The sequence below is a fragment of the Quercus lobata genome, chromosome 11 (assembly GCF_001633185.2).
Source record: "Quercus lobata isolate SW786 chromosome 11, ValleyOak3.0 Primary Assembly, whole genome shotgun sequence".
NCBI classification, from domain to species: Eukaryota; Viridiplantae; Streptophyta; class Magnoliopsida; order Fagales; family Fagaceae; genus Quercus; species Quercus lobata.
This window is the reverse complement of record NC_044914.1, coordinates 35,307,727-35,379,815: the sequence shown is the minus strand read 5'-3', so window position 1 is coordinate 35,379,815 and position 72,089 is coordinate 35,307,727. Positions and strand designations below refer to the sequence as shown.

Below are 72,089 nucleotides of genomic sequence, written 5' to 3'. Positions count from 1 at the left end.
TACTAGATGCCATTCTGATCACTGCCCTATTCTTTTGGAGATGCAACTAATAACTAATATAGGGAGAAAGAGGCCTTTTAGATTCCAGACCTGCTGGCTATCTGAACCTTCTTTTCCTCCTATTATGTCAAGAGCGTGGAGTGATTCACCCGCTTTAGGAGAGGTAGTTAACATATTTACCCAGGCATCAATTAGATGGAATGCTTCTCATTTTGGCAATATCTTTTCTAAAAAGAAGAACATTATGGCTAGGATCAATGGGATCCAACGGGCTCTAGTTGTGAGACCTTCTGCTTTCCTTGTAAATTTAGAGAATGAGCTGCTTATAGAGCTAGATAGAGTGTTGAGCCAAGAAGAGGAGCTTTGGGCTTTAACGTCCCGTGTTAATTGGATGATCCAAGGTGACCGTAACACTACCTTTTACCATGTCTCCACCCTTGTTCGAAGGAAAAGAAACCAGATCTTAGCTATCAAGGATTATGTAGGGCAGTGGGTACATGAGGAGAGCATTATTAAGGAGGCCTTTAGAAGCAGTTTCAATGGGATTTATACCTCTTCCTTTGTTTCGGGCTCTCAAGGTGCTCCCGGTATATCCCAATGGCAGGCTAGCTTAACGAATGAGGAGAGAGAGAGTATTGGTAAGGTTGCATCGGAGGAAGAGATAAAAGTTGTCCTATGGTCTCTTAAAGCTTTCAAAGCCCTGGGATCGGATGGGCTGCATGCTGGTTTTTTTCATAGATTTTGGTTGATTATGGGTAATTCAGTGGTTGATGTGGTAAAGAAGGTGTTTGCGGAAAAGTTTGTGCCGGAATACTTGAATAGAACTCTTATTGCTTTAATTCCTAAGATTCAAAGCCCTGAGACGTTGAATAATTATAGACCTATTAGCTTGTGCAACACCATGCATAAGATTATCACAAAGATTATTGTTTCTAGGCTTAGACCTTTCTTAGATAAGCTCATTTCCCCCCTCCAAACAGCTTTTGTCCCGGGAAGGAAAGGTATTGATGATGTGATTATAGTGCAGGAAATCATTCACACTCTCAGTAAGAAGAGAGGAAAGGTGGGGTATATGGCCATTAAGATTGATCTTGAAAAGGCATATGATAAACTTGAGTGGAGTTTCATAAGAGATATGCTCATTAGGGCTAATTTGCCGGCTGATTTGATTGATGTTATTATTAGTTGCATATCCACGGTTTCGACCTCTATTTTATTTAATGGAGAAGCTCTTGACCCGATCTATCCTTCGAGAGGCATAAGGCAGGGAGACCCGCTATCTCCATATTTGTTCATCCTATGCATGGAATTTCTAGGTCAACTCATTGAAGAGAAATGTAATGCTAATCTTTGGCAACTTGTTAAGGCTTCGTGTGGCGGGCCAGCTTTTTCTCATTTATTTTTTGCAGATGATTTGGTCTTATTCGCCAAAGCTGACCACATCAATTGCTCGGCTGTAAGGGATGTGATTGATGCTTTCTGCAATGCCTTGGGTCAATCAGTGAGTGCCTCTAAGTCTAGAGTTTATTTCTCACCAAATGTGGATAGGGACTCGAGGGAGTCGTTCTGTGATATCCTTAGATCTGCCTCAACGCTGTCGCTTGGCAAGTACCTTGGAATTCCTATTAAGCACCCTAGTTATTCTTCTCAAGATTTTAACTACATTCTTGATAGGGTGAAGAATAAGTTAGTAGGTTGGAAAGCTAACTTGCTCTCCTTGGCTGGTCGGGCAGTCCTTATTCAAGCATCTTCAACGGCTATTCCTGCATATGTCATGCAATGCACCTACATTCCAAATAAAATCCTAGAGGGAGTTGATTAGGTGAATAGAAATTTTATTTGGGGGTCGACGGAGTCGTCCAAGAAAATTCACTGGGTTGGGTGGCAAAAGGTAACAAAACTGAAGGAGGTAGGCGGCCTTGGTTTGCAAAATGCTAAGGGCAGAAACACCGCCTTACTAGCCAAGCTTAATTGGAGGTTGAAGGTTGAAAAAGAAGCTTTATGGGCCCGGGTTTTAAGGCATAAGTATTGCAACCAGAGGAGAATCAGTTCAGCCAATGCAGACAAGTTGCCATGTTCACAGATTTGGAAAGCAGTTAAGAAAGGGAAGGGTACTTTCAATTAGGGCAGCATGTGGGCGATTGGAAGGGATAGTAATCTCCGGTTTTGGTGGGATAATTGGACGGGCAAAGGGCCTCTTCGCTGTATGATACAAGGTCCTTTAACCCGAGGAGCCGACCAATGGAAGGTTTATGAGATTCTTTCAGATTTTAGTTGGGATTGGGGGTGGATTCCTTTCGATCTCCCTTTCAAGGTCAAATCCTTAATCCAAGCCATCCCCATTTCTTGTAGGAGTAGAGGGCAGGATAAACTAGCATGGTCGGGCAATCCGAGGGGTACCTTTGACCTCAAGAGTGCCTATTCTATTGCCACAACTAAGGAAGCTATTCATCCCTTTGATTTTGGGTGGATTTGGAAGCTTGAAACACTGCCTAAAATCAAAACTTTCCAATGGAGATGTCAGCATAACAGCATAGGTGTAATGAGTTGCCTTGTTAGAAGAGGGGTGGAAGTTGATGAGGTATGCCTAATCTGCCATAAAGAACTTGAAACAATCATCCATGCCATTAGAGATTGTGATTGGGTTAAGGGAGTTTGGATGCAGCTAGGTGTGAGTATATCTAATCAGGAATTTTGGATGAGTAATCTCCAAGATTGGATCAACCTCAATGGGAAAGTCAAGTGTAGCCGTGCCCAAGAAAAACCTCCCTGGAAAATTACCTTCTCTTTTGCTATGTAGTGTATATGGTTAAACTGGAATATGGATGTTTTTAAGGGGAAGAGGGTGAATCACAATTTGTCTAAGAATATTTTGAACCAAGTCTTGGAATTTATATACTGTGTGCACTCTCCAAGGAGCCTGAACCGGAAAATTAATAGGAGTATTCGATGGGAAAGGCCGCCGTTGGGTTGGAAGAAACTTAATACTGATGGTTCATGGTTGAGGGCGGATAGAGCTGGTTGTGGTGGCTCAGTAAGGGATGATCAAGGGGAGTGGATTGCGGGTTTTACTAGATATATTGGTTCAACAAACAGCTTCACAGTAGAGTTATGGGGGTTGCGAGAGGGCCTTATTCTTTGCTGCAATTTAAATATTGAAGCCCTTGTTGTTCAATTGGATGCTCAAGCCGTGGTGGAAGTCTTGAAGAACAATGATTATGCAAATAACACTGTCTCTCCCTTACTAGATGATTGCAGACACTTGGCAGCACGCTTCCAACAAATCCAGTTTAAACATTGCTATCGTCAAGCCAACCGGTGTGCAGATTTGCTTGCTAGAATGGGTGTTGTTCAGGGAAGTGATTTTATTTCTTTTATTAGTCCACCTGTGGACATTTGCAATGTGTTTGAGGATGACTTGAATGGTGTATATTTTGATAGGATGTGCACCGAACCTTTTGTATCTGTTTAGTTGTTTAATGAAATCGTCTATTTACCAAAAAAAAAAAGATAAGTAACCTTATTCTCAATTTATTTTGAAGAAGTTGATTCCTGGACTCGAACTTGCAAATTGTCATAATATAAAACTTTTATCAAGTAAATGGTTGGATCGTGAATGAACGTTAGTCTAGGGGTGGCTTAAGGCCTAGAAACCCCCCCCCCCCCAAAAAAAAAAAAAAACCCCATAATTTTATTTGTAGATTTATTTTAATTTTGAATATCTACCAACAAATATTAATTTGGGTACTAAAAATAAAAAAAAAAAAAAAATATATATATATATATATATAGAAATTGATTAAGCCTCAAATATCTTGATATATTTGCTATTTAGTAATATAAAAATTCTAAAAAGAGTTGTAAACAATAGGGAATTAACAATAAATAATGTATTCAAATACTGTATAAAATTGTTTTCTTTTTCTTTTCTTGTTTTTGTAAAAGAAAACTATGTTTTGATAAACGATTTTACATTTTTATGTGGTTTATTATTATTATTTACTATTCTAATTCAAAATAATAAATGTTTGACGTACTTTTTGTTAGGATCTATGATGGAAAAAATAGAGGAGATTTAAAAGGAAAAAATTATTAAAAGGTCTAAACAATTTTATTTAATTTAATAATTATAACCATTATTATTAGTATCTCGACTTGGATATTGTGATCTTAAAATACTAAGATCCTACTTCTCTAAAACATCCTGGATCTCATTAGGAATTTGGGTAATTTTACGGTACCCCCTAAAAAAACGGGGTATGGTACCCACTAGTAGATAACCTGCTATACCAAGTTATTTTTTTCTCACATTTGATGATTCCATCCTCACATTGTGTAGTTTCAACATTACATGTAACAGTTCTTTTCTCACATTTGATGGTTCCCTTACTTTTTTCTCACATTTGATGGTTCCATTCTCATATTGTGCAGTTCCAACATCACATATGACAGTTCTTTTCTCACATTTGGTGGTTCTCTTACTTTTTTTTCTCACATTTGACGATTCTATTCTCACATTGTGTAATTCCAACATCACATGTGACAGTTCTTTTATCACATTTAATGGTTCCCATACTTTTTCTTACATTTGACGGTTTTATCCTCACATCATTCAGTTCCAACATCACATGTGACAGTTCTTTTGTCACATTAGGTGGTTCCCTTACTTTTTTCTCACATTTGACGGTTCCATTCTCACATTGTGCAATTCCAACATCACATGTGACAATTCTTTTCTCACATTTGGTGGTTCCCTTACTTTTTTCTCACATTTAACGGTTCCATTCTCACATTGTGCAGTTCCAACATCACATTTGACATTTCTTTTCTCACATTTGGTGATTTTTTTTTTCTCATATTTGACAGTTCCATTATCACATTGTGCAATTCCAACATCACATGTGACAATTTTTTCCTCACATTTGGTGGTTGCCTTACTTTTTTCTCACGTTTGACGGTTCCATCCTCATATTGTGCAATTCCAACATCACATATGATAGCTCTTTTCTTACATTTGGTGGTTCTCTTACTTTTTTTTTTTTTCCACATTTGACGATTTCATCCTCACATTGTGCAGTTTCAACATCACATTTGACAGTTCTTTTGTCACATTCGATGGTTCACTATTTTTTTCTCACATTTGACTGTTCCATTATCACATTGTGCAGTTCCAATATTACATTTGCTAGTTCTTTTGTCACATATAGTGGTTCCTTTATTTTTTTTTTCTCATATTAGATGGTTTCATTGTCATATTAAGGAGTACCAACATCACATCTGCTCTATTTTTGTCACATGTGATAGTTCTTTTGTCACATTGGGTGGTTCTTTTACTTTTTTTTCCTCACATTTGATGGTTCTATCCTTACATTGTGCAATTCCAACATCACATGTGACAGTTCTTTTCTTACATTTGGTGGTTCCCTTACTTTTTTCTTACATTTGACGATTTCATCTTTATATTGTGCAGTTCCAACATCATATGTGACAGTTCTTTTCTTACATTTGGTGGTTCCCTTACTTTTTTCTCACATTTGACAGTTCCATTATCACATTATGTAGTTTCAACATCACATTTGATAGTCATTTTGTCACATTCGGTGGTTCCCTTATTAATTTCTTATATTTGACGGTTACATTCTCATATTGTGCAGTTCTAACATCACATTTAGCAGTTATTTTGTTACATTTAGTGGTTCCTTTATTTGTTTTTCAAATTTGATGGTTCCATTATCACATTGTACAATTCTAATATCAGATTTGACAATTCTTCTGTCACATACAGTGGGTCTTTTATTTTTTTTCTCAAATTTGATAGTTCCATTGTTACATTAAGCAGTACCAATATCACATCTGACTCTATTTTTATCACATTCAGTGGTTCCTTATTTTTTATTCTCAAATTTGACAGTTCCATTATTACATTGGGTAGTACCAACATTACTTCTAACCGTATTTTTGTCATATTCAATAATACTCTTTTTTTTTTTCCTTACAATTGATAGTTCAATCGTCACAGTAGGTAGTACCAATATCACATCTAACCATAATTTTACATTTGGGCCCATCACTGAAGTTACTTTTTTACTTACTAATAACTACTAATCAAAATAGTAATTTTTTAAAAGTTATTAAAAAATTTAGATCTAAAATATAAAACCAAGAAAAAAAAATCCTAAGAAATTAGCCCAACCACAATAATTACTTTTGTTTACCAAAAAAAATCAACTGGAATTATCTTGGTTTCTTCCATAAATATTTGAATATACCAATTAAATTCCTACTTATCTCCCTTGGTAGCTTCCATCACATTCAGGGGCATACCTCCCTATAAAATAACATAACTGAGGTCACTTTCTTGATGTTTATATTTTTATTATTTTTATATACTATAAAACTGAAGATGTATAACCTTATATGCTCTCTAATTGTTCTTATGCAACATTTGCAACTTAATCACAGTTGTGTGTTTATTGTGGTGTCTAAGATTGGAAATAGGGTGACTATACAATTAGCAAGTTATGCAAAAAATCCAATCCAAAGATTGTTGACAATTTTAAAATTTTCTAACAGTTGAATTGAAACTACAGATCCAGTATGAAACAATCATCAATCATGGCCACTACACCAAATTATATATTTTTTAAGCATTTTCATTAGATCCACGTGTGCGAAAGTGTCAAATGACTGTGTTCGACACAGGTATAACCACCCCAACTAAAGTGTCTATGCAATTTTGTTTCATAAAATTATTATTACATTTAAACCCATCTAAAACAAAATAAACATCCCAAAAAATTTCCACAATAACAAAAATTACCAATAGAAAAGCTAAAAACAATGAAGCACAATTGACCAATTTTACCAAAAATGAACAACCCAGTCCTTTTTAAAAAAATTATCAAAATAATTTTGTCATTGAGAGTTTAGCATTTCGATGATAAGTGTGGGCCTCATTTGAGTTAGTAGTGTTGGAAAAATACATGTTAGTATCGCATACAAAACATACGTAACGGAAAATTAACGGATCTACTTCATTCGCAATTGATAACATGTACTATGTAAGTTTTAGAATTTAAGAACAAGAAAGCATACCTTGGTGTGGTGAAAAAAGATTAGAAGTACTTGGGAACACTTTTAATTTTCACTCCAATTCCACTTTATGCCCAAGTGATCTCTCAATCAGTTTCCAAGGGAGAATAATAGAGTGGCTTACACTCACATACACATCATTTCATTCCTTATGAATACTCTTCTTAATAAAATTTTGTATGTTTCTCTCCTTATATTTAACTGACTATCTAATTGGACTAGCATTTTGGGTCATTCCAATTGGGTTTTAGTATATGACTTGGAGTGAGACCAAAAGGGAACAAATAAGACTCTAGCTCCAATGGGCCTTGGGCTTTTCTATCGACTCTTGACAAGTCCAAAGTTACCATTAATTATATTTAATACCACTATATAAATATAATTGCACTCTAGGTCTTATTAATAAATTATATCTCAAGACTTTATTATACATGCAATCCCTTCATTAAAATATTCGTAATAATACAAAGGCATGAATGTTGACTGCCACTTTGAAGATTATTACATCTTAATCCTTGAGTACCTGGTTTAATCCTTTAAATTATTCATCATATATTTATGAAACTCAATTTCATAAATATATACTTTAGTAACTCCTCATTAAAGTGGTTGGGCCCAACACTCTGAATAACCAAACTCATTAAACTTATCTCAAGGGAATATTTTATATCTTCGTTAAAATATTATGAATTCTATCTTGAGAATATATGTTTCATTAACATTAAATGCGGCTGCCCAACATACTGAGGTTTTGATCGTGACTTTAGATCTCACTCTTGATATATCAAAACAACCTACACCTCATGATCGGGTTCATTATTCTCTTAGGATTTAGAGTTGATGTAAATAGAAGTTGTGAAATTTATTATTCATTTGACAATCGTTAAGAGAATAATAAATCTCATAATGGTCTAGTTCAATATGTCTTAACTCTTAAAACATATAAACTAGAAGTCTCCACTTCCATGATCAAGACAAATCATCTTAGTTGATATGTTATAATCTTTACAGATGAAATGCTCAATTTCATCACCGACTACGAAGTAAAATTCTGAATTTACAAAAAACTTGTGATCTATATTTTTTGTGACTAAATCACATACTATGCATCTCATGGACTAAGATAATGTCTCATTAGTTCATTTATAAATAGTCTCATTTAATTAAACAATTTAATTATTTATAACATGCCAATAAATTGGTTTTTAGGGCATAAACTTCAATAAGTAGAGCCTCCACTAGCTAAGTCTGAGAGAGCCCTAATAGTAATGAAATGTTTTTGTTGTTGAAGACTTATCAATGCCACAAAACACTTATCTCTCTCTCTCTCTCTCTCTCTCTCTCTCTCTCTCTCTCTCTCTCTCTCAAAATTTATACAAACTCTTCATTCTAAAGCTATTTGACATTCGTTTCTGTAAAATATTAGAATGTGTAATTTGAACATAATTGGTTGTTAAAATGTCAATTTTCATCTCTATACTTTGTTCATTCATATGGATGGTTGATAGTAGCGCTTAGCCGCTTACTAACTCCTTAGTGTAAGTAAGACCTATTTACTAGGATTTGAGACTAAGCCATATAATTTATAGACTCAAAATGGTTGGCTTGGCAATGCTTAGATTCTTGTAATGGTCAATGCATACCTCCTTCTAAAATGACATAGTTGAGGTCATTTTCTTAATGTTTATCATTTTCTAATTAACATTAATGTGTGAGATTAATATTGATATATTAATTAGTTAATTAGTTATTTAGTTAGTTAGTTATACATATTTATATATTTTATAAGTTAAGCTTTGTAACAACTTAGTGCATCAGCATGGTGGTAATTCGGTTATGTTTTTGATGAGCACTCTGGTTTGAATCCTAGCACTTCACGCCTCCAATTTTAATTTTTTGAATTTTGAATTTTAATGTGACTGTATTTGTCACATTTGGTGGTTTCCTTATTTTTTTTTTTCACATTTGATGGTACCATCCTCACATTGTGCAGTACCAACATCACATGTGACTGTACTTGTCACATTCGGTGGTTCCCTTATTTTTTTTCTTCACATTTGATGGTACCATCCTCACATTGTACAGTATCAATATCATATGTGACTGTACTTTTGTCACATTTAGTAGTTCTTTTATTTTTTTCTCACATTTGATAGTACCATCATCACATTGTGTAGTACCAACATTATATGTGACAGTACTTTTGTCACATTTGGTGGTTCATTTATTTTTTTCTCACATTTGATGGTACCATCCTCACATTGTGCAGTATAACATTACATGGGACTGTACTTTTGTCACATTCGAATGTTCCTTTTTTTTTTCTCATATTTGATGGTTCCATTGTCACATTGGGCAGTTCAACGTCTTATTGGGCAGTTCAACATCACATTTTAACATACATTTCTCACATTCGATGGTACTTTAATTTTTCCCTTACATTTGATAGTTCCATTATCACATTAGGTATACCAACATCACATGTGACTATATTTTTGTCACATTCGATGATTCCCTTTTTTTTTTTCCCTCACATTTTATAGTTCCATTGTCATATTGGGTAGTACTAACATCTCATTTGACCATACTTTTGCCACATTCGGTTGTACTTGTATTTTTTTCTTACATTTGATTGTACCATCCTTAAATTATGTAGTATCAACATCATATGTGATTGTACATTTGTCACATTCAGTAGTTCCTTTTTTTTTTTTCTCACAATTGATGATTCCATTGTCACATTGAGCGGTACTAACATCTTATTTGACCGTACTTTTCTCACATTCGATGGTACTTTGATTTTTACTCACATTTAATAGTTCCATCGTCACATTGGACAGTACCAACATTACATGTGACTGAAATGACTCCAAAATTTTTTGAGAGGATTGAAATACCCTTGAAACCTAAGAAATGACCAAAATACCCCTAATTCCTTCTAAAATTACCGAAATATCCTTAAAACCTAAAAAATGACCTTGAAACTTAAAAAATTACTAAAATACCCTTTGAACAATAAATTGACCGTATTGCCCCCATTACCTAGAGAATGTTTGAAATACCTTTAGAAACTTAAAAAATGACCGAAATGCAACTAAAAAAATTACTGAAATGATCCTAAAACTGAGAAAAGTACTAAAATACCCTTGAAACATAAAAATGACCAAAATAGCCCCAATTAATTAAAATTATGTCCCAATTAACACTGTTAATATTTTTTTTTAAATCTAAAAAAAGTTTGATTATTTACTTCTACTAATTTTTGTTTTTATTTTTTCACACTTTTTGCCAAGCATCTGGTATGAGTCACATGACCTGTTATCATCAATAACACGATTACATTATGCTTCCAAAATAAAATGCCATACTTGAGATGTCATCCTGGTTGCATATGAAACTCACCACAACAATTTGAGATGTCATTCCTTTTTGCCCTCTTTGCATTTGAGATATTTTGAAATTTGAAATTTGTATTTTGATAAAAAAAAAAAAAGAAAAAAGAAAAGAAAAAGATTGTATAAAGAGTCTTAATGTGTCTTTTAGTCTCTCACTTTCTCTACCTTTCCAAGAGACTCTTTGGCATGGATGGCTCAAATTGTCATTGTTTATCAATTTTAATAAAACCAATGACTGTGATTTTGTATAAGTTCCAAAATATCATCATTGTCGTCTTAGAGTTAGAGAAATGCTTTAATTTTTTTTTAAAATTTTATATATAATAAAATTAAAGGGCAAATGGGTCAAAATATGTTTCATTATTCTATGCCGAAAATTAACCTTAAGAAAACATAATAAATTAAATCAAAGGGTTATAAAAGATGATTCATGACCTCACACAACTTTTGAGCACAATGGGCTTTGATGAAACCACTCATAAACCTTTAATATATGCTAAAATGTTAACCAAAAATGCTATAGATTTACACGATTCTTTGGGAACTAATATAAAGAAACCATTACAATAATCTAATGATAACTCTTGCATCATAACTTGGTGTTGAGATAGACCATAACATTTAATCTAAAGCTCCCTTGAGTGCATGAAAGCATATCACTTTTAGGGATGCCAAATATAACATCATCGCCTATAAAAGCTATTACAAAACGCTTACAAAAAACAACAATGAACTATATCACTTGGAGGTGAAGCTTCAATGTCATCCTTTGCAGCTCAAGGGTGCATAAAGTTTAAGAGAACTTTCTAAGGGATAAACACATTGGAAGCTTATTTGCTCTAGTACAATTACAACATTACTCTATGCAGAGACCCCAAACATTTATATTAGCTCGGGACAAACAATCAACTCTCACTTAGCAATGGTGATTCAATGTCATCCTCCGAAACTTGTTAGCAATACATATGAATTGATTCTAACACTTACTAAACAAAAGATGAGTTAGTCCACTCAGAAGTCAATGGACTCATTACAAGCGGTGATGACAAACTTGATAATGATTCCACACTAGCCTCAAATCCTTGTGCTTTTCCCTGCACAAACAATTGAGCATGCATGTCAATGGAGTGACCACAGTTTAAGTGCTTTGTAATTTATTTATCTCAAGAAGTAACTCAACACAGAACAAGTTATTTTGATACAGGAGAATCCCATTTCTATTTTTATTCACTACAACAAAATGTATTTTTAGCGACAAAAATTAGTGAGAAAATATTTTTTGTCGCTAAAAATACAGCTTTAGCAACGAAATATGAATTTCATCACTAATAATGAAAAAAAAATTATAACATTTAGCGACGAAAATTATTTTTCATCGCTGTTGTGATTTGAAAAATGGGCGCCAACGGAGGGAAACTTTGGCACGAGCTTAATTAATCTATAGCGACAAAATATTTTGTCGCTAAATGTTGAATTTTTTAGTGAAGAAATATTTCGTCACTATAGGTATTGCTGTGAATAGTTTTAGTGACGAAAATCCTTTCATCGCTATAAGGAAGAATTAGCAATGGAAAATAGTCGTCACTAAAAATGATAATAGTTTTGCATATCATTGTTTTAGCGATGAAATCACAATTCATCATTAAAAGTATGCTATAGCAATGAAATATGAATTTCATCTCTAAAAATATTTACAAAATTTGGGTTCTTTAGTGATGAAATTGACCTTCGTCGCTAAAAAGTTAAAAACCTAATACCTTTTGCGACAAAAAGGAAGCAATAGCAACAAAACAATTCGTCGCTAAAGACTTCACTATAAATACTCCCAAATGTTTTAGTACATCAAACTAGCCCCATTTCAATACCCAGTGAACTCTATCATTTCGGTCCAAAAAAAAAAAAAAAATACCAAGCTCGACTCTTCTAGAGTTTTCCCAAACCAAAAAACGTGCCATCGATTAAACTTCGTTAAGAGCCAACCGTCGCTGATTAAGCTCCATTAAGAGCCAACCAACGCCGATTTGAAGGAAGCCAACCGTCGCCAATAAGGAGATCTCAAACCGTTGCTGATAAGGAGATCTCAAACCGTCGCCGATAACCACATACCCAACTGTCGTCGATAACCACAACCCCAACCTTTACGAACCAATTCGCAGCGGTTCCGGCAACCAACGCTGATACAAACCCATTCGCGACAGTTTCGAAGTCATCACCACTGATAACCACAAACCTAACCCATTCGCAACGGTTTCGGTAACCAACGCCGATACGAACCCATTCGCGACGATTTCGAAGTCGTCACCACTGATAACCACAAACCTAACTCATTTGCGACGGTTGCAGCTACCAATTAATGCAATCTTACATTAATTAGTATAATCATGAAAAATCTCGTGTATTGAACGAGAACATTCATGATAATGAAATGTCGGATGGTGATCATATGGATGGTGTCAATGCCTTAGTAGATGACCGAATTAGAGGGGAATCAAGAAATGCAACCGAAGATGAGGAAGTGCGTAACTTTGACAAACTTGAGGAAGATGCAAAGCGTGAGTTGTATCCGGGTTACAATGATTATAGTATCTTGAAGTTTGTTATTAAGATGTTGAATGTAAAGGTAATGACTAACTTGAGTAATAAGGGACTTGATATAATGCTAAAATTGCTGACAAAGGTTTTACCAAAAGGTAACTTGGTTCCAAGGTCAACTTATGAAGAAAAGATGATATTACGTGACTTAGGTATGTCATACGAGCATATAGATGTATGCAAAAATGATTGTGCACTATTTTGGAAGCAAAATGAAAACCTTGATAAATGTCCGATGTGTGAGGCGCCTAGATACAAGGATACACGTTGGAACCAATATACGAGGTATTGCGTTACTTCCCGTTGACATCAAGACTGAGGAGATTGTACATGTCAGGCTAAAGAGATAAGGATATGAGATGGTATATAGACAAACATGTGGACGATGGGATAATAAGGCATTCGACTGATAGTGAGGAGTGAAAGGAGTTTAATTTGCAACATCTTAATTTTGCCCTCGAACCTTGCAATGTAAGGCTGGAGTTGGCTACAAATGGATTTAACCCTTTTAAGAATATGAACAACAACTATAGTATGTGACTTGTCATACTTATCCTCTATAACCTACTGCCTTGGTTGGTTATGAAGGAGCCATATTTTATGTTGTCCTTACTTATTCCTGGTCCCCATCAACCAAGAAATGAGATTGATATTTACTTGAAATCATTGATTGATGAGTTGAAGGAGTTATGGGAAGAAGGTGTAGAAACTTATGATGCTTATAATAAAGAGCATTTTCTGATGCGTGCAATTTTGTTGTGGACAATACATGACTATTCTGGATTTCGCAACATGTCTGGGTGGAGGATAAAGGGTTATCGTTCTTGTTACATTTGCAACAATAAACCATATTCAGAAGCTCTGGAAAGTAAAATTGGATTCATTAACCATCAAGCTATTTGCATATGAAACATCGTTGGAGACATAGTCGGTTGCATAATGGTTTATCGAAGAAACGAAAGAGATCTTTAGAGTTACAAGTGGGAAATATACAAGAGCAGCTAGATAGAACGCCAAATATAATTTTAGGAAAACATCTAAGTAACAAAAAGAGACAACTCATTGGGAAGCCAAATTGGTCAAAGGTAAATATTTTGTACAAGCTTCTATACTGGAAAAATAAGAAGTTTAAGCACAACATTGATATCATGCAGGTGGAAAAGAACATTAATGAGAGTACTTACAGTACTTTGTTGGGCATTGAGGGGAGACACAAGGATACTAACAAGGCACGGATAGACTTGCGAAATATGAACTTTAGGCACACGTTACATTTGAAACAACGTCCTAATGGATCATATGACAAGCATCGGGCTTTCTTTTCATTAAGTCCAAATGAAAGAGATGGTTTCTATGACTTTTTGAAATCAGTCAAGTATCTGGATAGCTATGCAGCCAAGATATCAAGGTTAATGAATGCAAAAAATGGTAAATTATCTGGTTTGAAAAGCCACGACTGTCCTGTGCTACTACAATAAATTTTTTCAATTGAGTTGCAAGGGTTTGCACATAAAGACATTAGTATTGTATTGTTTAAGTTGGGTAACTTCTTCTAAGACTTATGCTCAAGTACCTTAAAGCGAAATGAATTGGAGAAACTAGAAGAACGTATAGTTCTTATACTATGTAAGTTTGAGAGATTCTTTCCTCCAGCATTCTTTGATGTTATGGTCCACTTTGTTGTTCACTTGCCTCGAGAAGCAATTCTAGGAGGCCTGATACAATATCAGTGGATGTACCCAATTGAAAGGTAATTAGATCCTTTGATGCATCCATCAATTGTATCTTTCCCATGTGGTATAAAATCATATAATGTGCTTATTTTTTCCTTATAGGTACCTTGGAAAATTGAAAAGATATGTTTCCAACCGAGCTCGACTAGAAGGTTCGATTGCAGAGGCTTACATTCTCAAAGAATGTATTAACAATTGGTCTTTGTATATTGATGGGATCGAAACTGTGCATAATCGAAGAGAAAAAAATGAAGATTTTGATAAATCTAACGAAAAATTAATAGTTTTTTCATAGACTGCCCAACCTACAGGTGGTAAGCGGAATGATGGCAACTTGTCTTGTGTATTGCTTGATACTGCTCATTGGTACTTGTTGTACAATAGTCCTGAGTTAGAGCCTTATTTAAAGTATGTGATTTCATATGCATGTATTTGTTTGATCAAGTTTTGAATATTATCTGCAATGCTTAGCTGAAAATAAATCATCTTATTTTTTATAGTGAACACAAAAACACATTGCATAATCCTACTAGAGAAGCCAACTCAAATCTAACGACAAGAGTTTCCCAAGTGGTTCAGAGAATATGTAAGACATTTGAAATTTAATCACTCACTAATAAAAATTAAACATTTAAATAGTTTCGTCATTGCTTATTACTAATTAATATCACTTGTTGTATGTCATTATAGATGAATAGATTGAAAGTTAACGAGTCACCAAAAGCTACTAAACAGTTATGGTCATTATCAAATGGTCCTAAGCCACATGTGAAGGAGTACACAATTTGCATGGTCAATGGTGTATAGTTTCATACAAGGGACCTAGATAATCGTCGTGTAACCCAAAACAGTGGTGTATGTACCGAAGGGGACCATGAGGGAGAAATGTACAACTTCTATGGTCATGTGTGCAAAATTTGGGATTTGGAGTACGTGTTTCGCCAAAAAGTTGTTTTGTTCCAGTGTGAATGATACAATACTGGTACCAATGGTTGAAGGAGAACGATAAGAACCGATACACTGCACTAGTATTAATGTTACAAGTCGGTGGTATGAAAATGACCCTTTTATACTTCCTAGTCAAACGAGATAAGTTTTTTAACTTCAAGATACCAAATTGGGTAAACCTTGGAAAATTGTGCAATCCATCCAACATAGGGGAGTGTTTGATGTCTTGGAAGTCGGGGGTGGAAAATCCAATGATAATATAGAAGATAGTGACGCATTCCAACAATAAGCGATTGTTGATGCTATCTCTATCAATATTGAGGACAATATTATTTACTATTGTATGGGTGATGTTGAAACTAATGTTATTCTTGAAGGTGGAACTTCAAGAAATACTAATCAAAATGAAGAACATGACATACTTGATATTGATCTTGATATGGATTATGATATGTAGATTTCATAATAATTGTCTTAAATGTTGTGTACTTGTCTTAAAGTTTTATACTTGTCTAAGTAGCAATTTTTTATATTTATTTTGAACTTGATATAGATATTGATGTGATCATTTGTTGTGTTAAGCTGTAGTAATTGTGTTCAAATTTAACACTTGTGAATTACTTGATATGGATAATGGTGTAAATTATGATATGTAAAGTTAGTAGTAATTGTTATTGAGATGTTTTGTACTTATTTTAAACTTGATATGAATATTGAAATGGTCATTTGTTGTGTTGAATTAGTAGCAATTGTGTTCAAATTTTGCACTTGTGAATTGCTTGATATGAATAATGGTGTAGACTATGATGTTAAGTTAGTAGTAATTGTTATTGAGATGTTTTGTACTTATCTTGAACTTGATATGGATATTGATGTGGTTATTTGTTGTGATGAGTTAGTAGCAATTATGTTCAAATTTTGCACTTGTGAATTGCTTGATATGGATAATGGTGTGGACTATGATGTTAAATTAGTAGCAATTGTACTTATCTTTCATGTCAATACATAGTTTCAAAAAATGCCCAAAAAGACCAAATACACTCATAATATACCGAGGTATGAGATGACAAGATTTGATAGAATGAGGCAAAACCAAGAGAGAATTAATACTTTGGGATTGAAGCACATCTCAACTTCTCTAAAGGATTCTGCTCAGTCTAATTGTGTAAAAGGGAAAAGAAGTAGAGTTAGTGTTGTGGTAGATGATGATTATGTACCACCTATTGGTGACGATGACAATGATGATGAGTCATCTAATTCTGTAATCCATAAGGTACAATAGATGTTCCATAGGGTACAATAGATGATAATAACTTTATTGTTCCATTACTTATAATCACTTTGTTATTCCATTACTTATAATCACTTTGTTATTCCATTATATGTATGTTTGTTAGTTACAGATGACAGTAGGATGACTTACACGCTTGTAAGGTGGGGCATCTATCCCAGTGGTCCAATCTACAGAAACACCTCCCGAAACAAATCCTCCTACCCAAAGTTCTTCTAGTGCGAAAGCGCAGACTACCGGCGCATTAACTAGCACGACTAGAAATTATATAGAACATACTTAATTACAACTACACCTTGTTTTTACTATTGAGATTGTGCTTCACTTAATTTAGCTATAATGTACATGGAATGTATAATTTTTTAACATTAATAATGTTTAAATAGGATCTACTAGCAGAAATATTCGTGGAACAACACGTGGTATAGCAGTACAGGCACTTGTTGAAAAAAGTGGTAAGCTGCCAATAAGTATAGCTGCAGAGTATGATACTTCTGTTGGGAAGAATGCGTGCAAGCTTATCAATCAAATTGGCGTACAAGTGCAAAGTAATTTGTCTAGTTACAACGTGAAAAATTGGAAAAATGTTGATACTGCTATCAGAGATGTGGTGCTTCAAAATATCGTGGTAAATTTACATTGATAACGTCTAACTCGTCTTTGTTGTTACTAAGCATATTAAATTCCTATAATAATATTTTTATAATACATATACACTTCATTTTACAGGATCAGTTTGAGTTATAAGGAGATTCCAACTTGGTAACGAAAACATTAAATACAAAATGTGGAAGATCATTGAGTTCTAGCCCCAACAAGTTGCATTAGGCTTATAAAAAGCTCGTACAATCTCATCGTGCTGACTATGTAAAAAGCCACCCGCAAAAGAATACCATACTTGAGCAATGGACTGAACTCATTGATGGGAGATGCACCAATGAGAATTGGTTGGTAAATTATTTATGCGTACATTATTATTATCCAATGTTTACTATATTATGTTGTCAACTGATTAGATTAATACTTAGATGAAGTAAATGTATACTGTTTTATTCATGATCTAATAAATATCTTGAATGTTGTTTATTATAAAAAATCAAGAAAGAACTCTGAAAATATGAAGAAAACTTCAGGCAAACATAGATGTGGGACAAAGGCACTTGCTGTTAGGATTGATGAGGAGGTGCATGTTTTTTCATTTTCTTAAACCTTAGTATATTACATGTTGTGATTAATTAAGTATATTTATCTAACACTTAAATGTTAATTAATCAGACAAATAACAATGATGGTCAAGTTCCTGAATTGACAAAAATCTTCAAAGATGTTCATTTCAATCCAAATACAAATATGTGGATACACCATGAGGATGAAGCGATATATGTATGTGTATCATTCCGTCCCTATCATGTTTGTAAAGTTATAACATATGTAGTATTAATGTTTTGATTGTTTGTTTGTTTGTTTGTTTCAAATGATAGGAAAATATTCTCAAAGTGCAAGAGGATCATTGTTAAGATCCTAATGCAATTCCCCTTACACAAGAGGAGATCTCAAACTTGGTTTTTAAGAAGTCCGATATTGTAAAAGGACTTGGCATGAGACCTTTCTCTTTTTTAGTAACCACCGTCTCATCTAATTCCTCGATGGAGTATATCCAATGGCTAGAAAATGAGATAATTGAGCTCAAAAAGGCAAGAGCTAGGGACCAAGAGGCATGAGCTAAGTAGAAAGAGGTCCAAAATAATATTCTTAACTTTTTGAGGAATAAGGGCTATGATTACGCTCTTATCTATGGGGGTGGTTCAACTTTAAGTTAAAACACTTTTTGGTTTATACTTTATCTTAGCAATTGACCCACACTACATGGTGTGACTACCTTTTTTGATGCATTATTTGAAACTAATTGTATTATATTACACTTGAAAATCTATATTTGCTTTCTACAACTTATACATTAGGAGTTGTGATTTTAATTTATTGGTGTGGCTACTCTTAATGCATTGTTAGAAATATTTCTTATAACATAGTTACTATTTTTACTTTACGATTTTAATGTAGTTGTTTTTATATTTGTGCAGATTTCTTATTAGTGGCTTTTAGGGGATTTACTTTTGACATTACTTGAAGACATATGAGGACATCTTCCGTTAGTTCTAATTATATTATGTTACACTTTTTGTATTGTTATAAAACATCTTGAGTTATAGTATGTGTTGCAAATTTTTTACTTGTGGAATGTATGAATTTTTTAATTTATTTATTATAAATGTGTTGTTGAAATAAATGTGTTATTCAAATATGAGGTTTTAATAATGTAATGACAGGTTATAGGTTAATATCAAAGCCATGAAAAAAATAAAAACAGAAAAAAAGTTTTAGAGATGAATTTTTCGTCACAAATATAGCAACAAAAAATTGTTTTAGTGACGAAATATTTCGTCGCTAAATGTAGCAAAATTTTGTAAGAAATGGTTTTAGAGACAAAAAATTTCATCGCTATATGTGTCTGGATTTTCTTAAAAATAATTTTAGTGACAAACTTTTTCGTCACTATATGTACCCGAACGTAGTTTTAGTGACGAAATATTTTCGTCATTGAATAGCGTTTTTAGCGATGAAACGTTTTCGTTGCTAAAGTTTTTTTTTTAAACAAATTGGATTTTTAGTGACAAAATTTTTCGTCACCAAGACTTTTAGCGACGGGGTTTCAGTGACGAAATGAGTTTTGTTGCTAATTAGTAGATTTCGTCGCTAAAGGTTCTTAGCGATGAAAAACTGGACTTTTAGTGACGAATTTTTTTGTAACTAAAAATACATTTTGTTGTAGTGATTTCTTTTTGGTTTGGCGTACGCCTAAAATTCTCTATCAGTCAAGTGAATTTCATTCGATAACCATAGATAAAAAATCGAAAGAGAAAAATAATTGGACCAATTTGCCAAGAAAGCCGCCACTTTAAACTCAAAACTCACTACTATGTCATGCTGACCTGATTCGTATTAAGCACATGTTGATGAATCTACCTGATTTTTCCCAACTAAGTTCAAAGTTCAATCTAATGAAGTAGAAAACATCCAGGTCTAGATGACTGAGATGATAGCATTAGCTTTCCTCAAACAACGTTATCTAATTAAGCAACCTCACTCTACGTATGACAATATCGAGAATACAGAAACTAGGTCTTTCTTTATATTGGCAAATAAGAGTAGAAGTTTTTTTTTTTTTTTTTTTTTTTTGGTGGAAATCATAATTTTCCAGAAAGAATATCAAGAACTATGGAATGCAGAACTGTAAGTAATGGGATCATAGGTATTTTCCAAACTTGATCGTTTGAGCTTGATGCTCTTGAAATAATGGCATAAGTCTACATGTAATTTGACAGGAAAAATTGAAAGACCATTACAATTAAAAGGTGAATTGAATAACCACATTGAATATTATTTTATGAAAGAATTGAGTATTAAGCTATTAGGATTATAAGCTGAATTTTATCTTATCTTCAAAGACTTTGAAAGGATTATAAGCTATTAGGAATCGAGTATTAAGAGGCATAATACACGCAATTTTAGAAATCATAAAATAAACTTCTTAATTAAAAATTTTCAAATATGAAATATATTGTACTCATTAAGAGGGAAAACAATAAAATAGAATACAACCCTAAAAATTGTTTCATTTTTATAACCATGATGCCTTAGCATTGTTTTCTATGCAGAAGACAAATTAACAACCATTACAACACAAACCGAAGGAATTCTTATTTTGATAACTTCAAAGCAACCAAGCAGAGGATTTAGAGAAAAACTATGACATATGCCAACCAAGTAGATAACAAAATAACATAATAGCAGATATTGATATGCCTAACCTATTGATATGCTACCTTGACTGATGGCTAAAGAATAATTCACATCTTTAGTATAAGGGTATATCAATCTATTAAGTAAATAAAAAAGGGAACTTTTGCTCTATAATACACTTCACCTATGAATTAATTGAACCAAATCCCACAAGCATTAGAATTTCTGAGAACTCATTTTTGTCAAAACCAAAAGCTACCTTCAGATAGTACTGCATAGGTAGTAGCAAAACCATCAAGTCATTGAATCAAAAAGAAAACATTGTTTCACGAACTATCTTTACTCAACTTCATGGATTGGTTAAATTGCAACTATTTTATGAGCAGATAAATCTAGCACTATCTTATCCTAAACTATTGATTAATAAGAAAGCCATCAAATCAATAATGAAAAACCCTTTCAATTATTTGGATTTAAAACCAATAACTCAAATAGCTAAATGTAAAACAATTAACCCAAAATAACAAAAATCCTAAATAATATTTAACACATTTTTTGTTGTTTAAAAATACCTATACTGGTAGCGATTCTTGTAGTTTTCTCTCTATGGCCATTGGTGGTGGTAGCCAAGCATTGCAGAGATGCATATTTTAGTGTTTTGAAGTAAAAGAAGAAGAAGAACACCCAACTAGGTTTTCAATTTGAGAGATAAGAATGCGAGAAAGAAAAAAATCAAAAGATTGTCGTTTGTTTGTCTATGTGTTTCTTGCTTTTATACATTACCTGCCTAACCGGTTACTGGTTTTCCATTAAAAATAAATGAACAGTCAAGATTAAAATGTGTAAATTCTATGGTCTAGATCTAAGTGGGTACCATACCCCCCAAAAAAAAGAGGGGGTACAGTAGAATGATCCTAAGATTTTTATTGAAATGGGATATGTGTGGAATCTCAATCTGAATCTTAGGATCTTATAGGATCCCAATCTCATAGTGATACTAAAGACCCTATACTATGAAAGAAAATTCAAAATTTGTTTGGTACCTTATTTTGGGCCTCCAAATGGAGCCCAAAGGCCTCAAATTGATAATTAAAAAAAAAGTAATAAACAAATTAGCCTAGCGACCCGGCCCATATTGATTAAAAAAAACAAAAAAAAGAAGCCAAAAAAAGCACCATAAGTCTCACATCACCTTAATGACTTAACCTAATTAGCAAAATCACATAATACAAAATATAGTAGAAAGTAGAAAGCAAGAGCGAGAAGTTGAGAAATTCAGCTTGGCGCCATTGTGTGATAGACCATCGACGCTAACGAGGATTTATTTTATTTTAAATTTTTGTAATTCCAATACTAATTAGTTACTTAGTTCCTTGATATGGACACACACTCATTATAATTCCTTAACGTTAGAAAGATTATTTTGTGAATCATAGTAATTGATTAATGGAATTATGGTTGTCCGTTGCTTACTCACGGGAAGATTGGCTAAATAAGATTAGTATAGTTTAATTAAGAATAAAATAAATAAATAAATAAAGGGTTAGTGATTTGATTTGATAAATAGAAGTGTAGAGCCGTAGAAAACTAGAAATAATGAAGTAGTGAATTTTTTTAAAAAAAATTTAAAAAAAATGAAAAAGAAAGAAAAGCAAATAACGTTGGGGCTATTGTGGGCTGGGCTTTTAGACCCAAACTCATTCAGACCAAGCCCAATTATGTTCTCCAAATTTCACTGATCTCTCCCCTCTCTCTCGCCAGAACTCGCCGGCGATAAGTCTGAGTTTATTTCTATTGCAGTTTGGTAACTAGGGACACACACAAGAAACAGTGTGTAGCAGCGGCACAAGAATCGGTGACGAAAATCACTTGGGGTTTGCTGATACAGGTCGGCCGTTGAGGGTGGTTGATGGTTCACCGGTGACTTTTTCTTTTCTTGGTTTTCTGTGTTTTATAGATGGTGGTTTCAAAAAATTGGATCAGATTTGATATGGGTTTCTGGCGTGGTGAGTGAGAGAGTGCCGAAGTTGGAGAAAGAAAGACCGTATTGAGAGACGTACGTGGGACTTTTTTTTGGCCTTTGGATTGGTTTTTTTGGCCACGTGTCACTCATCTATATTAAAAGAGGGTTTTAAACTTGGACGAACTCAAAAACCCTACTCGCATAAACCCTTCTCAGCCAAAAGCATTTCTCAGTGGCAGTTGATTTAGAGCTACATGTATGTTCAGGTACGGTTACTTTTGCCCCACACTCTGTAGCATTGTACAGTTGAAAGTGTTCTGTCCTTAATGTTTGAGTTGAGTTTTAGATTCTTAATGTTGTTCCATCTAATTCCTTAAATATTTATTTCAGTGTATGGCTTTGTTTTTGTTCTCTAATATGTTTGATAGGCTTGCTAGTTGTTCTTTGAGTGCTTAATGTTGATGTACCTTCCAAGTAATTATTAGATGGTAATTCCTCCCCACTATGAATGCAAATTTTTAATGAATATTTACTATAAAAAAAAAAAAAAAATCTTCAAATCTTGAAAATTTTATTGTTTGGGGCCCAAGATATTAAAAAGAAAAAAAGAATAGAAGCTTTGATCAACTGAGCCTCATCTAGTGAATTAGCTTTGTTCTTAATGTAATTTTCCCTCAAGACCAGTTAATTTTTAAATTTTTGTATTTTTTTTTCTTTTATTTTCCCAAACTAAATTAGTGTTTTTGTTTTTGTTTATAAATTATTTGGTTTTGTGGTTTATTTTCCAATTGAAATCTGGGTAGAGTTTTGGCTACTTGAAACTAAGATGTGCCTCTTTGAAGCATTGAGATAAGAAATATGTCTCTTGAAAAATTGTTTTAGACTCATGAAATATATATGTCATTGAATATCTGTTGTTGAATGCGAAGGTTTCCTTCTGTTACGTATACAGTGATGCTAATTGGTGATTAGATTCCACTTGCATGTGTTAAGTGTGTTGCCAACATTCATCCTGAGTGAGGAACTGAGGATTGAAATCTCCATGATATTTATAGTTGCATTACTTATAGCTTCCTTGTAGTTCCAGGTAGCCAAACAACTGTCAATCACTTGCCTAGCAAATTTACTTTGCAAAAAAAGGAAGTGAAGAAAAATTCATTTGGGGTAATCTCCCAATTCCAATAAAATGCAACTACATGTAGCGTGTTTTTGGCAGTCAGATTGTTTACTAAATTAGGAAAAAAATTTCCTTGCAATCAGTATTTTCTTGATGAGAATTTGGTAACCTTATAGAGTCTATCTGATTTGTGCTAACACCCTATGATTCTGTTGTCAGATTGCTGCCGACCTGCATAGGTAGGCATATTTCCAAATCTTTGCCATCACTTCAAGCCCATTGCTCATTGTTTTCAGCTGCTATCTCTTCTCGGCAATTCACTTCAGATGGCTTCGACAATGGGAACAAAGACATTGATTTTAATATTTTATTCTCATCTTGCACAAAGGTGCACCTTGCCAAGTGCCTTCATGCCTTTCTTTTGGTCTCAGGGAAAGGTCAAAACATCTTTCTTTCAGCCAGGCTTGTCAATCTTTATGCCTATCTCAGTGATGTCTCATTTGCACAACGCACATTTGATCAGATTCCGAAAAAGGATGTTTATACCTGGAATTCAATGGTATCAGCTTATGTTCGCAGTGGCCGTTTCCGTGATGCTATAAATTGTTTCTATCTGTTCTTGTTGACCTCTGGCATTAGACCTGATTCATACTCTTTTCCGTCTGTGTTAAAAGCCTGTGGAAATCTAGTTGATGGGAAGAAGATGCATTGCTGGGTTCTAAAGCTGGGTTTTGAGTGGGATGTCTTCGTGGCTGCTTCTTTGGTCCATATGTATTCCCGGTTTGGCTTCTTAAGTGCTGCGCGTAAATTGTTCAATAATATGCCAGTTCGAGATATGGGTTCTTGGAATGCAATGATTTCTGGGTATTGTCAGAATGGAAATGCTGCGGAGGCATTGGAGGTCTTAGATGAGATGAGACTGGAGGGGGTAAAAATGGATCCTGTAACTGTCTCAAGTCTACTTGCTGTTTGCTCACAATCAGATGATAGCTTAAGTGGGATGCTCATTCATTTGTATGTCATAAAGCATGGACTGGAATGTGATTTGTTTGTGTCCAATGCCTTGATTAACATGTACGCCAAATTTGGTAGTTTGGGGCATGCACAAAGAGTTTTTGATCAGATGGAAGTAAGAGATGTGGTTTCATGGAATTCAATAATTGCCGCATATGAGCAGAATGATAATCCAATTACTGCCCTTGGGCTCTTTAACAAGATGCAACTAATAGGAATTCAGCCGGATTTGTTGACAGCGGTGAGTTTGGCTTCAATTGTTGCTCAATTAAGTGATCGTCAAAGTAGTAGGTCTGTTCATGGATTCATTTTGAGGAGAGGTTGGCTTATGGAAGATGTTGTCATTGGAAATGCAATTGTGGACATGTATGCAAAATTGGGTGCAATAGATTCTGCACGTACGGTTTTTGAAGGACTTCCTGTCAAAGATGCGATTTCGTGGAATTCTTTAATCACAGGTTATGCTCAAAATGGTCTTGCAAGTGAGGCGATTGAAGTGTACCGTATGATGGAAGAGCACAAAGAGATAATTCCTAACCAAGGGACATGGGTAAGCATTCTACCAGCATATTCCCATGTAGGAGCCTTGCAACAAGGGATGAGAATCCATGGACGGGTAATTAAGAACTGTCTCTACTTGGATGTTTTTGTAGGTACCTGCCTTGTTGACATGTATGGAAAATGTGGCAGATTAGATGATGTCTTGTCCTTATTCTACCACATTCCAAGGATGAGTTCAGTTCCTTGGAATGCTGTAATTTCTTGTCTTGGTATTCATGGGCATGGTGAAAAAGCTTTGAAGCTTTTTAATGAAATGCTGGTGGAGGGGGTGAAGCCAGATCATGTAACCTTTGTATCTTTATTGTCAGCTTGTAGCCATTCAGGTTTGGTTGATGAGGGTCAATGGTGCTTTCGAATGATGCAAGAAGAATATGGGATCAAGCCTAGTTTGAAGCACTATGGGTGCATGGTAGATTTGCTTGGTCGAGCTGGACGTTTAGAAATGGCATATAATGTCATAAAAAATATGCCTATACAGCCCGATGCTTCTGTCTGGGGTGCTCTTCTTGGTGCTTGTAGAATTCATGGAAATTATGAGTTGAGTACATTTGCTTCAGATCGCTTGTTTGAGGTTGAACCAGAGAATGTTGGCTACTATGTCTTGTTGTCAAATATTTATGCCAATGTTGGTAAATGGGAGGATTTGGATAAAGTGAGATCATTGGCGAGAAATAGGGGACTGAGGAAAACCCCTGGCTGGAGCTCAATTGAAGTGAACAATAAGGTTGATGTCTTTTATACTGGAAACCAAACCCATCCAAAATGTGAGGAAATATACAATGAATTGAAGGTTCTGACCACAAAAATGAAGAGCCTCGGTTACATTCCAGACTTTAGCTTTGTGTTGCAGGATGTTGAAGATGATGAAAAGGAGCATATACTGACAAGTCATAGTGAGAGATTGGCAATTGCTTTCGGGATAATTAGCACCCCTCCTAAAAGCACCATTCGGATTTTCAAGAACTTGCGGGTTTGTGGTGATTGCCACAATGCCACTAAATTCATATCTAGGATAACTGAGAGGGAGATTGTTGTGAGGGATTCGAACCGTTTCCATCATTTTAAGGATGGAATTTGCTCTTGCGGTGATTATTGGTGACATGAACTGCATAATTGATAGTTAGGATTAAACTTGCCAGGCTTAAAGAGCTTTCGAGTTCAGAATTGATGATACAGTTGGAGGGTGTTGTACCAAAGGGAAGTCTGTAAGTGTTTATGAATTTTTTTGTGAATTGAACTGGTAATACAGTTGTCACTTTTTCCTAGACTCTAGAACCCATCAATTTTGTGGTTATTTTATTTTATTTTTTAAAATTTATAAATACCATAGGCTGTGAACCTACAGCGTCCTCTGAGGATTGATCTGTACTAGCAATTTCATGAAATTCTTATCATCACATTTTTTTTCTTCATCAACTAATAAATCACCTTCTGTCAAAACTCACTATCAAATATATATATATATATATATATATATGTATATTAAAAATCATATCAGGAAACACCCTCCTCTTTCAACAATTCCTTAACATTCTTGTACCACGGACCCTCAACCCCTTACTCGTCACAGACAACATCATCCACCTCTTTCATGACAACCATATCTTGCCTTGCTCATGCTTCTCCACTTCATCATATTTTAACTTGGGCAGTGGACTTGGCAACTTCCGATCCATGACCCAAGTCATAGCTGCCAATCCAGGTATGACATTTTGGCAATGATTCGGTTCAGGCCATTGAGGTACGGCCCAGCATGTCATTTGCTTATAAGATACCAACTAAACCATAAACCCAAAATTTCAAAAAATAAAATAAAAATCAAATACCAAATGCATAAGCCATACTTGGAATAATTATATCTGTTCCTTTCATGGGCAATGAGTATAATTTTTATTTTTTTATTTTTCGTGAAAAAAGGGCAGATCTAGCAAGAGGGTTTCTGAGTTATTTTTATTTTTATTTATTTATTTCATTTTTTTTTTGGGGGTTTTTAATGATTTTTGAGTTTTGAATGTGGCAAATTAACCTTGGTCCCATGAAAATCCCACGAGTCTTTATTAACAAGTTGGCATGCTAATTTGGAATTTGACATTTCAACTTGGCATTGAGTTGTTAGATCTTATTCACATGTAAATTTCATGAAACAATATCATTCTTTTGGTAGTGGTACTGAGTTCATAATAGTGAAGTCTTACTATTTTCATATTAAGTAACCGTAATGGACATTTAATAAATTTTTTTGACTAATATTTGTTACTCAGAATCTATACATGAAAATTAGAAAGTTTGGTATCATAATTTTGCCAAGATTGAATTCAAACTAAAATTATTCACAACTGTCTGCTTTTCTATACAATAACTGATTTAAGATTTTATTCAGCCTTTCTTTTGGATGTAAATTAATGAATTTGCTAAACATTGTTTCTTTTCACTTGTCTGTTAAGAAGGAAAGTCCAAAGAAAAAAAAACCCTTTGTTGGTTGATTAATCTTCTCAGTAATGGAACAAGGCAAGAATGACCTTGACTCTCTTCTTTTGTTATTTATCTCCTCAATTTCCTTCCACACTATCTACTGCCATGTGAGATGGACCTTCACTGTTTTAAAATAGCTTCATGATAGCTAATCGTACGTAATATGACCCAGAAAATTAATTAATTCTTGGTGGCCTTATACTGGCCTCATAGCTAGTAGTAGCATGAAATGTCAAACACAACTACTTTGGATTTTCTCCCATGTGCAAAATATTTTGTTGTAATAACAACACCAACAGCAACAACCAAAGCCTTAGACCCAAAATTTTGTGGTCAGCTTTGGATTCTTAAATTAATTAGGGTCAGCCATGCTTATTCTTTTCTAGTCATTTAATTCTATCTGAATTCATGTCCTCCTTAATTGCCATGTCCTTGATTACATAAAATCTCTTTGGTGTTAAAACTCCTGTTTGACATTAGCTATATGCTCCTACTAGCTATATTCTGTTATTTAACAAATGTTGATACTTACATTGAGATTTGATATTTATGATTTGAGAAAGCAGAATATGAACAGTATGTAAAAGGTACTGGGTTGACAGCTGCTTCTGCATTGCCTACAAAGGAAGGAGAAGGTCATTTTCTTAGGAATGGAAAACGGTTTTTTTTTTTTTTTGGGGGGGGGGGGTGGGGGAGGGAGGGATAAAAGAATGATTTAGAATTAAAATGGATAGATTTAAAGATGGGTTTTGAAGATTCACAGTTAATGAAACCAGGAGCATTTCATGCATGTAATTCTAAAAAACAGATATTTTTTGTGGAAGTAGGAAAATCCAAACAAACAATTTTGTTGAATAGTTTGTTTAGTAACCTGTGGCAAGAAAATGTCATGGAAACAAACCAATTCAGATTTACATGATCTATTCTACCTTAGGTCCCTAAACTTGTTGTGATATTAAGCACAGTGAAAGAGAGTTTGGTATTGTTGGGAAGTAATTGGAAATGAACTTTCATGTTTCTGGGCAATCAAAGCAGACACATACACACACACAACTATATATATGTATATATAGTTTTATTAAAAAATAGATGTGCTGGTATTTTACTTGATGAAAAATTACACAGCTTGAATAAGTTGTGGAAAGGGAAGTGCTATTTTAGGTATTGACGAAAGAAGTAATTTAAGTTTTGATGACATGATTAATTTGTTGTTGATTTTGTTGCTGAGTTTTAATAATCACTGATTTTTTCTTTGATAAATGGTATTTTGGGTGTTGTATATCTAGGAAGCACCGACGCGGCTGGGAGGGTGCCACACTGGAGTCCGATGTGGCCCGACACGGGATGCGTCCACCGACACCGCTGCCCCCCGCGTCGGTGCTGCATTTTTTTTTTTTTTGGGATTCGCGCCGACTTGGCTTCGATTCGGGCCAATTCATGCCGAACCGGGCCGATTCGGACAAAATCGGGTCGTATCAACCGAATCGGATTGTATCGGCTGACGGCTGAAACTAACCGAAACGGTCGAAATTAGCCTTGAATCATACCGGAACAGCTGAAATTGGCTTTGAATGAGGTCCAAACATCCTAAATCTGTCATTCCTCAATTTTATTCTGAATATTTGTTGCTTCTTTTGTGTTTTCTTTTTTGTTTTCTATTTCTTGCCTTCTTCTTTCTTTGTTTTGTAAACCAAGGCCATGGTAATGTGTTTTTTAAGAATATTTTAATAGTAGAAATATATAGAAAATATAAATAAAACTATTTTTAATAATTTTTTAATCGCCGCTCCCCGCTGCACCCGCATCCTATTTTTTCAAAAATTGCCGAGTCCCGCACCCGAATCCGGAAACACACCCGTGCTTCATAGCTGTATATCACTATCCCGAATAGGGACCTCCTTGTATTTTTGGAAATTTCCCTTTTCTTTCTCATGCATTTGTTTAATTATTTTCTAAGATTCTCATTTTACTAGAATTGTGCGGTCCTATGCTAAATGCATAAGAATGCCTCTACCTCTCTCTTTGATTCTTTCATCAAACTCTAGTCCAAGTATGAGGAACCTCATTTATTTATGTACATTTTCATTTCCTTTTTCTTTCCCATCCATTCATTCTTTTGTTTGGATTTATTTTGCATTAGAATGTACATTGTGTTTATTTATCGCCCTTTTGAACTTCATTTATGTGTGTAGGTCCCTTTGTCTCAAATTATTTATTTATTTATTTTTGACATATTTGGAGAGCTTTTCACTGTTTCATAGGGTGCCAATCTTACAATTTGTAGCCAACCCGATTATAACCTCCAAAATTAGGGGTTTTAGCTTTGTTTGTGGATCACTCCATGTGCATTCTTGGATTGAATTTTGGTTTTGTTTTGTCACATTATATTGTGCTTTATTTAAGTTCGTGTCCATGTTAGTTGATTCTGGCATTATGTGCGCTGTTGCATTTAAGATTGTAGTTTCTCATAGCGTTCGCTTGCTAATTATACTCTGATGGTAATTATTCTCTCTTATAAAACTCGACTGTTTTAGTCGTTCAAATTGGCTTTACAGCTGTGGGGATGGTACTTTTGGGATTCCTAGCTAATGATGTGATAATTATGAAAATATGATGCTTCTTCTCTAACTACAACTATCAGTCCAATTACTTCCCAGCAATCAGAATTTGACTGTTTTAGTCATTAATTGCATTTTATTCTTATTTTGATAATTTCTTTGTTTTCTAATATATTTGCTGCAGGTGATTATGCTTCGCTTTTCTTGTAAGAATTTGTCGGGGGAAATATCAAAGTGGGGCGAAGTATATATTTTGTTTCCAAATAAGCATCTTCTGAGTAGCAATCAATCCATATTATTTTATGGGTATCAATCAGTCTATCTTATCTAATGAGTACCAGTGAGTCCAACTTTTCTTACTAAGTAGATCTCCTTGAAGGAGGAATGCAAGTTTCCATTAGAATCATTGAGGGGCATGTTGAAGTGTAAACAAGAAAGCTAAATTTTTTGCTTTCATTTGTAACCCTGATGTCATTATGCTATGTTCTTGTTTTGTTTATGATATAGGAGATTGTCAATTGCTTAAGTCTATGGCATTGCTTTAGGGGTAAAAAAGGTAGGTGAGGTTTACAAGGTTGGCATTTGGTATTTTTTGCTAAAATTGAAATGACCTTGCTCCAATATGTTTTTTCCTTACTTGTTTAATTTATTACATGTTAATTGATTACTTAATGAAGGCAACAATGCAAGATATAAAAGTTGTTTGAAACTCAAGGTTCTATAAATGTGTGGTTAGAAAAACCAGATTAATTAGTCTTTGTCATGCTTGTAGAATTGAATTTGATTTGTTGTGTCATTATGGTCTGAGATTTTTAAACAATCAATCTCCTTTCCTTTCATGGCCAATGGGCTACAGCTCAATTGGGTTCAAGACCCACTGAGTGCCTGTGTAGCTTACCAATTAAAAGAAAATCTTCATTTCTATCATGATATCATATTCTTATAACTGCATTTTAACAGTTTGAGAACAAATTACGACTAGTGAATTGGGAATTTAGTGCCTTTGTTAACTTGTATTCCAAACAATCAGCAGAAATGGTTAAAGGTCTCAAAACTCTATTGGGTTTATATGCTGACTATAGGATGCCTCTGTTCTGATTATTAGCTGTTTTTGTTTTCTTTATAGTTTATACTTTTATTTTCCTTTTAGCATCCTAAGGTTCTTTCAAGTAATAGTCACCCAAATTTCTTGGTGTGGTGTTTAAGTTTAACAGCATATTTGTCTATTAAGCTTGCTTAAGGGCTTGGAGGAAAAGTAGAGTAACTGGCTGGAAATTAGCCCAGCTGATATTATTTAGGCTTTGTTTGCCCTTTTGCAATATGAGTCTTTTAGGTTTTATATGTTGTTTTGTATTTTCTTCAATTTCTCTATGATATGGGCCCATTTTTTTTCATGCTGTAATAAATTCAATAACGAGCAAGTCTTTTTATTATATGTCCTTTTTTCTAAAATGTTTTTCTGTGAGGAATGCTTATTATTATTATTATAGAGCTTCAATCTATGGCATCCGCTTGTTTGAATTAATGTTGTTATTCTATGAAATTTTACAATTAACTAATACTATTATTTTCAATTACTAGTAATTGTAAATGTCACTCTATTACTCAAATTTATATTCATTGTTCATGACGTAGATTGATTTCTAATTGAAACAAGAAGCCTAAACTTTTTTTTTTTGATAAGAAGAAGCCTGAACTTTAGCCAAGCTCATTTGCATCACCCTACTAGATTAGGATGTGCTAAAGTTATTTTCTTGTTTGAAGATTCTTAATTTTTCATTGTTAGGCTTCAATACAAGATATCAATTATTTATTTTTTGATTTTTTTTTAATGGTAGAATTGAAGTTTTTTACTTTTCAATTGATGGTCATGAACTTTGAGTAAGAATTCCACTTTCTTAAGTTTTTTACTGAGATGATAATAAATAAATAGTGAGATGCAATTACAAATGTTGAGATACGTCATGTTTCAAGATATTTGAACAAATGCTGTTGTTGAATACTCTCTTGTTGTTTCATAGTTTTTATTGTGTTTGGTAAGTTTGACCATTAAATATAAAGTAATTTTTTTTAATAAGTCAATAATACACCAAATTGTGTCTAAAAAATCGTCCTTTTCAAATTATTAAGTATATGTTTGGATTTAGCTGACTGTGTCTGCGCGTTTCGCGTTTGGTGTTTTCTCTTTTTTTTTTATGCACGCGTTTTAGGAGACATAAAGCACTGTTTGGTGGGTCTCGTGCACTGTTCATAGGACCTATAAGTACTTTATTTAGAAAAAAAAAAAAATTAAAAATGAGTCTCACGGCACTATTCATATATTTAAAAATTATTTTGCTACAGTGTTTTCAGTTTTTAACAAAATAAACTGTATCTAAACTAACCTAATTTTTATTTCAAAATTTTATAAATATGGCCATTAATAAAAAATTTTAACATGATTGGTCTATTTGTTTCTTTCTTAGAAATTATTGACTGATAATAATTGTGAAAAAATTTATTATCGACACTAATTTGCTAGGCTTTATTTTTCTAAACCTATAATCTTACCTAATGAAAACTATATATTGACACATATGCTTTTTTGTTTTCTTTCCTTTCTCTTTTTGGTTTGAACTTTGAAGTGTTTTCATGAAAAAACTAAACTAAACATCCAAGATAGAGGTATAACATGTAAGAGAATAAACAAGAAAATTATGAATAACAAAATCTTCATTTTTGGATGGTTGCAGTTGTTTCTTAAAGAGCCTCATTTGTAGCATATGACATCATTTATCTTGGAAATTTTTAAACATCATGACAATGTTTTAGCAAAACTTAATACTTGCAATTGGAAACAATATTGTTCTATATTGTTGGTGGAAGTATTTGGAGGGAGTGTCTTTAGGCAATATAGGTTTTGAAAAACTGTCAATAGTCATTTAGAAATACATATATGTTAAATAGTTACTCTAACAAAAATCTTATATAAATGAGATTGTAGGTTTTTTAGTGTTAGATTTTATTTATCTATTTCGTATGGAACCGCTGTCTTAATTCTCTCACTCATTGAATAGCACGCCACCCGAACTAGTATAGTGCAAAAACCTTGAACTCAAATATACAGTTGGTGTGTCATGACTCATTACCTCAGGCAATCATGTTTGAGTCCTCTTTATATTTTCTTCCAAACCAGCAAAAAAGGGTGCACAAAACAGAGCATATACTCTGTGCAGCTTCAATTGCAGATGCCAACCAGGCTCCATGTCAACAAAATTGAAGTGGGTCTAGGTTCTTATCTGGAAAAGGAACCAAATCCTTCTATACCTTCTTTGCTGTCTCTATCTGTATCTTTATTTATTTATTTAGAACCCGTGGAATACCTGTCTGTCAAGCCAGCAAGAAAGAAAGAAACCAAGGAATATAACCATTGACCTTTGGGTCTACCTTAACCATTCAATTTTCCAGCCTGTCCCTCTCTCTCTCTCTCTCATTTTTCAACCTTGCAATGATCAGAAAAATTATTCAAAATTTCAGGAGCAATGCTCATACACCTCAGAAGATTAGAGAAAGTAAGTGTATAAGAAATAGTTAATGCACTTATTGTACCTTATTGTACCTAATTCTCCACCAATTTCCTATGAGTCATATTTGGTAGGCTTATTTGTACCTTAATGCAGTTATTAGATTCTTTTCAACTTTGGTATTAGTTATAGTGTTTTAATGGAAAGAATATATATATATGTTCTGTCTAAACCCTTGAGGTTGGTATTTTCCAATCCATAAAATCTCTAACTTTCATGCTTTAAAAGGATTTGAGAAGTACTATTAAATTATGTGGTTATTGACTATTCCGTACTCTTATTTGAACTTTCTACTTTTACCAATTTTCATTTAAATCTCATTCTTCATTCATTGCTTTCATGAACATGAAAAAAAATGAATGAGTTAGATTCAACTTGATAAGTAAAAGATATTGCAGCATCTTTTAATGGTTTAAAACCTTGAATTAATACCATCTTTAAGTTTTTAGGTTTTTAGGGTAATTTCACCATGAAATTCCTAAAATTCTATCCATTCATTTTGAAACAAATAGATTGAATTTCACCACATTATTAATAATCTAAAAAATATCAAAATTGTGATAATTAACATTTGTTTAAATGTTATTCCGCAAAGTTTTACTTCATATTAAAGCTCATTCTTATTTGTTTGCATTTTAAGACTATCAAAAAAATGAATGACTCGGAGGCTACTTAATCACTAAACATTATAATATTGTTATAATATTATAGCAAAGGTATTGGTTTAAAATCCTCATACTGGTTTTCTTTCATGCGGATGTTCTTAGGCATTTATTTATATATATATATATATATATATATATATAAACAAGACAATAATTTTATTGAATTAACAGAAACTTCGGTCAAAACAGTACAAAATGGCTAACTTGTTTGCCGTACTATTTTCCTTTTCAGTGTACATGACTCATGAGAGAAAGAAAAAGATCTAAATTTATTGGATTCGGTTTATTCATTTTTATTTTTTTGGGTTTAAGTTTGATTGTAAAAGAATAGGAAAAAACAAAACAAAAATATAATCAAACAGCAAAACATGGTTCCAAACTTCCACTTTGCTTAAATAGGTGGTTGGTGACCTGGTGCTTATTTGGATCCCACTAACCAAAAAAGAATTAGGCCCCAGCAGCCACTGGCCCATCTCGAGGTCCATTCCAACCTCATTCTGACTCGACTGACAGGTGGCAACTGGCAAGTGACAACCAAGAAATTCCCAAAATTCAAATAATTATTATTCCGCGAATATTGAAATGTTCAATAAAACATTATTCCTCTTTGAAAAAAAATTGATTATCTTTATTTTATTTTGTACATGAATATAAAATTATATAATTATGATTGTAATTAATATTCTTTTATTTTAATTATGTTCTAATACTAACTATGAAATTTGATATTTTATTTTGAGTTTTAAATATAAAATTTGATAGTTATGATACCTTTTAGGACCAATAGATTACAATCATACTTAATATTTTATATTGGATGTAAATTTTGATATATATATCGTTGAATTATATTATCTTCTTATATTCTTCATATTTGTAAAATTTTTAAAAGATAAAAAAAATCAATAGTTTTATCATCAAACAAATATTTAAATTTTTAGTTTTTGTAGTATAAAATTATGTATAAAAAATAAGTTTATAGATGAAATAGTAAATGAATCCGAATGACACAAAATTTTAAATGTGTATTAAAAATATAAAAAAATGTGTAAATTAGCAGTTAGATTTTCATAATATATAATCATGTTATTTTTTAAGCAGTTTGTCATAATTTTTAATAGGTATTTATTATACTTATAATTTTATAGAAAAATATTAAAAATACAATTATAATTTTTATTAATACACATATTTTAAATTTATTAATAAAAAAAATATTTAATAAGTGGGTATTAATTATGATGGCATTTTCATATAAATAAATATTTATAGATTAATAGCCTTATTCCCTAAAAAAAAAAATTATAATTCCCTTATTCCCTTCCGCCGCCAAAAGCAATATATTTGACTAAACAAACACAATCATAAACACAAACGCACATTGATATTCTTAAGAAAACCACAGGAAGCCCCTCTCTCTCTCTATCTCTCTCTCTAAAGCAAAAACCCTCTCAGCCACAAAACCATGTCGAAACCTCACGCGCCGCCACGGCCTCTCTATAAGCAACACTCGTGGTCGCCCGATATCCACCGCGACGAGGCGTGGCTGAGACGCAAAGGCAGCAATAAAAATAGCAGCGGGATCCGCCGCAATAAGAGTGTTTCGGACGATGATTTGGAAGAGTTGAAGGCTTGCATAGAACTCGGGTTCGGATTCGATTCTCCGGAAGTGGATCCAAAACTAACGGATACTATTCCGGCTTTGGAGTTTTTCTACGCTGTTAATAAGCAGTACAGTAATAGCTTGTCGAGGTCTTCGTCTTCTTCGTCGTTAATGGCTTCTGATACCGAGATTGAAAGTCCCAACACCATTATTGATCAAGGTAATTAATAAATGTTATAAAAAAATTAAACATAGATGATAGATCACATTTTTTATAAGAGAAAAAATATAAAGAAATATAATTTGGTAGTATATATTAACAGAGTTTTTTTTTTTTTTTTTTGAAATCTGATAAATAACAGAGTTTTAAATCGTATAAAAATAAGTGTTTCAAAATTTTCAAAAGAATTATATTTTTTGGAATAAATTATTTTTACAATTTCATAAAAAATTTTATTAATTAATAAAATTTAAAAAGAAAAGAAAAAATATATATATAAAGCAATGTGTAAAAAATGAGGCATCATGTCCACTTTGATCAAATTTGTGACGTTTATATTGAAACATCAAACAGGTGATCTAAGTATAAATGTCAAATCTGGCTTAGTATCATTCTTACATTTCATATGAACATTGGGCTTTATATAACAAGAAACTTTAGTACTGGAATAAAGCATAATATCCATATAGCCAGATTGTTAGCTTAATTGATAAATTTTTTTTTATAAACTTTTGAAAGATTTGTAAAATTTATTATCAAATAAGAGATTTAAGTATCAAACCTCATCGATATAAAAAGTTAATTGATATCTTTGTCTAACAATAACAAGCAAACAAGTAGGAGAAGTTAACTCAAATCAAGTCGTCTCCTTTATCTTAAATATATTAAAAAAATGTTTCTAAATTTATTTTACATTCTTAAATCTTCTAGTAATAAAATCTAATAAAAGTTGTATTTTTTTTTAAAAAAAAAATTAGCAATTGAATTGAATTCTGCCGTATTATTTATTTATGAATTGGTTGTGGACTACTTTTCTTTTTTTTTTTTTTTTTTTTTTTTTTTGGTTGTGGACTTTTTCTTAATTTAAACGGTTGTGACTGATTGAATTATTCTTATTTGGGGATACTTTTAGGTGAGGATGCTGAGCTGGTGAAGACGAGGCTGAGGCAATGGGCCCAAGTGGTTGCTTGCGCGGTACGCCAATCCTCTTCAACAGCAAACGGGACATGATTACTGATTAGAAACATGTTATATAGTACACCACAAAACCACAGTGTTTTGATTCATTTTTTTTCTTTCCCATTATTTGACATTCAATTCTTCTAGTGTGCACATTGACTTTTTTCTAATTTTAGTTATAAATTCTATTTTATTTTTCATTATTATTTTTGTTCTTGTTTTCAATAATGGTGTGTGAAGGGTTGGAGAATGAGGGTGGTGATTAACAGGGTCTAAATTCCCTATAGGGCAAGATCAAGAATTATGTTCTTAACTCTCTCTCTCTCTCTCTCTCTCTCTCTCTCTCTCTTGGAATTGAGGATTTGGAAATTCTCAACAAAAATAAAAATAAAATTCATCAAGGCAAGTAATTAGATGATCCAATTAAACATAGAGTGAGTGTGAAGTAAATTTCTTCAAATTGTTGTAAAGCAATTATGTGAAAAGTAGATTTTTGTCTATGTATTATCAAATTTTAGGAAAATTTAAATAAATTTGTTTTCTCCATTTGGGTGGGTCAAGCATCATAGTTCTTCTCCGTGTAACTGAGCTAAGATTCTTCTAGGTAAAGAAACTCTCAGTTATGCAAGACTTTCCAATTTTTATGTATCCCTCGTAAGAAATCTCTTACCTATATGCACCATCTTTGCATATAGCACATTCTTATCAGGATGGGAGAAGAGGTCGATGTGATTATTTTTATTTTATTTTTTTTTTGAAAGCCACCTCAGTGATGTATTATGCATTAATATGAATAGAGTCAAAGTACAAAGCAGCTACAGCTGGGGGAGGGGAGTCTTCTAACCAAAACATCCCATCAACAGTATTCTTAGCATGTCTAGCTAGTATATTAGCTACCTCATTACCCCCCCCTCTTTACACTGTTAACAGAAAGCACTTGCAACCCACGCATAAGCCATTTAATATCATCATAAATATTACCCAGCCAGGAGTGGTTCTTAGACGAGGAAGAAATAGTCCGCATAACAGTTTCATTGTCCCCTTCAAGCATCACGTTTGAGAAGCCTGCATCCACTGTGAACTCCAGCGCCTTCCTGCAAGCAAGAACTTCTGCCTCTTCGCTACAGGTAACAGGTGGTCCTTTGACAGACATAGCTGCCATCACCTCCCCTTTATCGTTCCGGATAATTGCACCAAAACCTGAACAGTTCAACTCTGAAAAAATGGCGGCATCAAAGTTAACTTTATAGACAGAAACTGGAGGAGGTTGCCAACTATTTCTTGACACCGTGGGAATTGAAGTAGACAGCTGCACTTGAGAGTTATGAAACTCGTCCAAGACCTCAGTTGCTCTTTTGTTAAGCCAACCCGGTTCCTTAAAAGCCCCACCATGAACCACTGTATTTCTTTGATTCCATATAAACCAAGCCTGTACGAGAAATAGCTCAAACTCCGGCCGTGAGAGTCTATCCATAAGCTCTTCAAACAGCTGCAAGGTGTCACGTTGGGCATTAGGAATTTTTTGAATTCTAGCCAAGCACCCCGCCCACACGTTTTGGGCCGCACCACACTCCCATAGTGCATGCACTCCTGTTTCAGGACAGCTTCTACAGCAGTGACATAAGTTATCAGGGATAATTCTTCTTTTGGCTAGATTCACCCGGGTTGGGAGGATTTCCTGACAAGCTCGCCACCCAAACACCTTGATCTTATTAGGGACTCTAAGATGCCATAATTTCGACCAAACCCGCATACCACTTGGACCAGCCGAACACTCTGTCCAGCCATCCTCTCTCAACAACCGTCTTGCCACCTGATACCCAGATTTACAAGAATACACTCCATCCTTAGTGTGCAACCAGTATAAAGAGTCCGGAACCTGTCTATGGCTCAATGGAATCCTGCAAATTGCCTCAGCATCCTCTCTATGGAAGCTTGACATGATTAGTTCTTTGTTCCACCAATTAAGGTCCGAGTCTATAAGATCTTCTACCATCCAATCCTCTTCCTCCACAAGACTAGGATATAGCACCTTGTTAGCAGGTTGGTTGGGTATCCATTTATCCAATTTAACTCTAATTGATGAGCCATTACCCACCCTCCAACAACATCCTTGCTTCAAGATCGGCATAGCTGCCATTATACTTCTCCAAGTATAAGAGCAGTTTTGTGATTCCAAGGCATCAAGAAAATGGCACCGTGGGAAGTAACGGGCTTTAAGGCATTGGAACAATAATGAGTCTTGGTCCTGTAATAATCTCCAACCTTGCTTGGCAAGCATAGCAAGGTTAAAGCTCCGCAAGTCACGAAATCCCATACCACCCTCTTTCTTAGGCCTAGATAAGTAGCTCCAACTCTTCCAATGGATTTTCCTCTCACTTCCATTTTGGCCCCACCAGAATTTTGCACACAAGGCATTGAGTTCATCACATACTCTCAATGGCAATTGAAAGACCCCCATCGTGTATGTGGGTAAAGATTGGGCTACCGCCTTTATAAGTACTTCCTTTCCCGCCCTAGACAACATCACCCCCTTCCACCCTTGCAATTTTTTCCAAACTCTATCCTTAATATAGGAGAAAGTTTGGTATTTTCCACGACCAATCAATGTAGGCAAGCCTAAGTACGATTCAAATCTTACCACCTCCTTCACTCCCAGTGTAGATCCAATTGCTTGTTTTTGTTCCAACGGAGTGTTGCTACTAAAATACACAGAGGATTTTTCCAAATTAATAGACTGGCCTGAAGCACCTGCATAAACTTGGAGAATCTCCGTTATCACACTAACTTCAGAAAGAGTGGCCTGGCAAAAAAGCAATGAGTCATCTGCAAACATCAGGTTGGTAAGTTTAGGCGCCCTTCTACAAATAGAAACTCCATTAATTTGTCTCTCCTGTACAGCTTTCTCCAACAGAGCAGTAAAGCCCTCAGCACACAAGAGAAACAAATATGGTGATAGAGGATCACCTTGACGGAGCCCTCTAGAGGGTAGCAAGTTACCATACGGCTTCCCATTAATGAGAATAGAGTAGGATGGGGAAGTCACACATTCCATCACCCAACTGATCCACCTTTCTGGAAATCCCAATTTCACCATAATGCCTTTCAGGAATGGCCACTCCACCCTATCATAAGCCTTGCTGATGTCTAGCTTCAAGGCCAATGAACCCTTCTTCCCTTTTTTTCGAATGTGCATGGCATGGAGTGTTTCATATGCTAACAGAACATTGTCTATGATAAGCCTCCCTGGAACAAAAGCACTTTGGGTCGGGGAAATAACATGGGGGAGAATCTGCTTCAAACGGTTAGCCAAGACTTTAGAAATAATTTTATACATGACATTGCAAAGGCTGATAGGGCGAAAATCAGACATTTTCTCAGGTTGTTTCACTTTAGGAATTAACACAATATTAGTATGATTAAGTCCAGATGCCATACAGCCTGAGCTAAAGAAATCCAACACCGCACTAACAATATTATCACCCACAATATGCCAAAACTTTTGGTAGAAAAGGGCATTCATACCATCAGGTCCAGGTGCCTTTGTTGGTGCCATCTGGAACACTGCCGCCTTTATTTCATCTGCACTAAAGTCACTGGACAGAGTCTGTATCATACTGGGGGTCACTTTGTTAGACACCTTGCTTAGGCACTCCTCCATTTGGTCACAGTTACCTGCAGCAAATAAATTGTTAAAATAATCAATTGCCACCCTAGCTTTATCCTCCTCCTCCTCCACCCATCCACCATCAGATTTTGTAATTTTTTGGATGTGGTTCCTTCGCTTCCTTTGTGATGCCTTGGCATGAAAAAATTTTGTGTTTTTATCCCCATGCTTGAGCCATGATATTCTTGATCTTTGAGCCCAAAATATTTCCTGTTTGAGTAATAGATCATCCAAAGTTTTTGAAACAGCCAAGTACTCATCTCTAGAAGCTTCTGTGATCTCCCCTGAATTCAAAATATCAAGTCTTTTTTGTAGCTGTTTGATAGCTTCCTTGTCCGGGTTTGTTTTTCCAGCACCCCACGTCTTTAGTTCCATCCCACATGCATCAATTTTCTGTTTTACTTGTGATAACCCGAACCCTTCATTCCCATGCAAAGTCCATGCATTCTCCACCACGGCAGCACACTCTTCCCACATAAGCCAAGCTTCCTCAAATTTAAAGCCTCCACCCCCATTTGCTCTATGCTTTGGATAACCCTTTGTTTGAAGAAGAATAGGGAGATGATCCGAGGCATGTGGGGAAAGATGGCAAAGTTTGCTTAAAGGGAATCTATCTCTCCACTCCTTTGTTGCTACAGCTCGGTCTAATCGTACTTTTGTATTAGCTTCACCTGGTCTTTTGTTGTTCCAGGTATAAGGGTAGCCATGGTAACCCAAATCTTCAAGCTTACAATCATCCAGTGCATCCCGAAAAGCATCTACTTGGCTCATTTGACAAGGTCTCTTACTTAGCTTCTCTGAAGAGTGAAGGATAGCGTTGAAGTCCCCAATACATAGCCACGGGCCATCCACCAATGTCCTTAAATGGTTAAGAAGTGCCCAAGATTTTGCACGTTGGGCTTGATCCGGCCAACCATAAAAGCCTAACAAATACCACAAGAAGCCATCTTCCTCCTTTACCTTTACTAGAATATGATTAGCAGTGAAGTTTACTAGATCAATATCCACATCAGTCTTCCACAGCATGGCTAGTCCACCCCCAGTATCTGGCTGTTTTACAATTATACGATTCCGATACGACAAATCCCCATACAGCTTGTCGATGTGATTATTATTATTATTATTATTGCCATAGCATTCGAAGGCATCAAGGTAAATAAATAACATACTTTTATGAATATAATAATTTTAGGTTTGGAAGCAAGTACTACATTATTTAAATTTTTTTTAAAAAAAATTGAATGACATAACACTTGATATACTTCTAGATTTACAATATCTAACATGATTTCAAATCAGTAAAATAAATCTATTCCAAATAAAAAATAGGAGAAATAGGTAGGCTCATTAAAAATAGTATTTAATATGAATTCTAAATTATAAAATGAATCTATTCCAATTAGGGAATATATTTGAAATAGGAGAAATAAGTAGGCTCATTAAAGTGCTACCACACATGCTATACTATAGACATTTTAAGGGAAATAATATCAGTTTTCCTTGGCCATTGCTTGTGTCGTGAAGGAAAAATAAAATGTTAGTGAGAGCGAGAGTTGTAGTAGTCTAATTTGGGTGGGTATATGCCAAAGAATGAAGATATTTTCCCACACCACCATCATGCAATCCAGCTTCTGATCAATACTTCAGTAAATCCCGACAAAGAATTGATGGAATATGCTAGGGAATCAAAACCACCAAACAAATGAATAAATTAACAACATCTGCTTCACGATAAATTGATTGTTTTTATCATCAAACGAAAATATCAATTGATTTTTAATATAAGCAGATAATGAATTACAAATCTTTTATTTTTAACATAAAATCTCTAAAATTTATTTTCTTAAAAAATTCAAAGTTAATACTTAATACATGTATTCAGTAAAAGTGTGATTAAGAATTGGTCTATCTAGGAAACTTGCCTAAGAAGTATACATGCATTTTAAACTATTCATAGGATTTGGAAAATCAGAATGGTTGACCCATAAGGCTATAAGCTAGTACAGTAGTACTTACTAAATTCTCTATGGGCGGTCTAGGTTGGAAACTTGCGTAAGAAATATATTTGCATTTTAACGTGTTCATATGTGCAGGGAATCAGTTTGTTTGACCCATAAGCCACAGCCTAAAATTCCCTTGGGCTCCGGAGGACGTGGGATTAAATTAAATCTGAAAATACACACATTCTGTCCCATTCTAATCCATACGTGTTGCTTGCGATTAAGGCTATATGCCTATATCTAGGAGTGCCTTCTTATCCTTTTTCTCAAAATATCTCCAATCCAATAATATGAAATACTATTCTTTTACTTCTTTAGTACACTACTTGAACAAGAAGAAGGAAACGAGAAAAAAAAAAAAAAAAATCTAATTGTTAGTTCATGCTTTTTGTTGCATACAAAATGCACATAGATTTTAATTAACTTAATCGATTATTTTTTTTATAGTCGAATAAGAGATTTGGGGTTCGATTTTTGCCTACACCAAAAACTAATTGACATTTTGATTTGATGATGAAGAGCAATCATTAAAAGTGAACATCATAAGTTGAGACTATTTCTTAAAAAAGAGGTGCACAAGTTTATTTTTGCATATAAAATCGTGACTTCAAAATAAACTTAAAGTAGTCTCGTAAATAGAGGTCATTAAAAGCGCGTTTTGGATAACCAAACGGCAAGAACGCATCAGGAGTAAAATCAAAAGACTGTCTCGTAGACCGGTGCATTTCCTGGGCAGATGGAGAACCGCCAGCATTAGTGAAAGGCCGAATTGAATGAGCCATAAAAAAGGCTCGGTGTTACCAAAACCCCCCTTTCCAACCAAGAGGTTGGATAGCAGGGTTTTGAGGGGCTATTGTAGGGCCCAAATAATTTATGGGCTAGACCCATTTACCCGTGAGGAGACCAAAAGCCCAAACCGAGGAGGGCTATGGCCCAAGCTCGACAAGATAGCCTCGGGATACAGCCGAGGACAGTTCAGTCCTCGGCAGACCCAAAATCCCACCAGAAAGAGGGGTAAAAACGGTATAGGACTAAAACTTGGAAGAAAAATCTAAAATATCTAGGGAAAGCTGCCTTTACTGCCATTCAATACTTTGAACCTGACAGAGCCGTATTCTTTGGCTTTTACAACCACCCCCAACGACTTTGAGTATGGGCTGATGGGACAAGTATCAGTCTTGGAAAGGTTGACCCTATACCTGGACGAAGGACAATGAACGCAGGCGGATATAAAAGAAAAAATAAGTAACCTAGAGAAGAGGTTGGGAAAAATGGCAAAAAACCAGAGCCTCCCAGCCCCCCTCCAGGAGAAAGACTCCAGGGGCGAAGAAAACTTAATCATGCATGAACACTATGAAAAACCCACCACCTGGTGACCAATGCCTAGCCTTTCAAACCCATGCTCTACAAATGATATTGTTTGGGCCTTTTTACGTGCGAGCCCTACACCGCTACGGTTCGTCACGAATCAAGTCCTTACACTATACTATATACATTTTAAGGGAAATTATTGTGTATTTCCGGAGTACCGTAAATGCGTACTCTTTCCGAACATGAATGATGGGTCCCACGAATTAAATTCATGATGTGATCCACTATTTATGTGAGAAGAAAGAGTACGTATTTATGGTACTCCGGAAGTACTTAATAATTTTTCACATTTTAATATTAGTTTTCTTTGGGCCTTAGCTTGTGTTGTGAAGGAAAAATAAAATGTTAGTGAGAGCGAGAGTTGTAGTAGTCTAATTTGGGTGGGTATATGCCAAAGAATGAAGATATTTTCCCACACCACCATCATGCAATCCAGCTTCTGATCAATACTTCAGTAAATCCCGACAAAGAATTGATGGAATATGCTAGGGAATCAAAACAACCAAACAAACGAATAAATTAACAACATCCTCTTCACGTTAAATTGATTGTTTTTATCATCAAACCAAAATATCAATTGATTTTTAATATAAGTGAGTATTGAATCACAAATCTCTTATTTAACATAAAATCTCTAAAATTTATTTTCTTAAAAAATTCAAAGTTAATACTTAATACATGTATTCAGTAAAAGTGTGATTAAGAATTGGTCTATCTAGGAAACTTGCCTAAGAAGTATACATGCATTTTAAACTATTCATAGGATTTGGAAAATCAGAATGGTTGACCCATAAGGCTATAAGCTAGTACAGTAGTACTTACTAAATTCTCTATGGGCGGTCTAGGTTGGAAACTTGCGTAATAAGAAGTATATTTGCATTTTAACGTGTTCATATGTGAAGGGAATCAGTTTGTTTGACCCATAAGCCACAGCCTAAAATTCCCTTGGGCTCCGGAGGACGTGGGATTAAATTAAATCTGAAAATGCACACATTCTGTCCCATTCTAATCCGTACGTGTTGCTTGCGATTAAGGCTATATGCCTATATCTAGGATTGCCTTCTTATCCTTTTTCTCAAAATATCTCCAATCCAATAATATGAAATACTATTCTTTTACTTCTTTAGTACACTACTTGAACAAGAAGAAGGAAACGAGAAAAAAAAAAAAAAAAATCTAATTGTTAGTTCATGCTTTTTGTTGCATACAAAATGCACATAGATTTTAATTAACTTAATCGATTATTTTTTTTATAGTCGAATAAAAGATTTGGGGTTCAATTTTTGCCTACATCAAAAACTAATTGACATTTTGGTTTGATGATAAAGAGCAATCATTAAAAGTGAACATCATAAGTTGAGACTATTTCTTAAAAAAGAAGTGCACAAGTTTATTTTTGCATATAAAATCGTGACTTCAAAATAAACTTACATGTACTTTATGTGTAATAGTACATGTAATTTTTTTTTTTTTTTTTTTTATTGTCATGCAAGTATATTTTGAAGTCATAGGTTGAATTTTTTTTTTTGGCTTAATGAATGGACTACAAACATTATTATGGTATAAGCAACTTACAATTGGAACTTTTTATTTTTATTTTTTTCCATTCCGAGATTTAAACAAATAAGTTATTGATGTTAATGCATTATAGCTTTGACAACTTGCTATTTTTTAAAGATGGAATTCAGAAAATAGAGCTTTCGGTCTTACGCAAGTTAATACCATTGACACTGCATGTGTTTATTGTGAATAATATATTCCTACTTTCACAGAAAATAAGCCGCCTAGGTAGGACCATATATGTGCATGTCATGGCTGCCATGAGCCTGAGTCAGTCCCACCTGAAATGTAAGTTACATTTTGTCGTGGTATGGATGGTTATAAATAAAATAAACGCGACCTTCTTCCCATTCAAATCTGAAATCTAGGACAACCCTAACTTTTCACGTGTTTTTCCCTCCACCATTTTTTTGTTAGGTTAAAAGATTAGCTCCTTTGGAATAATCGTTTTTTGTAAAGTTTTATGGGTAAATTATAGTAGATAACTTGAAATTACGGGAATTGACTATGGAAAAATAGAGAATTGTTTGGTAGGTCAATGTTTTGCTTGGCATAAATGAACATGTTGTATACAGTCTTAAGATTGTAAATAGACCAAACTATTTATGATATGTTTGAGCCTGATTTGAGAAAGAGCTTGTTTATATTCATTTGTTTAGCAAACAAACTAAGTTCAAACCGTAGTTTAGGCTAGATTATTAAACGAGTTAAGTTCAAACATAATAATATTTTTATGAACAAACTTGTGAACATGAAACTTGATTAACTATATATAATATAAATCAAGCTTAAACTTGTAATTTTGTTGGTTATGAGCATAAGCTCGGCTTGTGATTGAAATGAAATTAAATGAACAAACCTAAACTTTTAATACTCAGCTGATCAACTTGGTGCATTTAGAACCTTAATCACCTACTCTGATCTGGCTCATTTACATTAAAATAAAAAATGATTGTACAAGTAAGTTTGTCTCTCAATCGAAAGAATAGGCCTTTTCCATAATTTTATTTTTTTAAAATTTAATTATTTGCCTATTTGGATCTGACTTATTGGTGTTTGCGTTTAGCACTTGCACGTTTTTTTGTTTTTTTTAAAGCCGCAACTTTTGACTATTCTCCCGTGAACAGTGCACTCGTGCATTGTTCACGGATCCCACAAACTTCACTTTTCAACAACTTTTTCATTAAAAATTGATCCAACGGCACTATTTACATATTTAAAAATTATTTTACTACAGTGTTTTCAGTTTTTAGTAAAAATAAGTTGTATCCAAACAGACCTTATATATAGGGTATAAATAAGGATATATATATATATATATATAACTTGAAATTGCCAGAATTGATATAGAATCAACTAAGCCCAAACTCGAATTTTTGTAGTTTTTAAGATATATTTCTCACCATTGAATACTTAATGGGTCAGGCTTAAGTCCAGTGTTCAGTAGTACTGGACTTGTTGAGATGATGATATGTGTCTACTTTTAGACACGTGTCACCATCTGACTAGGTCCATATTTAATACTAATGCAAGTCAGAACTTCATATTGTATAACCGTACTTAAAAACCATATATGTGTATATATATATATATATATATATATATATATTAAATTGGGGAGAAAGGTTTTGAAACCAGGCTTTTCCCGATAGAAAAATTTGATAGTGTCTTTAAATCAGGACTCTTGGCGATATATAAGATTTACATTTGATCTTGGGGTAAGTATATATGCCTATTAGGTTCTTCCTTTCTATCTTTTGCAAAATAAATAATTTCTTATTCAGATAGACGTACACAACAAATAAAGGAATCAGACGGGCCATCTCCTGCCGATTGTACAGAACTACAGATATACATTTCATTGACAAACAAAAAAGAAAAAAAGAACTACATATATGCATTATATAGATGTAACGATGAATTCCAGTTGTTAAATACTACTACTACTTTTAAGACATGACCCATGAGTGATTCAAATTTCAAATTACTTCTCTAATTTGTCTACAAATCTATGATTTTAGGCTCACTTATCATTTTGGGTCTTAGTGCATAGGAGTACTAAACTCAAGTTCTTATTTCTTACCGAATTAAATTACACAAAAAAAAAAATTTAGGCTCTTAATATTCATTATATACCTTATCCCTTTACCTCTTTGTACAGTTTAATGTTTATACCTAATTTTTTTTTTTAAACCTTCATATAATTCATTATATATGTGTGCGTGGGTTTTACTAACATATGCTCTAAGAGCATATGTTAATAAACTATTTTAGAAATTTCTTTTATGAAAAAGCAAAAAAAAAAAAATGATTTAACTTTTTTGACAATTTTTTCAATTTTTTATAAATTTTTTTATAAAAATAGATATTAATGTGTATGACCAAAGAGTATATATTAAGTTATTAGCTGAACGCAAAATATATATATATATATATATATATATATATATATATGAGAAATGATATGTTCACAACATTTTTACAATAAATCCTAAGTGGCAAGTTGTTACTGGTTGTTATTGTTAGATTAAAAAAGTAATCTCAATGCTAAATTCAAATTTGAACCAATAATAACTAACCATTCATGATTTGTTGTAAAAATATTGTGGACGTAGTACTTCTCAATATATATACACACGCACACATATATATATATATATATGTTGGAGCATTTTAATATTAAATAATTAAAATGAATTAATGTTATAAAATAAATGTAAAGATGTGAGAGTGAATATAAAAGATGACGAATTAGTGAAAATGTTTAATTCCATATTGAAAAGGACAAAAATTATTTTATTCTTTTTAATTATGGTGATTAATGAACTAACATGAATTGTGTTAGATATTGAATTATATACGTCCACACAAAAAAGGTGAAGGACGGAAGTATCCAACTCATCATATTAATATCCAACAAATAATGTTATATAATTTATCTCCTTGAATTAATAGTATTATCATCGAATATGATGTCGTGCATGACAAGACAAGTTCACGTGATTGATTCCAAATCCCATCAATGGTGTGATTCAATTATGATTTATGACCCATGCCATTGACATTCTACGAATTCAAAGGGGGCAAGCAAGCAAGCTTTACGACTTACTCGCAAATCGGAATTGATTTGTTTATTATGCTAGATATTTTTCACGAACTCCTCCAATTACAGGGTTACATGCATAACATAATATCTTCGTTTCTATTCCAACCGTATGATTGCTTTGGCCTCTCATATCTTAATCTTATACCCTTGTATCTGGACCCCTCCGGATAATATTCATTTCTTACTTACCAAGAAATTTAAATATAAAAAAAAAAAAACACACACACACATTTTTTTAATAATTAAAATTTTTTAATTTTATTGACTTGACCTTCTTACGTATCTCGTTTATGCTTGCTAACGATTGGACAGTCCTTTGGCGTTTGCGAAGGCACAAGCTGCATCATCACCACCGCCTTTTTCTCACCCTCCTATTCTCGATTTGGAACAGATTCTATTTTGTCGTTAAATTTTACTTTTTCTAAATTTAATATTTATTTTAATTCTTCACAAACTCTTATCTTATACTATATAACTTAAAATCTATTTTTTTAATGGACAATGGTATCATAGCATATCTTTTTTTTTTATATGATATATGTGTCCTAGTGGTTATGCCAAATGTCCATCTCTTTATATCGTATATTATTTAAATTAATTTTCTCTTTTATGCCTTGTGGACAATTTTTTTTTGTTATTTTATTTTACATATTTACAGATTTTTTTCCAACTAATAAAAGAGTCCAGGACAACTATCTTTTCAAAAAAAAAAAATATATATTTAAGTTAATTTTATTGTAGGTGAAACTTCTTTATCAAAATTTTCATGTGAGAACAATTGTAAGCATCACAAGTAAGTTTTTATCACAATAATTTTAAAGTTTGTATATCTATATATGTACTACACTACTAGTTATGGATGAACTTATTAGAACAATTCAAATTAGAGTCTTTTGGTGTATACTTTTTGCAAAAGATTTTAATAAATGAAATTAGTTGTAGAGTTGATGCAAATTTGGAAATCTGGACGAGGATTTAGGTTAAGTAGGTGTAAAATGGAGTATGTAGAATGCAAGTTTAGTAAAAGGATAAACAAAGATTGAGGTGTTGCAAAATTTGATGGTCAAGGGATACTTGAAGAGTAAATTCTTTGGTATCTTGAATCAATAATTTATAAAGATAAAAATATCAAATAAGACGTGAATCATAGGATAATAGTAAGATATATAATGTGGAGATTTGTATTGATAGTATTATGTAAGCATAACATTACTTATCAAGTTAAAGATAAAGTTTTACAAGACTACCATATGACTAAGCATGAAATATGGTATTGAATTTTGGGCTATTAAGAAGTAAATATTCATAAAATTAGTATACCTAAAATGGAAATGTTATGATATGTAAGTGAAAAGTTATTAAAACGTAGTATTCAAAATGAATGAATTTGTTTATAGATAAGGGTGGCTCATATTGATAAAAAGATTAGTGAATGTTGATTAAATTTATTTAATCATGTGCAAAAAAAAAAAAAAAAAAAAGTACTTAATGAATCACTAAGAAATAATTATTTCATTTGAGTTAACCATGCGTTTGGAAGTTTGGAGAAATAAGACAGTAGAGGGTATGAAGGGGAAGTAGAGGAAATGAAATGAGAGGGAAGGAGAATGATTATCTCTTCCCTTTGTTTGAATGTTGTAAAAATTAAGCGAGGAAGAGGGGAATAGATATCCATTCCTCTTATTTAGATATTTTCAAAATTAAGTCCGAAGTGAGAGGGGTTAACAATGAAGGCTTTGGAAGGGTTACATTAGATAGCCTCTTGATTCCCTTCCCTAGACTCTCCCTTGTTCATCCAAACACACCCCTAAGAAATGGAAAAAAGAAGAAGAAGCAAAGATATACTTAAAAATAATACTAATTGAAGCAGTGAAACATGATAAATTAGTTTGTATGATTTAAAATAAGATACTATACTATGAAAAAATATACGTGGTTAATTAATTTCATTGAGTATTCATAATAGATTTCAAAGTCTCATAACTAAGGATCTTTATTGTTATTGCAATGGTATTTTATCATGCAATTTCAATGATTTTTGAGAAAATTTTAATTAATCATGATCATATTAATTATTTATATTTTTAATACTAGTATATTATATATTATTAACTAGCCTACTAGTGTGTAACATCGTGCATATGCATATATACAGGTACATTTAGAACCATTCACAATTTTATATATATATATATATATATATGATTACAACAATAGTTCACAAACTCACAAAAAGGAAAAGGCTTTTATTAGAAAAAACTAACTAAAAAACCAACAAAATATCTGGCTGACAATGGCCCGAAGATATTATCGCCCCCTGGCTGACGTGGCGTTAGGCTGATGGCACTGACACGTGTAAAAGCGACGCCATGTGGAGCCTTTACTGGCCCCCACTCTTAACTAAAAAAAAAAAATATAACACAACACCCTCTCTTTCTCTCTCTCTCTCACATTTTCTCTCTTCTTCATCAGAGAGACCGAAACAAAGAGAGAGAGACAGAGGGCTTTGAGTTTTCTCTGCTAAACGCAAAATTGAAATTGATAATTTCTCCGCTAAATTTTAAATTTTTAATTTTTTTTTTGGAGAAAAATTTTGTTTTTGACACTATTTTTTTCGGTACAAGAAAAGAAAGAAAGAATGGGAGAGAATCTCCGGCCGAATATTCCGGATCCTGACGCAACTCGGGGTTGCCGGGTCGAGTTGACTCGGACGAACTCCGACTCCTCCGCTATCACCGTCGACGCCGTTGCTTCCACACAACCTTCTTCGCCTCATTCTCAAATTCCACCGCCGGTAATTTCCTTTTTTCAACTTTCACGTTCACAATTTCCCGATATTTTTCATTAATTAAAAAAAAAAATTATATTCTGATTTTTGTGTTAGTGCTGTACCTATTTGTTTGATTTCTTGAGATTATCTGCTGAATCATACAATTTTTTTTTTTTTTATTTTGCAGCGCATTGGATTTTTTAAAAATATATTTTTAAAAAAATTTATTAGTAAATTTTGTGTGAAATGAGTATTATAAAAAAAAGAAAATAGAAAAAGAAATATATAAAATGATTTCACTTCTATTTTTTTTTTAAATTTATAATTTCCCTTTAAAATGTTCTAATTTTCTGTGTTCATAATAGCTTTGTGCCTTGTCATTTTTTTCTCTTCTTAAAAATATTAGTTATAATTGTGGTGCTAATGGTTAAATATATATATATATATTTATTTATATATTATTTATATTTATAAGTGTGTGTATAGAGACACACACAAAGGTTCAAGACTAAATTAATACATGGAAAATAAAACTAGCATATTTTCAATGCTAAATTGGTAATTGTATATAAATAATATAAAAAACACAAAATAATTATTTATTAATACACTGTAGATCAATCAAATATCATGAAATTTGACATTATTTTAAATTCTGAAAATAATTTATTTTTATATACTAAGATTTTTGCAGTAATTTCCATTTCAATGTATATAATCAAATAGTCATTTAGAAAATAGTCTTCCTTTGCTGTCTTGAAGCCCAGTTTTGACAATATTTCAGGGAAAAAAAAAAGGAAAAAAAAAAGAAAGAAAAGCTTGTTCCATAGTTGGGATGGAATTTAGAAGAGTAAGCACAAGTGCAACCACTCTATAAACTAGTTGGTAGGTTGTTAATTTTCTAGTTCATACTTCATACCAACCATGAATTGTTGGCAAAATTCAATAAAAAATGATGATTAAATAAAACCCATACGTGTGTTTTGGATCTACCATCATCTCCATTAATTTAAAAAAAAAAAAAAAAATTTTTACATGAAATATTGATTAAAAAAGTACACATGCACATATCTGATAGCAAGGAACTACCTTTATAATAGAAATAAAAGAGTAAACTTGCTTGAAGCTCTTAGTCTCTTATTTCTCAGTTTGTCCCCTTTTTTTTGTGATTAGGAAAAGATTTTGTTTTACTAAAGGATTTTAATTGCATAAAACACCAAAAAAAAAAAAAAAAAAACTTAGAAAATAATATATAAAAAAAGTTTTATGTTAAAAGCACACGTCATGGACCAGTTTTTTATTTTTTTATTTTTGGGTGTGGTCTCTTTGAGCCAATTAGATTATTGGGGTCAGATGTAATTTCTAGGGACCAAAATGAAATATTTATGTAATTATATGTATAATAAGAAAATTTAAATTGGAGCGAGATAGAGGCAGGGGGAGCCATGGACCCTATTGCCCTTAATGTACGTCTGTCTCTGATTGTGGAGCTAAAAGAATTATATGAATAATAAGGTTGTAAATTTTTATTTATTTATTTATTTTTTTTGTGGAGGAACATATGGTTGTTAACTTTGATTATATAAATAACACAGTTAATAAAACCTAAAAGAGAACATCACAACCTTCATTTCCCTTCTGCACAAGCTGGTAATATGATTATATGAATAACAAGGTGGCTAACATTGATGTTTTAGGTTCTATATTACTAAAGTATATTTTAGATAATACTGTAACCTGTCAATATATTTAAGGTTTTTAATTTGTATTCCCCTTGCTTTGTTTAGACCACAAGATCCTCCTGATTTTCAAGATTGGAGGCTATAAATACTTGGCAGAGCACTATGAAAACCCCACTTTTGCTCCTTAAAAAAGGTTAAATATAAATCTTAACATACAGTGGACATTGTGTCAAAAGAAGGATAATTACCTATGATATAGGTTGTAATGAGAATTAAATCTTCAGAAAGGTACAGAGTAGATGCAAATAATCTTTAAGGGCAACAGGGTTCAAATATTTTTGGGTGGTGAATATCATTCAGGGCTCATGATGCAGTCAGAGAATGAAAAATTAAAAAGATTGTTTTTTGTATTTAAAAAAAAAAATTTATTCATATTGATTCCAAATATGTAATCACTTGATTTGATTTGAATACTTAGTTGAGCCATGAATTCAACTGATCTTATTAAGAGCTGTTTTATGTTTTCGTGTGAATAATTAAGGGCTATGATGTTATGCCTTAGATATTTGAATGTCCTGTTTTGAGAAAGTAGAACCACTCTGCTTTCGCTGACAGCCATTGGATATCAGGCCCCCATCGAATCCGGATATGCTGATGGTCCCCGCATGGTGGGTCTTTGTTACTAATTCCTCCATGGAATAGGGGATTAAGCCTATAAGTAGCAGTGTACTCCAGACAGGAACAGGGGATTTTGCTCCCAGGTTTCTTATATAAATAGTGCAGAATTTCCATCCTGTAGTGTACGTTGAACCTTACAGTGTAAGCTTTTTCATGAGGGATGAAATCAATATGTTGCTACAGGATAGGTTTTTGCTACTATGATGCTTATCTTCCTCAGGGCAGAATTAAGTGTTTTACCACCTGGTCCTTGAGCCTGGGTTATAGTATTTGCACTTGAAAATTTCCTCCATTGCTTGCCAATGGATAAGAAGAAGTGTAAAAACATGTTAGCAGGATCTTCGTCAATATGTTGGGTTTAAAATTAAAAGATTTCATTTGTGGTTTATGAATTTTTGTTTTTCTTTTTAACGTCTTTGCTCAGTAACTAATGAAAAAGCTCTACCCTTCCATTGTTGGTCAAAAAATATTTAGCCATCATATTGGTATTTTTGTAGAAGGGGCACTTGACAGAGTGGACAGATGAGAAGCACAGTTCATATCTTGGTTCTTTAGAGGCATCATTTGTTACTGAGTTGCACCGTTCCATGCATTTGCGTGGTTTGCGCTCACAAGATAACATGTGGAGGGCATCTTCATCTGAAAAACCTCAAGCAAAAACTCGTAATTCTTCAGACCAGGTTAGAAATTAAATGATTGCATATGTTCAATATGTCCAATGTCTGTTTTCCTCGTCTTACGCAGACCCCTGGTGTCGTAATCTTATTTTTTCTTTATTCATGGTCAGTTTTTTGTTCTTCGAGATGGCTGCTGGCAGAAGATTAACTTTAAAAGAAATGACGATTTCTCGGACAGCACTGCTGATTCTCATGTTGTTTTAGGAACTCCATGGATACGCCGTTTTACATCTTCAAGTAAACAGCGGACTGTGAGATCTCCTGATGCCCGAGGACATGGTATGGTTTGCAATAAAGCAGTCCTCTTAAAAGAGAATTTCACTTCCTCCTGTGGATCTTCAAGAGGTTTGGAGCAGCACTCTGTTTGTCGCCCGTGCCATCAGGATTTGGTTGGCAACATTACAGGTAATTTTAACTAGCTTTGCTTTTCCAGCTTTTCCCTTCTCAGCTTGTATACAATAGTTATTCCATGGCATAATTACCAATATATTCTTTAAAGTTTCAATCCCGAATTTCATTTTTTATATGCATATACACATGCCTCTCTCTCTCTCTCTCACACACACGCACACACACACACACGCCTGCAAGTCATTCACTAGGTAAAAAATAGTTGTCTGAACAAAATTGTTCGATTTCCAAGGATACTGACTAATGGTAGAGGTTGTTAGAGGAGTGTATATTTATTGCAGGCAGACTTGATAAAACCACTTCAACACCCCCCAAAAAAATGGGTGGCATGAAAATTAAATGTCTCCACTTTTCTCAGGTTGGAATTATGATAAAATAAGCTTTTTAATTACATTACTGGCTTAACTTATAGAGGCTCTAATACTAATAGTATAGATCTCATTTTAAGGTCTCAAGAAAAATTGACCTGGAAATTAAGAATATCTGCTTTGTTCTTTGCCCAAGCACCTCAAATCTCACGTTGGAGCTTTTTTTAGCAAGTTGCTTGGTTGCTCTATAAATGTAATTTTCAATACTTGATAGTTGATACTACTGAACTTGGACAACAATAGCAGCTGATGAGTCTGGTTTAACCATTTTTTTCAAATAAAAGTGCCCCTTTTCCATTTGTTTTTATCTTGACATTTTTTTTTCCTGATAAGAGTTTTTATCTTTTTATTTTTTATTTTTTATTTTTTATTTTTTTATGATAAGTAATTGATAAGAGTTTTTTATCTTGACATTTAGAGAGGCAATTTCAGTACCAACTGGAAAATAGCATGGATATTAGTACAAGTTGATCTGTTCTTCCCCACTTCTGTCAATAGATTGAGTTCAATGAACTATTGGACTTATTTTAAATTTCCCAGATATCTGCACCATGAAATTATGAACTGGGGTCTGATGGCTTCTTAACATGTGCTGAATGCATTGGGAAGTGAAATTTCATGCACTAAAATTTTCTTGACCAAAGCTAGCACAAAATATTATGAGAACGCTAAAATTAGAAAGGTGGCACTGAGAGTTTTTTGGGGGGAAAAAAAAAGAGGAATTTATTTTCCTTGGGTTGTTTACCAATTCTTGTAATTGAATGAATAGGAAGGGTGAAGCATAGTTTTTAGTGTACCCATTATCTCTTTTTCCCTTACATATTCATTTTTCTATATTTATGCTAGTAATCCTTGGATGTCACAGGGATATCATAGTGTTATTGTTCTGGGGTCAAGGTCATAGTGCTGCAAAAAATTTCCTATGCTTTGTAATTTCCTATGCATATTTGAAGTTTGGTGTTCTGTGTTTAGTTGTGGATGTTTGTATGTTTATCTATCCTTAAAAGTTTTTTATGTATATTTATGTGATGATTCTGTGGTTATGGTGCATATTAGATGAACAGCTTTACTATTTTGAATAATCATCTATAAATATATATTGGTTACAAATTCTGATTGCAGAAACTCTGGTTACACATCATTATGTTACAGTGTAGATGGGTTAAGCCTGCAACAGTTGAAAAAAATATCCAGTTCGTTTGGGCATCTTCAGTCTTACTTTTTTCCTAATGTTTTTCTTGAAATCTAAAGAACAAGTGAGAGTGATGTTTATTGTAGATTGAGAAAGAGTGAAGCAAGAGAAAATGATAACACAAAAAATGCAGGAGTTCACGTAGTCTATATGTCCATCGCAGAAAGCCTAGACAGTAACGTCTTTATCATGATGAATTTGTATTCACAATGAGCCCTAAGTAAGGTATATATATGAGTCAGGTTAACCCTAGTCTCTCGGTGACAGTACAATGACAATATGCTAACAGCTTTTATAAATATTATATACATTTGCTTTGGCAAAGGCTAGGCAAACCATAATGTGGCACTATCAAATCCTTCCTTGGGCACAAAAAATGTTAATTCATAATTGCCGAAAACATGTAAATTTAGTGTCATAAAATAGAAAAAAGAAAATACAAATAGTAATTTCTGAAGTCTATGGTTATGCGTAACAGCAATGCAATTTTAAGATGAAACCACAGGTCTTGAATCATTAAGTAATAATTTCTTATGATGTCTTTAAGGTGACTGAAAATGATTCAGTTAAGATGGTCCAGAAATATCACTTATTAATTTGCACATCCAGATAATTGACTAAATTGAGAACTCAAGCATTGGTGATTGCTGTAGAAATCCCTTTCTTGCAAGTTGTTTGGTGTATTATGTTAATTCTTATAGTCATTTGTGATATTTCTTTTATATTTGTTCTTATGCATTTTGGTTTGTCTGCAGAGGTTTCAGATCAGAACTTTGAGGATGAAGACCAAGGAGAGATGTCAAGCCATGCGTCTATGGTGAAAAGGTTGAAGACAGCTTCAGTTGATGCTACAAACAATGATCAAGTAATGATATAAAAAAAAAAATGTTCCTGCTATTTGGCTTATCACATCTATCTTTAAGATCATGTGTTTGTTGCAGACTTGTTATTATTTGGAGTCTTGACTTTTGTCCTCTCCTTTATGTGCTCTTTCAGGTTGTGCCTCTTGGAAAGTTTCGTATGACAGATGTTGCAACAGTCAGTAATGCTTCATCAGAGAGGGAACAAGAAGGAACCTATGAACTGCTGTCAGAGCACCCTGAGAGCTTTGTCTGCCCCAAATCTGATCTGCATTATTGTTTGAAAGGGAGCTGAGTTGTGACTTGGAATCTGAAGTTTGATAGATAGCTATTGACAGTGATACACCAAAAGAAAAGCAAATTAAGAATTGCAGAAACTAGTTGATCAACAAACTTCAAAGATGTAAATGGTGACTATTTCTTATAGAGGTGCTGGGGTTCATGTGGTGGTAATGCTGATAGGAGATTTTTGTAAAATTCCGAAGGAAGAAAAAATTCATATTGGCTATGAAGCTTGCTTGTATCTAGTATCTATCTTCGTTAGGATCTATGGAGTTCATGAAGTTGATGATGACTGCCATGTTGATTAGCTATTCAAGATAAGATTCTCTTTTCTTTTCGTATAATTTTCCTCAATTTTGCTTTCAAAGTGAAGCTTGAACTCCTGTTAGACAGATAAAGTAGGTAATGTAATTGACATATACGGGTTAGCGTGTGGATGCATCTAGCTGATTGTCATTCATGTCGTTGTGTTCCACGTATTGTATAATATTTTTGCTTCCAGTGATATCACACTTCTGCAAGGGTTCTTGAACTTTCATATGTTAGTTTCATACTTTGATTCATTGTTTTGCATATTATAGATCAATTTTGAATTAATGTATCTCCAGAAAATAAGATTCAGCAACCTGATGAGACTCACTGATATTTTTGGTAACTTTTGAACATTTCATTCAGGTATAAAACATAATGAAGTGTTATGTAATTTGGCACACCTAGGGGTCTATTTGGGATTCGTTTATATTGCTGAAATTGAAAACTTTTTGCTGAAATAGTACATTGGGAGACTCATGAATAGTATCAAAAAGTGCAGTGAGCTCATGAATAGTATAAAAAATAAGCTGAATAATAAAATAAGTTGGCTTTTTAAGTTTGAGCCAAACGCACGCCTAATTGATTTTTAATTTTTTTGTTAAGGGTTTGTTTGGATATCGCTTATTTTGTTGAAACTGAAAGTATTGTAGGTAAAGGTAAAAGTTAGTTGAAATAGTATAGCGGGGTCATGAATAGTACCAAAAGTACAATGAAACTTATAAATAGTAGCAAAAATAAGCTGAATAGTAAAATAATTTTAATTTTTCATTGGTATCTAAACACACACTAAGTACCTGTTTGGATTCAACGTCCCACGTTCACGTTTTGCTGAAATCCGCGTTTTCACTTTTTTTTTTTAAGCCCCGCATTTGTTGACTTTTTCCAAGGTGAACAGTCCATAAATTACACATTTCAGCAACTTTTTTATTAAAAATTGGTCCTACAGTACTATTCACACATTTAAAAATTATTTTGTTACAGTGTTTTCAATTTCAATTTTCAGTTTCAACAAAAATAAGCTCAATCCAAATAGACCCTAAGTGTAAATAAGGGAATTCAACTCGGAATTAAATCCCACAAGGGGGGATGTCACTAGATTGAAATTTGAGGATGTCACTAGATTGAAATTTGAGTTTCTAGCCAAAAAAGAAAAAAGAAAAAAAAAAGTTTAAGTTTTACATATACGGACGCATATTTTGTATTTGTGACTATATGGTTGATACGAGAATTTGCAGTGGGCGTAGTGTATACTGTATCAGTTTCTACATTTGTTATTTAGATATATAAATTATTGAGAAATCCACACTTTACAAAGCACTAACCAATCAATAAGCTCAATGTATCACCATTATAAGACGTACAATCCTTTTAATTTTTCCTGAATCTTTGTACCACTCGAATCTATGGGGACCCAGAAATTAGATTTTTCAACTACAGGCTTTCCTGCAATTTCTAAATAACAAGAAATTCACTCTTAACAGTGAGATATATGCATAGTTAAGACTTGATGAGCCTCTTAGTAGTGTAATATCACAGTCGATAACTGCATCGGATGTGAGACATTTGATACGTATGATCTGTGATTAGCATGTAGAGAGATTAGGTGTCTTTGTGAGTAGTAAGGAAATGTGAACTCTTTGCAAGAAAAGGTGAGATGAGTTTTCTCAAGAAGATGGAAAGATTTCAATTATGGTCCAGCCATCTTATCAAACCAATCAAATGTGACCTCACCTTGGTATTATTCTCACTTTTCAAAAGTTTCCTAAAGCTGATTCTAGATTCATTGCTTGCAAATATGGTAGAAATTCCATGATATGTGGTTCATCTTATAATTTCCAATCTTTGTTAATATTGATAGTTCTATATTTAGAGAAAGCCAATCCTATGATTGGGAGAGTAATATCTCACATCACATCACAATATATGCTTTAAAAAAAGAGGTTTAAATACAGCGCGATGCTATATCTTTTGGGACGAGGTGTAATTTTCTCAAAACTTTTTATTTTTGAGGCATTTGAATTCCAAAATCTTTTTTATAGCTTAATTTTTGTTAGTTGATAAACATGACAACTTTTAGTTGATAAGCATTTGAATTCCTAATTGTTAGTTGATAAACATGACTTGAAAGTGTACTTTATACCCCGATGCAATCTTCACCCCTACCACTAGTCACCTTAAATAATACTAGTAATCAAGAATGAGATATAGGTTTTTGTCATCAAAAGATAAGTTAACTTTGGAAATATAATTTTGTAATTATTAAATCGCCTTATTATCCCGTTATATTTGTTTTAATGAAAAACTTTGTGTAAATGTAATTTTTCGTGTTTTTGGATATTTGGTAGTATAAAAAAACTTCCTAAAAAAAGAAAAAGAAAAAAAGAAGAGTCAAAGGCCTAGTTTATAACTACAAAGGTTAGGTCATTTTGTAGTTGTATTTTGGTTATGTAATGCATTATAAACCCGGTTTAAAACACTATTATTATTTTAGTGTGTTCTAATAAATATTATTTACTCAAAAAAAGAAGAAGAAGAAGAAAGAATAGAGATGTTTGTCTCACATTGGTTGTGTGTATTTAGTGTTTGCTATTTATAACCCTAGTCTACAATTACAAAGGTTAGACCCTTTTGTAGTTGTATTTTGATTATGTAATGTATTATAAACCTGGTATTAAAAGTTAAAATTTTATTTTTCAACTCATTTAAGAGTGCTACCAAATATAGGAAAAAGTAACAGTTTTATAAAAATTGACTTTTTTTTTAGAAAATACTATTGCCGAAACATACGGAGAGTAAATACCAATCTCCTTTTTATTTTTTATTTATTTTTTATACAAGATAGAATTTCTACTATAATCTAATCTAAGTGTATACGTGTGTGACGTTCCCTTCTGGAGACTTAGATTCCGACCCTTACTCTCACACCCTATAAATATTTATACTTGTAAAGTGACTACCGCACCAAGGGTACGTGGTGGTCCCTTCTTTTTATTTAGTGTTGTAACTAATGCCTGCCATTATTACATATAATTGGCCTCATTGTCACAATTGAAAAAATCGAACTTGACTCTGTTTAAAGCATACAAAAACATGATCAAAAGATTCAAAATCCATTTCAATTTTCTAGGAATATATTGATTTTAAGCTTCTTTCTTATACCCAAAAAAAAAAAAAGTAAAAAAGAAAAAAGAAACAGAATAATAAAAATGTCGGAAAGTTTTCTGATCTCGAATTTTCGTTCTTTCCTTTAGGTCCAGTCTTTTCTCAATTGGACTTTGTGGGTGGTTCATAATGCGCAAACCCTCCTTTATTCGTATTGAATATTCAAATACACCGTAATAGTATTTCAACGTGGACTTTTGAATTGTGAAGAAAGAAAGTATCTATGTTTGGTTGATCCTCAAGACTTTGCTTTATACTGAAATATTAATAAATAAAAACACGCACACATTTTTTCTCTTTGAAGAAACAACGCACAAAGATTTATCATGTTGTTGTTTGTCAGATATAAAAAATGCTCCAAACCCAACACACAAACTAAACCATAACTCAAAACCCTTCTCTTTTCTCGTACCCTTGTTTTCAAGTCTTACTATTTTGTCTGAATTAGAGCCATAAGCAAATTTAGTTAACCCCCACAAAAAAAAAAAAAAAACTCTCTTTTTCTCTCCCACTTTCTCGGCAAAGAGAAAAAGGAAAATCTGATCCAAACAAAATACAGGGGATATTGATTGATGGGTGTTCTTTCAAATCTAAGAGGCTTAAGAGGATCATCGACGACGACGACGACCCAAGAAAGCTTACCGATTACTGATGGGGTTTCATCGGTGGCAAAGAAGAAATGGTCAAATTTGATGCCTTTGGTGGTGGCTCTTGTGGTCATAGCAGAGATCGCCTTTCTGGGTCGTCTTGACATGGCCAAGAACGCAGCTTTAGTTGATTCTTGGGCTGACTTGTTCCATCGCTCGCCGCCTCAGGAAGATTTGTTGGACTCGTGGGGTGTAAACAATCGTATTTCGGAGTCTGAGAGCTGCGAGGACTGGTTGGAGAAAGAGGATGCTGTGGTTTATTCTAGGGACTTTGAGAAAGAACCCGTCTATGTTTCTGGGGCCGAAAAGGTTTAAGTTTTTTTTATTTATTATTTTTTTGTTTTGTTTTTGGAAATGTTTTATGCAACTTGATTACATGTTCTTTCGTGTGTAGCTTTTGTGTTTTTATGGTCAAGCTAGTTGGTTTTGATGGTAATTTTATTGGGTGGTTGTTGTTTTTGTTATATAGTGGTAGTTTTGGTGGATTATGGTTTTTGACTTTGAAAATGGGGGTAGTGGTAGTATGACTTTGGGAGATGGAAATATGGAATTGTATGATCAGTTTCAGAAAATTGTATTTTGGTTGCTTATTTGGAATGTGGATTTGGAGGAATTTGAAATGTAAGTGTTGTGTAACTGTAATTGTGAAGCGTGGATGAGCATTTTCAAGGATCAAAGAATAGTGGGTAAAAGCAATCACTTCAACATTATGAGTCCACCCAAAAGGACTCAACGAGGTGAAGCAATCTTAGTCTAGATGATAATCTTAGGAACATAAGAACATAAAGTTTGAGATATGGAACTTGAGTCACCATGGTAACTCTAATTGCTTTCATTTAAATGGTGGTTAAATGTTGGTAGAGTATGGCTTAGAAGCTCTAGTTGAAATGACACTTAATTCTTCCATAATAATGGTATGGAGGGTGAGGTCCTAGGTTCAAGACCCACTAGATGTGTGTGTAACTTACCAATAGAAAAAACATGTTGGTGGAGTATGGTTGTGGACTGAAATCATTTTACCTTGTTCAGCTGGGAATGTCTTGTAGAAATTAGCTATTTGTAATCACTAATAATTCTATTATTAAGTTATAATGTCAAGCGTCAATAGTTGAAAGCTCTGCCCATAAAAAACATTTTTGAAGATTGGAATCCTTCATAATTCTTTCCGCAACTCCCTAGTTTGATCAAATTCTTGTTTACTCAAATTGTGATAGTGAAGAGTTAAGCATGTGATCAATCAAATTGATTACAGATTTATGGATGAATTCAATCAAATTCTTTAAATGTAATATAGGCCTACGAGTATTTTGTTTCTTTTCTATCTACATTAAATGATACTTTTAAGCTTCTCTTTTGTGGTCCATAGGAAGATAATTTGAAAAGCAAAAAGTTTATGTAGTTTAAGTGGACCTTTCTCCTTTTATTAGCTTTTAATATAATTCGTATAGGTTCTGAGTAATTCTATTTCCAATTTATTTTGTTGGTTCATGAGATAATCTTTGTAGCTCTGGAGTCTATTTTGAGTTAAACTTCTTCCAGGAATTCAATAAGGATCTTTGAAAAGTAACTTATTTCATTTTCCATTTTAAGTAATATAGTAGTTTGCTTATGTCTCAATGCATATTCTTAAATTTTTTGGGTTCACTTCTATGTAGGAGTGGAAGTCTTGTTCTGTTGAATGCCAGTTTGGATTTAATCCCAGTAGGGCTCCGGATGCTGCATTTGGTTCACCTCAACAAGCTGGAACAGCTAGTGTTCTCCGGTCAATGGAATCAGCTCAATACTATTCAGAGAATAATCTTGATGAGGCTCGACGGTGGGTAAGCACAATCTTATATAGCTTCATTGCATTTTGATAGAACTAGGTATTCCTACTATTTGAGAACAAATGCAAATACATTTCAAGTTTGTTTGAATTTGCTATTTCTTTTTCTGTGGGAGTTACTAATCTGATTAGTGTTTCCATCTATGTTATTAATTTTCTATAGTCAGTTGTTTGGAAGAAAAAATCATATAAAATAAAGTTGTGTATTGGTTATGGAGCTGAATTTTAGTTAGGTGTAGCAAGCATTTTGCCATCAGTTACTGTTTGAAGTGCATGGAAAAGAAGTGTAGATATTGAACTATGAGTATTAGCTGGGGAATCAAGAATGATGGGTCCATTTGAATGTAACAATTCAAAACCACATGATTTGAGGGACTAGCTGATGGGGTTGGAAGGAGTTAGGCACCGACCTAATTTTAATACTAAATAGCTTCACCATGTGTACCATGTTCAACTTTAAATAGCCACAGTGAATCAGAAAGTGTCTTTTTTTATATTGGACTGGAGAGATATTTGGCCTCACTTCTATCGCATCCACAGATTTAAATGAGAACTGCACCAATATTAGTAACTAAGGATCAAAAGCAGACTAAAGAAGCTAGAAGGGGAAAAAAAAAACTTCTGTTTATGGTTGTAACTTCTTTTATTTTTATTTTTTAATGTGTTGTTTTGATCTTATTCTGCATTTTTTTTTAAAGGAAGCCATTTTGATATTTATTGTACAAGGTACAAACACAATGATCTCAAAAAGAAAGATCTTGGTGCATTCAAGGAGATTTTACACCATTGAATGTTCAGTTATTTCTTTCTATTTAAATAGATCTTTTTCTAGACATAAACATTTTGCAATGCAATAGAAATAGCATAACTATTTGGAAACATTTAAGAGCAATCCTTCTGTGGCATGTTATTATATTATTCTATTGGTAAGCACACAAACCATAAAACACCATTAACTTTCCTCAACCAGATTTCTTGCTGTTTTCTGATGATCACTTTAAGTTGTAATTTTTTTCCAGGCCAATGATTGTTAGTAAGACTAATTTCTTTCTTTTTTCTTTTTTTGGTTGTATTAGGAGGGGATATAATGTTATAATGACAACTAGTCTATCATCAGACGTTCCTGTTGGATATTTTTCCTGGGCTGAGTATGATATCATGGCACCAGTGCAGCCAAAGACTGAGAATGCGCTTGCTGCTGCTTTTATTTCCAACTGTGGTGCTCGCAATTTCCGCTTGCAAGCTCTTGAAGGACTTGAAAAGTCAAACGTCAAGATAGACTCCTATGGTGGTTGCCATAGAAACCGTGATGGAAGAGGTGCTCATTTAAATATTTTTTTAAAACCATTTTAAGACATTATCTTTGGACTAATTTATTTTCCTCTGTTCGGTAAACCTAAATTCAGAGCATTCTCTTTTAGGATGCAAATACAGTCCATTATAAACGTTTCCTGGTAGTTCTGATCTTGCCTAGTATTTGGTTCTGAAGCTGTTTGCATAGCTTTAACCTTGGAGATATAATTCTACTTGTGCAATATGATATGCAAATTCTTCTTGATGTATTAATCATATACCTGAGGCTTCATCAACTTACTGCACTGCAATGCTCATAATGATACTTGATTTTGAAAGCAGTGCAATCTCTAAATTTTGATTCTGGGTTGAACATATCTCTAGGTTTCTACAGGTCTTTAAAGTTGCAGTTGTTCCATAAACTTGGTGGATCTTCTGTATAGTTTATTATATATAGAGATATCTGGACTGTTAAGAAGTAGAAAATGCAACATGTATATGTTAGGAGCATCACATTAAGAATTTTTTGCAAAGAGTTTGGGTTGTGCAGTGCTGAAGTTGTATTGAGAACTTAAATGCATTCATTGTAGTTAAATGTTTATATCAACTAACCATGAACTGTTAACTATGATTTTTCATAGTTGTAAAGTTTAATCATTAAAGTGTAAGTTGTTACAACTTGAAAGGATCTGAAGTAGAGCTGTAGTTGAAAACTTGACCTTGGACATGGAAAGTTGTGGGGGTTTGGGCAGGTTGATTGATGCAGAACACAGTAGAAAATAAGAAATACGAAAGTAACAACAGAACAAACCCTAGGCTTTACCACCTAGAATCTGTCTGCAAACCCTAGGTATCACCACCTAGGGAAGTCTGGTATCGCCACCAAACAGAGAGAACAAAAGAGGAGACATTCTCAACTCATAATAATTAATCTTATTCAAATTCATCTCTCTTTCACCATTACAGGAGTGCTAGATAAATAGGTTTTAGGGATTATACTAATATGGAAGACATTTAATCAAATCCATAAAAACCGTTAACATTAATAACCAAATTCAAAAACAAAATTAATTGCAAAATCTTGGTAAAACATAAAATCTTAGTTCCCTGCATCATTGATGGGTTGGGTTTGCCTCCTTAGACTATTATCTTTCTGCAGTATGGAACACACTAGATGATTATTAACAATCACTTAAAAAGTTATCTTCTTGCAGACCTATGCCTATGGCCCCCTAATAGTGAAAGGCCCAAAATGGGTAGGGAATAAGTGATTTTTTATTTATTATTATTTAAAAAAACATGTAAATTGTACATTTTTTCCTCCATTTCTAAGAAGGCTAAAAAATTATGGATTAATAAAAATCCAACTGAAATTAGTCTTATTAAAAATTGAAAATAATAGATTTGAAACAAACAAATTTATAATGTAGAACATTAACACTATACTATCTAAGTGATATTTAAATATAAAAAGGCTCATTTAAAATGGTTGCCTTAGGCCTCAAAATGTATTGAGCCGGCCCTAGCTTTCTTAATATCCCAAGCAAGCTTGGGAAGGACGACTGGAAATGCTTGTTTTATTTTTTATTTATTTAATTTTTTTTATAAACGATTTATGGTCTATTTAGGTTAGCACTATTCTGTACAGATAATCTCTTCAGGTCTCACTGTTTAGATCTAGAAAGTGATTCTCTACATACTTATTGAACTGTACATATATGGTTCTCAATGTGAAATATGCATGTGTGCAAAAGGGCAATGCCCATTTGGTGCAACTTATTTTTCAGTTTTTTGAAATGGGGTTGTTTGAAAAAGCTATACCTAGAACAAAAGTGAAGTTTTAAAAAGCTGTACTTTGAAAAAGTGTGGTTTGAAAATGCATTACCGAATGGGCACTGATCAATGTGTTTTTAGGAATTGCAACAACAAAATTATTTGGTCTGATATTTCAATTGTGGATTAGGTTCTAGCTACTGATGTAACTCTTTGTTGATGTTACACCACTTATTAATTTTTCATTGAACTAATATTTTGAAAATCCTAATGTTAGATTATATTTTCTATTTACTCTTAACATGCACACCAATTTTCATTTCAATTAGATGTTAGTTACTATATGATCCATAAACTCATGCTCTATACATAATTTTGAAATACAAAAAACATGAATTAAAACATTTTATAAATGACATAGTTGTAAATCTTTGGATCATGGGTGGAGACAATGTAATCTAAAGGTGAATTTGTCAAACTACTCATCCTATGCAAAGTTATTAAGTGGTGTAAACATCAGCAAATTTACATCAGGTTTAACTTGAATGTAACTCATCCTTTGTGATGTTCTTATGTTGAATTTTATGGAAGGTTTCTGATTATTTGAGAAAAACTAATATCTTCTTCTAGCTAAAAATTGTGTACAATAATCTTGGTTCTATTTTTTTTTTTCCTCCAGTGGACAAAGTACAAGCTCTGAAGCACTATAAATTTAGTTTGGCTTTTGAGAATTCCAATGAGGAGGATTATGTGACTGAGAAATTCTTCCAGTCTCTTGTTGCTGGTATAAAATCTACACCTCTCTCTCTCTCTCTATATATATATATATATATATCCTTCCTAAATCCTATTAATTATAGAGCTGTATATCCCACATTGCCTTGTTGCCATCACTATATTTTAATGAGTTTGATAGACACTTAAGTCATTTCTTCCCCCCCCCCCCCCCCTCGTTTTCTTTTTCCTATTGATGGTTTGCTCCTGCTTGTGATTGGGTTGGAGTTCAATTCCATTCTTCAACTTTTCTGTCATTCTGATAATCATAGTAGCCAAGTTATATCTAGGAGTTCTTTAGTCGTGAAAAATCGCAGATAAATCAGGATTTTTTTTTCAAAAGGTTGAGAAATCATGTTATATTTAGGGAAAATTTTTGGATTTTTGGAATGGATCCTTGCTATATTTGAAAGGAAAAGAAAACAAAAAAGTGCTTTCAACTGAATTTGCAATTATCTGGCCTTCAACAGTTATAGAAGAATTTTCAGTACTTAGAATTCACAAAATCTGTAAATAATTTGTGCGTGCGCGCGCGCATGCATGCACACACATGTATGTATGTATGTAAAAATTTGGTTGCAGATGCTTAATGAAAATCCATATACTACCTGAAGAATATGGAAATTTTCATGATGCTGAAATTGGAAAATGGTTTTAATCATCCGTAGGTTCTGTCCCTGTGGTAGTTGGTGCTCCAAATATTCAAGATTTTGCCCCTTCTCCTGGTTCAATTTTACATATCAGGGAGATAGGAGATATTGAGCCAATTGCCAAGAAGATGAAATACCTAGCTGAAAATCCTGATGCATACAATCAATCATTAAGGTAAAATTTAATTTTACATGGTGAAAATGATGATTCACTAATGGGCAAAAAATGATGGTTAAACCATAAGTGTAAAACTAAATTATGGTTACTTTTGGATTCTTTTCCATTGAGTATGTGCCAGAAATTGATTACTTCCTATCAAAGAATTTTGTTAACAATAAGATCTCCATTGATTAGGTGGAAGTATGAGGGCCCATCTGATTCTTTCAAAGCGCTTGTGGATATGGCAGCAGTACATTCATCATGCCGCCTGTGCATTCACCTGGCAACAATGATTCGAGAGAAAGAAGAAAAGAGCCCAGGGTTCAAGAAACGTCCCTGCCAGTGCACCAGCGGCTTAGAAACCGTGCATCATGTTTATGTAAGAGAAAGAGGGGCATTTGAGTTGAAGTCCATTTTCTTAAGGTAGGCTCATTACTTTTCATAACTGATGTTCCCCATCTTTCTTTTTTCTTCGTTATGTAGTATAAACCAATTTTTGCTAGAATTGGCATTTTTTTCCATCAGAAACTTAACTGCTTGGATTGTAGTCATAGTGCTCACATTTGTTTGAACTGATAGAGGAGGAATCTTTGTTGTATGACTCTTTTAGTTTTTGCTCTTTCTGCTCCATGCAATGTGGTAATGGATTGAATTTTTAGATATGGAACAACATTGTTAGATATGATAATCCATCTCCATGCAACAACCAGATTTCCTGAAGTCTTTCTTTCTGTTTCTGATGTGGTGAAAATCTTATTTTGGACTTTGATGGGCAGGTCTGGGAATATTACTCTGCAGGCCTTGGAGTCTGCAGTGCTCTCAAAGTTCAACTTTTCGAAACATGTACCAATTTGGAAGCAAGAAAGACCTGAAAGCATCAGAGGAGGGAATGAACTTAAAGTTTATAGAATATATCCGGTCGGTATAACACAAAGGCAAGCTTTGTATACTTTCAGATTCAAGGGGGATGCTGATCTTCAAAGCCATGTGGAAAGCAATCCTTGTGCAAAGTTTGAAGTCATATTTGTTTAGGTTGAAATTTGCACTCTCAGACTTTTAACATGGATTTCCTGATTTCCGCATTTCTGCTGAAATATTTGCAGAGGGTCAAGGTGCTTTCATTGGAGTATATTGTTTTCCTCTGACGCTTCATCATCTTTGTACATGCTTTGATACTAAGTTAATGAATTGCTAGATTCTAGGGAGGAAAATGGTTAGCATATTTATGGCATACTGAGCCATTGATACAATGATGCAGGTGGATCTTTCCCACATTAAATTTTTTTTTTTCTGATTTTCATATTCATACTCATTGGTGCGTTCAGAAATTATTTGTGACAACTTAAGCTTGATTTTAAGCATAACGCATATGGATTTAGTTATCTTCACCATTCCTTTGGTTGAGCAATTGTACTTGCAATCTGGAATTTGATTGAACTCCCAAGGGAGTTTATCTGAAATTTCACAACAGAGACTTGAGTTATCAAAGCTCACATCTTTTGCCCGAGGATTGAAACCCAATTAAACTTCAAACTACTGAACCTCTGACATCTTGCTCTCATGTCCAGCAGCAAATAATACACAAAGAAATTCGGGCACTCCCATGAAGATGGAGGTTCAAGTTACCTAGGTGTAACTTCTCAAGTTTTACACATTTTTAAACTGTTGATTTTGTTAGATCTAACAGTGTTTAAAACTATATTCTCAGGTCATTAGGCCCATTTGTTTTTTTGGTGTTTTAATGCGAGCATCCCTGTAGGTTTAATAGCTGTAAGTGCTCATGATGTTATTCTTACTTAGGTGCACATCGAATAAGCTCCTCCAAGTAAAAAAAGATGATAATGGATTATATGTCTAGCTATATATATTTGCTGCCATGTGTGCAACATGATAAAGGATTTAAGGTGCCAACCATGGGTATGGTTGTTAAAATCGCGATCTGGACGTAGGATTGCACGATTCTATGATCCCATTTTACCAAAGTGTTTAGAATCACATAAGAATCGTAAAAATTGTAGGATTGTGTAAGATCGTATAGGATCGTATGAGATCTTACCGATCTTACCAAAACGTAAAAATTAGTATTTATTTATTTATTATTTTTTTTAAGTTCATCTTTATAAGTTGTAATTTGTAATCTCAAAACTAAGACATTATACTTAATAAATGTATAAACTAAGTGGTGGTACTCATATGGAGATGACTTTCTTGAATTAAATTTTTTTTTCTATAAGAATAATAAGCTTAACATATAGCTCTTCAGGTTGTGAAAGTAATTGGAGTACATTTGAAATAGTAAGACCAAATGATTTTGGTATATTATCCTCCAATTGAGAATTTTCTATTAAAATTGGTACAACTTTAAGTACACCTAAAAAGGAGAAAATTGTTTAAACAAAAAAAAAAAAAGGGATAAGTTGGTATTTATGTAAAACTTGAAGATAAAAGAGAAAATACCTAATTCATCAAGTGCAAAAGAAGAAATTGGTTTGAAGAACTTGTCTCCGGATGATGAGTGGTTAGCAAAGGGTGTCGACCAAAAGATGATGGTACAGATTTTGATGAAGATAATGAAGTAACAATTCTAAAGTCTTCTTTTATAGATTTAAAAAAAAAAAAAAAAAAATTACATGTGTATATTGTGAATGTGTGATCACTATTGTATCATTTGGTTATCAATGTTAGGTTATGATGAGAGTTCAAGAGCTGCTGTCGAAGGAAAAAGTATGCTAATATTTTGGTAGGTTTCTAATTAAACATTTACTGAACTTTTTAAATACATTATATCAAAACTTAATGTAAGATATGCAAATTACATCATATGATCAAAATCTTTATTTGTTTTTATGGAAGAATTCATAATTTACGTGATTATTTAATATACAAAGTTATTATCAATGTGTTTTTTGCTTTAAATCTGAAAATAGATAAGATCTTACGATTCACGATCCGATTCTATGATCTACGATTCTATCTACCTCCTGCAATCCTACCTAGGATCCTGATTTTGACAATCTTGACCATGGGTTAATTTCTTCAAAATAAGTAGGCTCTTGGTAACTTGTAAAGTCTTAGGAAATCGTAGACTAGCTAGAAATAATAATCTGGGATGCACGGGCGCGGCAAAACACATGCCGCACTCGCGTTCGACATGGCCTGACGCGGTGACGCGTGAGGGATGCCGTTGCTTGCGCGCCAGTGCTGCGTTTTTTTTTTTTTTTTTTTTTTTTTTTTTTTTTTTTTTTTTTTTTTTTTTTTTTTTTTTTTTCCACGACTCGCGCCAATGCGCGCTGACTCGGGCCGAGTCACGCTGAATCAGGC

The 72,089-nt window shown here is 33.4% G+C and overlaps 4 protein-coding genes across 6 annotated transcripts; all 4 read left to right on the top strand.

The window, feature by feature from the left end:
* Positions 1 to 22,573: 22,573 nt before the first annotated feature.
* LOC115968731 (pentatricopeptide repeat-containing protein At4g33990) lies at positions 22,574 to 31,116 on the top strand. Of its 3 annotated transcripts, XR_004086791.1 has the most exons (4): positions 22,574 to 23,081; positions 24,152 to 26,712; positions 29,266 to 29,555; positions 30,722 to 31,116. XR_004086791.1 is itself a non-coding variant. In XM_031088221.1 (2 exons), exons 1-2 carry the CDS (start codon positions 23,074 to 23,076, stop codon positions 26,604 to 26,606), a joined length of 2,463 nt encoding a protein of 820 aa, XP_030944081.1. In that variant the 5' UTR covers positions 22,574 to 23,073; the 3' UTR covers positions 26,607 to 26,848. The 3 variants fall into 3 exon arrangements, 1 of the variants encoding a protein (XP_030944081.1); XR_004086790.1 differs by lacking the exon at positions 29,266 to 29,555; XM_031088221.1 differs by lacking the exons at positions 29,266 to 29,555; positions 30,722 to 31,116 and having other exon boundaries at positions 24,152 to 26,848.
* Positions 31,117 to 36,150: 5,034 nt separating this feature from the next.
* LOC115969239 lies at positions 36,151 to 37,741 on the top strand. The gene is made up of 2 exons (XM_031088842.1): positions 36,151 to 36,588; positions 37,502 to 37,741. Exons 1-2 carry the CDS (start codon positions 36,231 to 36,233, stop codon positions 37,597 to 37,599), a joined length of 456 nt encoding a protein of 151 aa, XP_030944702.1. The 5' UTR covers positions 36,151 to 36,230; the 3' UTR covers positions 37,600 to 37,741.
* A 13,954-nt stretch (positions 37,742 to 51,695) lies between these two features.
* LOC115967252 (cold-regulated protein 27-like) lies at positions 51,696 to 58,704 on the top strand. Its single transcript, XM_031086314.1, has 5 exons — positions 51,696 to 52,046; positions 54,880 to 55,062; positions 55,170 to 55,464; positions 57,786 to 57,895; positions 58,027 to 58,704. The coding sequence occupies exons 1-5, from the start codon at positions 51,891 to 51,893 to the stop codon at positions 58,183 to 58,185; spliced, it is 903 nt and encodes a 300-aa protein (XP_030942174.1). The 5' UTR covers positions 51,696 to 51,890; the 3' UTR covers positions 58,186 to 58,704.
* A 3,184-nt stretch (positions 58,705 to 61,888) lies between these two features.
* On the top strand, positions 61,889 to 70,092 carry LOC115968668 (glycoprotein 3-alpha-L-fucosyltransferase A-like). Its single transcript, XM_031088126.1, has 7 exons — positions 61,889 to 62,602; positions 63,949 to 64,109; positions 65,195 to 65,436; positions 67,864 to 67,968; positions 68,627 to 68,783; positions 68,964 to 69,191; positions 69,545 to 70,092. Exons 1-7 carry the CDS (start codon positions 62,219 to 62,221, stop codon positions 69,798 to 69,800), a joined length of 1,533 nt encoding a protein of 510 aa, XP_030943986.1. The 5' UTR covers positions 61,889 to 62,218; the 3' UTR covers positions 69,801 to 70,092.
* The last annotated feature ends 1,997 nt before the right edge of the window (positions 70,093 to 72,089 follow it).

Excerpts from the sequence above, each read along its gene's own strand:
- LOC115969239 (XM_031088842.1), top strand. The coding sequence starts at position 36,231 with ATGTCGAAACCTCACGCGCCGCCACGGCCTCTCTATAAGCAACACTCG. Across the intron at positions 36,589-37,501 it reads CAACACCATTATTGATCAAG|GTGAGGATGCTGAGCTGGTG; the intron begins GTAATTAATAAA and ends GGATACTTTTAG.
- LOC115967252 (XM_031086314.1), top strand. The coding sequence starts at position 51,891 with ATGGGAGAGAATCTCCGGCCGAATATTCCGGATCCTGACGCAACTCGG. Across the intron at positions 55,063-55,169 it reads CTCGTAATTCTTCAGACCAG|TTTTTTGTTCTTCGAGATGG; the intron begins GTTAGAAATTAA and ends ATTCATGGTCAG. Across the intron at positions 57,896-58,026 it reads ATGCTACAAACAATGATCAA|GTTGTGCCTCTTGGAAAGTT; the intron begins GTAATGATATAA and ends GTGCTCTTTCAG.
- LOC115968668 (XM_031088126.1), top strand. The coding sequence starts at position 62,219 with ATGGGTGTTCTTTCAAATCTAAGAGGCTTAAGAGGATCATCGACGACG. Across the intron at positions 65,437-67,863 it reads TAGAAACCGTGATGGAAGAG|TGGACAAAGTACAAGCTCTG; the intron begins GTGCTCATTTAA and ends TTTTTCCTCCAG. Across the intron at positions 68,784-68,963 it reads GCATACAATCAATCATTAAG|GTGGAAGTATGAGGGCCCAT; the intron begins GTAAAATTTAAT and ends TCCATTGATTAG.